General features: G+C 31.4%; 3 protein-coding genes and 1 pseudogene across 4 annotated transcripts; 3 read left to right on the top strand and 1 right to left on the bottom strand.

Annotated features, from left to right (window-relative positions):
• Nucleotides 1–6,540: 6,540 nt before the first annotated feature.
• On the bottom strand, nucleotides 6,541–13,743 carry LOC133673318 (fimbrin-1-like). The gene is made up of 15 exons (XM_062094056.1): nucleotides 13,544–13,743; nucleotides 12,784–13,105; nucleotides 12,497–12,667; nucleotides 12,075–12,313; nucleotides 11,805–11,976; nucleotides 11,679–11,717; nucleotides 11,292–11,360; nucleotides 11,060–11,176; nucleotides 10,424–10,635; nucleotides 9,264–9,419; nucleotides 8,842–9,041; nucleotides 7,783–7,940; nucleotides 7,595–7,691; nucleotides 7,379–7,470; nucleotides 6,541–6,992 (listed from the first exon to the last, which is right to left on the bottom strand). The coding sequence occupies exons 2-15, from the start codon at nucleotides 12,868–12,870 to the stop codon at nucleotides 6,726–6,728; spliced, it is 2,076 nt and encodes a 691-aa protein (XP_061950040.1). The 5' UTR covers nucleotides 12,871–13,105; nucleotides 13,544–13,743; the 3' UTR covers nucleotides 6,541–6,725.
• A 21,442-nt stretch (nucleotides 13,744–35,185) lies between these two features.
• Nucleotides 35,186–41,253, top strand: LOC133673954 (kinesin-like protein KIN-12F). 2 transcript variants are annotated; one of them, XM_062094912.1, is made up of 16 exons: nucleotides 35,186–35,588; nucleotides 35,682–35,822; nucleotides 35,924–36,007; nucleotides 36,090–36,215; nucleotides 36,299–36,355; nucleotides 36,440–36,493; nucleotides 36,614–36,706; nucleotides 36,851–36,946; nucleotides 37,203–37,351; nucleotides 37,641–37,790; nucleotides 38,010–38,139; nucleotides 38,220–39,209; nucleotides 39,301–39,402; nucleotides 39,487–39,633; nucleotides 39,720–40,481; nucleotides 40,732–41,253. In XM_062094912.1, the coding sequence occupies exons 1-16, from the start codon at nucleotides 35,241–35,243 to the stop codon at nucleotides 40,969–40,971; spliced, it is 3,669 nt and encodes a 1,222-aa protein (XP_061950896.1). In that variant the 5' UTR covers nucleotides 35,186–35,240; the 3' UTR covers nucleotides 40,972–41,253. The 2 variants fall into 2 exon arrangements, with proteins under 2 accessions (XP_061950896.1, XP_061950888.1); XM_062094904.1 differs by having other exon boundaries at nucleotides 36,296–36,355.
• A 1,123-nt stretch (nucleotides 41,254–42,376) lies between these two features.
• On the top strand, nucleotides 42,377–45,898 carry LOC133690175 (mitochondrial import inner membrane translocase subunit TIM22-3). Its single transcript, XM_062110396.1, has 5 exons — nucleotides 42,377–42,655; nucleotides 42,827–42,891; nucleotides 43,158–43,230; nucleotides 43,311–43,364; nucleotides 45,488–45,898. Exons 1-5 carry the CDS (start codon nucleotides 42,460–42,462, stop codon nucleotides 45,742–45,744), a joined length of 645 nt encoding a protein of 214 aa, XP_061966380.1. The 5' UTR covers nucleotides 42,377–42,459; the 3' UTR covers nucleotides 45,745–45,898.
• Nucleotides 45,899–48,092: 2,194 nt separating this feature from the next.
• LOC133668898 (small ribosomal subunit protein eS8-like) lies at nucleotides 48,093–54,086 on the top strand (annotated as a pseudogene).
• The last annotated feature ends 18,003 nt before the right edge of the window (nucleotides 54,087–72,089 follow it).

Genomic DNA, 72,089 nt, shown 5'->3' with positions numbered 1-72,089 from the left:
TGACTCGGGTCTTGCCTCGAGTCGTCCTTAAATCGGGTTTTAAAATTATGATAATAACTATTTTTATTCTTACATTAACTTGAGTCAACCTAGGTCAACACGACCTGTAACTCGGGTCTTGACCAATGACTTGAGCTTTGCCCCGGATCGACCACCAAGTTGGGTTTTAAAACTATGATACTAATTATTTTTATTCTTACATGTCTTAGTTGAACAATTTTGAAATTAAGATATTTTTATAAGGATATTTTAGGAATAAAAAATAAAAAATATTGTCTTTAAAGACATGTCTTCTCTGTACTTTTTATTTTGAAAGTAAAAAAATTCACTCCAAATTATTTTGGAGATAAAATTATTTTTATGTCTTTGTTTTTATCATTTCAATCAATATATTTTTGTTTTCATTGTCTCTGTTTTTTCTATCTTAGAACAGTAACAAAACGTTATTTTTGTATGGGATTAGGGCATACATATGGCCTCACTCCTAGATAATATTTTGTCCATAAGTTTGTATTGGTGTCTTTAATCCACAATCGGATATATACTCTAAAGGCTTAAAATCATAAATTAATTATTATTTTATTGAGCTTATTTTGAGAATTTGTTCAAGAAAAAAAATCAATTGTTATTAAACAATTAGAAAAAACAAAAAAATATTTTATAACACATTTAGAGAACTCAACATGAGATCCAATATTAAAATCACAATGACTCACTAACATTTTATTATTTATCGTTTCATTTATCTTCTAATTTCTACTTGACTTGGAAATAGTGTTTTTTTTTTTGATAAATGTGTAAGCTTGATTTACATATTTTAATAAACAAAAAAATTAAGTGTTTTTTTATATATGTAGGCCTTGTTTGTTTTCAGGAAAACACTTTTCTAGAAACCATTTTCCTCACTTTCATATGTTTGGTGAACTTATGGAAAGTTAGTCAAAGGAAAATGAATTTTAATCAAAGGAAAAGTTAAACATTTATGTTAGGAAAGTGTTTTCCTTTTCTTATCTTTGAAAATACACTTTCCTTTCTTTACAAAATCATTATAATTTTCTTTTTTTTCTTTGTTATCTGTAACAATCTCCATTGAAGCATATTGAATCTTCTTATTTTAGGTAACCCTTTTTCCTTAAATGTCTCTCTATTATTTACCTTATGTTTTCCTCTTCTTTGTTTGGATTTGTAGTTATGATTATGACATAAATCTTGTGATCTTGTTAATTTGTTATGTTTTTCATGTTTTGTTTGGTTTCTGGAAAAGAAACACAACAATCTCATGCTTTGTTTTGTTTAAGATTATACGATTAGTTATGAGAGTTGGTTTAAGTTTTTCAAACCATTTTCAATTCCAATTGATCTCCCCACTCACCCTACATTATGTCACAATGATCTCCCTCTCTAGCATATCTGTGTTCTTGCCTTTTCCACAACCTGTGTCTCTCACTAAGTACTCTCTCTGTTCCTGTGTCTTACCTTGCTTTAGCTTAACAATTATGATGTCATTCATGGAAGGAAAATGTTAGGGAGTTTGACAACATATTTGTTTTTGGTGGGTTTTGGCTTTTTTGCTTTACTTTCTCTCATCAACTTTCCTTAAGACCTTTTGTTTTACCCAACAATAGAGCTTTTTATTTTTATTTTCATTTATATGTTTATGTTTGTTTAAATGGGAAATCATGAGTTTTTCATGTCTTTTCTTTAAATCCATGTTCTGTTTTTCTTTAAATCTTCTTTCAGATCTGCTTTCAATTCCACTTCATCTCTTCCTCTCCTTCTTCTTTAATCGTTTCTCTTTCAGTAGAACCTGACCCGCCTGATGATTTCTCCTCGCATCACCTTTTCTCCATCCTCTCCCATCCTAAATGGAAAAAACACCCTTATTTCCAAAAGCTAATCCCAAATCCGTCCCCTTCACATATTTCCTCCCTCTTTAACAACTACCATGATCGCAACCCCAATATTGCCCTTCAATTCTTCAACTCCTTACCTTTATAAAACCCGACTTTAAACACATTGTCAAATCCCATTATTTTCTGTTAAAAACTTTGATTTCCAATAATTTATTAGGCGTTGGAAAGAAAATTTGCATTACCATTATTAAAGCTTGTATTTCTATTAATGATATTCGTTTTCTGTTAGGTTTTTTTAGGCAAATGAATAGAGATGACAACGATATTAAGTTTAAGTTGAGTGTTAGAAGCTATAATGAATTATTAATGATGTTGGCGAGGTTTTTTTATGATTGATGAAATGAAGAAGGTTTATACTAAAATGTTGAATGATATGATCTTAGCCAATATTTATACATTGAATACAATGGTTAATACGTATTCCAAGATGGGTAATATAGTTGAGGCTAATTTATATGTGAGTAACATTTCCAGACGAGTCTAAGCCCAGATAGTTTTACTTATACTTCGTTGATACTAGGTATTGTAGGTTAAAAATACTAAATTTGAAACCCTTACTAATAGTTGTTTACAACTGCTTGGACTTTAACTGAATCCTAATAAAAAAAAAGACATTTGAAATGGTTTGGTAGAAAAATCGTAAGGGGATTGAGTGAATTTTGCAAGAAAATTATATTTTCAAACCATGAAACATAAGGATTGAGAATTTATAAAATAATTTACTTTAAGGCCCCGTTTGTTTAGGAGATCAAATATCATTGCCAACTCCTCTTATTTCTAACTTTTTAATTTATAATGTGTGTCAGTTTGAACATAATTTCTTGTATTGATTGTGTAAGCATTTGATATGTTTTTTTAATGTTTATTTCCCTAAATTTTTAGGTTTTGTTATCAGAAAACTTCACTTTCTTATTATGGATTGTAAGATTATTCATGCATTATGTATGAGAGCAGTTGTAACTGTTATAGCTACAAGGGTAGCTATTATTGAACAAGAAAGAAAAAAAAATTTATATACCAAGAGAACCACATATAAATACAATTGCTCTTTAAGAATTCTATATTGATAGCATTTTTAATCGAGCTGATAGACATTGCGTTGAATAAATTCGTATGAAACTAGTTGTATTATATAATTTGTGTGATGTTCTCACAAGTCGTGACCTATTACGATCAACTCAAAATGTATCTATTAGGGAGCAAGTAATTGTGTTTTTACAAATTATAAGCTGAAATCAAAGATTTTATTTTATTAGTGGTACATACTATATGTTGAAACTATCCATCATTACTTTAGAATTATATTAAAAGCACCTTATTAAAGACCTAGGGGATACAGTTTCCATAGAGATAATGAATAATCGTAGATTATATCCTTATTTTGAGGTATGGGAACAATACCAATATTTTTATACATTAATTAATTACATTTAGAAGAAAAGGTTATAAATTATTTTTTCATGTTTATATAGGATTGTGTGGGAGCAATTGATGGTACCCATGTTCCTGCAAATGTTCTCATTGAAATTCAAGAAAAGTTTCAAGGTTAAAAAGAAGAAACAACACAAAATATTTTAGCAGCTATAACTTTTGATTTGAAGTTTATATATATTTTAGCTGGCTGAGAAAGAAGTGCACACGATTTACGGGTTTTAGGTGATGCACTATCAAGACCTACTGGTCTAAAAATTCCAGAGGGTATATAATAAAGTATTTATTATATGCAATAAACATATAAAATGTCTAATTAGATAAAGATAGTAATAGGTTTTATTTATTTATAGGAAAATATTATCTTGGTGATGTTAGTTACAATATTTGAAAAGGAATCATTTTTTCTTTTCGTGGAGTTCGATATCACTTGAATGAGTTTACAGAACATTCACCAGAAAAAAAAATGAGCTATTTAATTTTCAACACTTTTCATTGAGAACCGCTATTGAGTGAAGGTTTGATATTTTGAAAAGTTGTTTTAGATCAATTGATGGAAAACCTTTTTAGTCTTATGAAACACAAGTAGATGTTATGCTTGCATGTTGTATTATTCATAATCACATAATGAGAGTTGATCCTTATGACTTTCTTATGGAAGAAATATGTTTGAAAAGTGAACCAATTAGATGAACAATCAACTTAAGTCAACGGGAGGAGAGGGAAGAGAATAGGGAGTGGATAACAAAAAAAAAATGATTGCATCAACCATGTGGAATGATTATAACACTCAAAGAAACTAGTAATTGAGTATTAATTGTATGTGTTTGTTTTTATTATGTCTTTCTTGAGTTTGTATTATCTTTATTATGTATTTGGATTGCTTGTTGATTTGATTATAATTTCTTATGTATTTTATGTGTTTTTTTTAAATATTAATTGTAGTTTTTGTATAAAATTAATTAAATCTAAATATTGTATGATTTTATTTTGTATAAATTTGTAATTTTTTCATAGAAATGAGTACCACACAGAATGAAAAATGCAAGGGTAAGCACTTCACATGGTTTAAGCTTATATCTCATATGTTACTTGAGATATTAGTTGAGGAGGCACTTAAAGGAAACAAACCTTCTTCTACCTTTAAAGCAGAATCTTTTGTTAAGGTGGCTACAAAAATTAGTCAAAAGTTCAACGTGTAATGCGAGTCTAAGCATATGGACAATCATCTCAAAATTGTGAAAAAAGAATGGGGAATAATAACAAAACTTAAAAATAAAAGTAGTTTTGGTTGGAATGATTGTTTGAAGATGATTACGGTTTCAAAAGATGTATATGATGAAGAAGTAAAGATATGATAAATATTATACTCTTTGTAATTTTTACATTTACTTTTGTTTCCAAAATTTATACAAGGAACTAAAAAATTACATATTCTAAACTTTATGAACATGTGCATCCTAATCATTACAAGTATCTCAACAAAAAACTTGATATGTATGAGACAATGACAATTGTTGTTGGAAAAGATATTGCAACTAGAAATTATGCCAAATCAGATGCTGATATTAACCTGGAAGAGAACACTGAAGTGCAATCGATTTCAATTGAAATGAAAGCGAATGTGGAGAAACTTCAAAAGGAAAAGAAACATCTTCCTCTAGTGCATAAAAGAGGCAACATAGAAAAAAAAATCGTAGGTAAGAAGATAATAGTGTTGAAAAGTTGTTTAAAAAGATTGGAGATGTAGCATTTGTAATTCAAAGTCTAAGCAAAAATCAACTTGATATTAATGAGCTATATATAGAAGTGATGAAAATTGAAGGCTTTGATGAGATCACTCTTGGGGATACGATCACTTGGTCCAAAATGAAATGTTGGTAAAAGCATTTATGGCAAAAACTGCTAATTTGAGAAAAATCTGGGTTTAAAATTTTGTGAGCCAACACTACTATAAGCCTGATTGCTAATATGATTTTACTATGATAAGAAAGTTTGTGTTTGTTATTTGACAAGTATGTTTACTTGTTTAATTTGGTCTAGTATGTTTATGTTTGTTAATTTGAACTAATATATATGTGTATGACATCAAAACTTAATATTTATGCATGACTATATTTGATGTAAGATATTTATATTTATTTCCTATTGCTTATTCGATATGTATTAAAGGGATATTAAAAGGATAATTGCCCATACCCTTAAAAAAGACAATTTCTATCTAAAAAAACCCATCAAAATATTTTTTTATGTATTTATTTTTTAAAAAAATCTTCATAATAAAAAAACTCAAATATCTAACTCTTACTTAACACCATTAACTAATTTGGCTTTCTTAATATGAAAAAAAAAATTAAGCTTTTAAAATTAAAAAATATATATTAATAGGTTTTACTTAAAAAATATTTTACAATGTTATATATCTATAATATTATATGACATATATAGTTATATTTTATAAAATAAACTATATATGAATATTTGATATAATAAAAAAAAATCATCATTACATTTTTTAGATCTCTCTTTTATTGTAAGTGATTAAATATTTATATTTTATATTTTATATATATTAGATAAACTTGAAAAAAATATTAAAACATTAATAAATTTTTTTCCAACTCATTTTCTATGATATACCCAAACAATGAAAAATATTTTCTAACTTATTTTTCATGATACTGTCAAATATTGTAAAAATAATTCACTTTTCAGGAATTCACTTTCCAAAATAAAACTATTTTCAACAAACAAACGAGACAATAATATATACAATGAAAAAATAATAATTCTAAAAAACTGTTTGGAATGCATACATTACAAAAGTTGTTTTTTTTAAAAAATTAATTTTTTTATTTGAAATTAATTTTTTTTATATTTTGAGATCAATTTAATGATATGCTGATATAAAAAAAATTAAATTAAAAACAATATTATTTTAATATATTTTTAAATAAAAAAACATCTTTAAAGATAGATTACATTAAACATCTTTAAAGATAGATTACATGAATGCTGATACGGCCATCACCTCGTCGAAAATATGAATAGGTGACTTTAATAATGGAATTCTATACTTGGGATGGAGTCGGGTCCCTCATACTTGAATAAGATTTTGCGATATAATATGAGGTTTTTTAAAAAAAATAATAAAAAAAAGTAACAAACTACTCATGTATAGAAGGAAAAAAGAACATGCAGAAGTATGACCTCTCTTTCTTTCACAAAGCATTCACAATTTACAAAAATTCTGCTCTTTCATTTTCCTATTGTTTGCGCATTTTGTTTTCGCTGTAAAGGAGAGATATGTAGTCTAACTGCACATGTATATTCACTTTCATTTCACTGAAGCTGATCTTGCAGGCTACAATACTTCATGCTTCACTCTACTGCAGTAAATTCCTCATTCTCAAGCTGTGAGGAGACTGTAGTGTCGGAGGCAACATCATCAATATTTAAGTTTGAAACTTCACCACCCAAGGAAGAAATTTCATCTTCGCCGTTGACAGATGGTGCTGGGGATGCATCAGGGGTAGCGGTACAAGTCCCATTAGAAGGGGATGGAGATGATTCCCCATCTTCCACTGCTTTTTGCAGGCTCCAGTACATTATGCTGGCAGCTAGAGTCAGAATCATCTTCTGGTTTACCTGCCACCAGATCACAGTAACAATGATCAAATTCAATGAACACGTTTCTTGCATAGATAAATGAACTGGGTTTACAAATTTGATATCTCAATATCTAAAAATAGCATGAGTAGCAGGAGAGATAGCCAATGATTAGTAGTCTGGTCATCTTTCTCTGAAAATATATAAATAAACATCACTGCTGGAGTGAATAGTGATTCTGCAAGTTTCAGAAAGAAATGCAATAATTCAGTTCTTTCTCCTGAAATAACAAATATATGCCTCACAAATCACAGTAGGCTTGCAAAGTTGCAAAGAGAGAGAATGGGAAGCTGCCATCTAAAACTTATCTCACCTATATCCTATAGCAAATAAAAAAAAAAAAACCATCACTGTAGTATGCATACCTCCATGATGTCTTCAGGCAACAGGAAAATTGAACAGCCCAGTTTCCGTGCCACACTGATAATGTATGTAGCATTCAATCTCTTCTCCTCGTCTACATTTACAAAGCAAGAAGAGAAGAAGGGTGAGCACAACAACTCCTACCAAAATAAGTCGGATAACAAGTCATTTCTCATCTGCCAGAAAGTAAGGGAACTTGCTAGGAGAACGCAACATACCGCTTTCACCCTTGGTGACGAGGTTCCAATTAACCACCCTTGGCTCAACAGCACTGAGAAGCTCAAGGAAGAATATTCCACTTGACAGGCTCTGATCCTGTTAAACTTTGAAATTAGTAACAGCAAAAAGAAATGGTGACGTGGGCCGGTGACATGTTCAATAAACAAAATGCCAGAGTTTGTTTAACCTTGAAGTTCACGATTTTGGAAGTTCTTCCTGTATGTTTAACTTTATTGTTTGCCCATTTTAGAATATCTGCATCAGTTATCTCCTTTCCTTGGGAATGGGATCTCAAGTTCTTCAGAAGTTGAAGCATATTATATCTCATCAACTGCCATAAGAAAGCTGAAACAAATCTAATCAGTTTAAGGATGTTCGCAGCACTGCACGCAGCCATTTAAGACTGGGAAGGAAGGGAAAAGGGGATTCTTACAGAAAAGGGGACTTGGTGAGCAAGTTAATGTCTAGTAATGCCATAAAGGTCAAAATTTTCTTTTTCTATCAGGTCCACCTCAGATGCATTATCCACCAAAGGGAAACCAAAAAAGAAAAAGAAAAAGGTTCTGATATCCTAGGGCTGTATAAAAGGACATAAACTATGCAACTCTAATATCCAGATCAATGTTGCTTTGATTTTAATTTTTAAAAAGAAACACGACAAACTGGAAACAAATGTTTAAAAGACATTGTTACACATCCAGGTTATGGCAGAAGGATGTCTTCGAATACTTGTACACATTACAATCTCGAAGTGGCGGAGCATATGCAGAATATATGGGCGATGTTTGTTATGATTTTTAACAGTGATAGAGAGGGAGAGGTCTTGCAACACAATTGACTAATTTACAATTCCGCTCCCACAGCCTATATTTCACTTATTTGATCACAAGATGTTTAGAAAATCACTGATATTCATACACAATCATCAAAGGAATCCCCAAAATGAGACTTTTCAAATTCTATCAATTTATTTATGGTTTATTCAGCTTTAAAATTTAGGAAAGCATACACATAAGATGCATTTGAGAGCATGAGAAATTTGTGCAACAGCATATGTAACATTGTGAAACAACTCTTCTATCGTAGTTTCCCACTCTGTAATTTTTTAACTTCTATTAGCAAGTTTCAATTCATCAAGGTGAAAGAAACCGGAAAGATCAAGAAACAAAAAAAGCACATCACATCAGGAAAATTTATAGAAAGAGTTCAGTCACTGATTCAACAAGGACTAGATCATAGAAATTACCCAGTATGAGCTTCTTATTTCCTTGTACAAAATCATTTCCAGCTACATTAACGAGGGAAAATTTCATTTGTCTTCCAATCCTTATGACTTGATTGCAATTCTCTACTTTTCTGAATGGCATCTTGATTGGAGGCTTAGATGCCTGCTTCCAGTTAACTGATCCAGGAGAAACCTTGTCAAGCACTTCCAAAAGTATCCATCTGCATGCATAGTTATTTAGAAATCAAGATTGTGAATTGAAAGCTTTGATGCCAGAATTAAACAATTATGGTGTTGAACCAAAATGAAAAATGTAAGATTTCAACTCCAAGAATTCTTTAAAATATATGCAAATTTTCCTGAGCTTTGTTAATACAATATTCAACCAGTAATGGGCCAGTAACTTGCTGCATTTATGTCGGTTGCTTAAAAACTGAACTCACCCATTTCGAACATCCTCAAATACATTGTTAACATATGTAACAATTCCAAGACTGTTAATCCATAGTCGAAAACATCTTTCCTCTCTAGAAGTTTGCACATCATCGGTCATCATCTCAGCAAAGGAAATCTTTTTGCTGTCTGTAGTCAGGCCATTCCTGCAAATGTATACCATCCTTTCCTCTCAATTACAAGATTAGATTAAATATTGGTAGAAAGAGTCAGAGTTCAGATGTTAAAGAATCTAAATTGCCAATACAATCATGAGCTAAAGGAAGAGATTTGATAAAGGGAAGAGAGATCAGCAGAGGAGCTGATAATCAAAATCTGGAGAAGGAATGCAAGGCAAGTCCAAGTTGATAACATAAGATTACTACAAGAAATTCATAATCAATTGTCACTAAGACATTGCCTATAAACATTCTATAACAGAAACAGACCAGCTGATTGTTTTAAACAATGAGTAAACATGTAGGAAAGTTATGCGAAGAAAATAATGTGTATTTTATAATTCCAGTTCAGCTGGATAATGTTCACATTTCCATAATACCTATTGAATAAAAAACTTACTTCCAAAAACTGCATGTTTCCCCATATGGGAAATGTTTTGGTTTAATCCAATCATCAGAACTTCATGCCAAACTATTTCATATTAAAGATATTGATACTTACATTCTATATGATGAACATACTATAAAAAAGTGAAAAAAGGAGCTACTGAACTTGACTTCTGGAAAGCAGATTCAATTTCATATTAATATTAGATGGCCTAAGCAGCATAACGTCTTATAAGCACAAACTTCAAACATGCCCAATTTAATTTTCAAAGAAATCTTGCAATGTTTAGCTGCCAAGAAAAAAGTGGAGGAGAGAGGTACTTTTACAAAAGGGTAAATTAATAGGGACCCCCAGGGCATTGCAAAATTACAGGTGCTACCCGAAAGTATCCAAGTTTGATAAAAGCAGCCTCTGATTTGTTAAATGGTTAACTAAACTTGACTGAAACCCCCTTGCACATGTTCAATTGTCGAGGGGGGAGAGGCCAGCTTTTTTAGCCAGTTAACTAGTGTCTGTAAATCCAAACCTTGGGGTTTTTTTAACCTACCCTTGACAAAGTTTTCATCATAGTAAAATAAATGTTGCCATGCTTTTTGTTTCCCACCTTTGATGAAATATTTGTGCCACAAATGCAAGATTCAGATTTGGCGATCCTTCAACGATGTCTTCTGGTTTTAAATATCGTTTGCAGTCCATCCGCTCTGCATGATCAAGAACAAGCTTAGCCCTTTCCTTAGGATCTTTGGAATCCAATGTAGATGGACTGCAGTGCTCTGGTGCTAGAACATTAAGCAGGTATGCATAAGCCTTTCCATCCTACACATGTTTGACAGAAGACATTATTACAAGTATATTAGGTATAATCAAACAATGAAAGATAAATCAGATCAATCATGGATAAAAATAGCACAGGTAGAGAAGCATAATAGTAAGGAGCTAAGAACATCTACAATGAGCTACAACAAAAGATTTACCAAGTTCTGAAGAAGCAAATACATGAGCATCAAATCATTATTTAACTATTCAAACGTGTTCTAGATAAAAACAAAACCTATGATTTTTTAGTTTCCCCTAAATTCAGAGATTTTGAGCATAATCTAACCGAGCTATGAACTCAAATCTCATGAAAAAATGAAGAGAAACATGCACGTCTACTTAATCAGCGAATAAATACACAACTCCATGCAACTTACTATGTGATTGTTAACAAGACTACATATACAACTGAAATGGCTAGTACCTTCAAATCAGAAGAAAAATTCGAAACAGGTTTCTCGTAGCCTGCTTTCTTGAGATGGAAATTCATCCATTTCAATAGGACCTTTTCGGGGGCTAATCCCAAAAGCTCCTCAACATCCTGAAAGATACAAAAGATCATGCTGAGTCAATTATCCATAATCTTCAATGCTTATAAATTTACAAAAAATACTTTGGCAAAAATTTTGAAACAAATTAAATAAACATTCCATTACATTGTTGGCATCTACCAATTCCACAAGCTGAGGTGTCTTCTTAAGACTAAGATCTGCCAGTAGTTGAATCTGATATAACAGCACTCCGTATTAGATAAGATTATTGGAAAAGATACAGAAAAAAAACTCAATTACTACAGAAACAACAACCAAGCCTCAATCCCAAACTAGTTGGGATTAGCGATATGGATACTTTTGCAGCATTCCACATGTGGTCATATACCAAATCCAATCAGTCATATCAAGAGATTTTAAATCTTCAATCACGACAAAAAGTTAAATGCAACATGGTTATTCTAGTAAAATGCCTTCTTCTTGGTATTTCATACTGAATCCATGAGGTAATATTCTGTGCAAAATTAATATACCAAAAATCCTGAGGCTCACCTTTATAATCTGAGAAATCAACCCAAGTAACAGATGAGGCTGCAAAATGAATGAACAAACAAAATAAAATCCCTTAGACCACAGCACATAAGATACCATGTGAGAATCAAAATTAGCTAAACTTACCCTTCCTTCCACCAAGTCCTGTGTGCCAATGTTTACCACAGTGCATCCAATAGCTTTTGCAGAGTTGAGGCAGAGGGTATGGTTCTCATTTCTTTCCCATGGGTTAAGAACCCGTTTCGTGTTGATGGCTCGTTCATCTATTGTCCCTGGCACAGCAACATTGATGAGTTTACTGCACCAAAAGCCACAAGACAAAATCAACACCACCACCAATATCGGTTTTCATGGACAAGCAAAGCAGATCAAATCAACCAAACCAGGTTTAAATACCATAATAGCACTCCATCTTTAGCAAGATTAAATAAATCATTTGTAGCTGGATCTATGGGAAGAAACTGCTTCAGAAATGGGTCGTCCCCGAGATAGCTGTTTATGTGAGCAACGTAAGATGCTTTCTCAGATTCACTAATTGTGTGAAGAAGAGTAGTGGTTGTGGCCTTAAGGAAAGATGAACTCTGCTTAGAAGCCCCAGATTTTGCTGTAGCTAGACCTTGTAAATCCAAGTATGCCTGTCAATGCAATTGGATAAATATGTTACCTCCTAATTTATTCCAACTTCTGGGCAGTATATGGGGATGCAAGCTCCAACAGTGCTAGCTTGAAAAACTCTCATCTGAATTTTACTTGATAAAAAAAGGAGGCCGACGAGAATGGGACCAACAAAACACTAAATTAGACACACGATGACTGACCTTGAGGAAGGCTTCAAAATCGATCTCATTACTTAGGTCGGCATGCGACTCGTTCAATATCCCAGCTATCTCCTCCTCGTTAAACATTGAATTAAAAGCGTTTAATTTGACCATCAGAGGCGGCATATCTCCAACAGTAACTTGTCCATTTTGATTCTTCATTGCTATAAACTAGAATCAAAGAAGAAATTAAAATAAAGAGAAAGGCATGCATAGCATCCTGGTATGAATGCAGAATTAATAACAAACAAATAGTTCAGACACATAACCCATGAAGACAAACTTACTTTTGATTTGAGGCTGCGAAGCTCAGCCTGCGTAAACTGACTTTGCAGCCATTGATCAGAGACATGAACACCCATATAACTCGACATCTCTACAAATTCCCAACGCAGCGAGCACTAACTACTGTCAAACAGAATCGTCCAGATTGATAAAAGAAAGCCTCAAGAGTCTCTGAAACTAGACTCCAAAACCCACCAGCAGAACCAAAGACTCAGATTCGGATCCTGATATACACAACTAACAGCAACAAACCACTGCCAAATTATCCTCGCAGATGGTCTTTAAATTGCCTGAATCGCCACGACCCCACCCACTTCTCCGTCCCTGAAAACGCAAAACCCAGAAAGACACTTCAAATAAGGCTCTGTGCATAATAAGAAACAACAAAAGAAGGACCAAAATGATCCTTAATTAATGTTGCCAGAAATGAATCAGAAACCGTTTATCAAATATCATGCAGAAGAAATGACAAGACATAAAAAAAACAAGCACCATAGCCAATCAAAAAACTAAAAATAGAATCACAAAATCACAAGAAAATAAAGATAGGCTAATTAACAAGGTAACAAAAACACTAAATATAGATGCACCAGCCAGCATTAAAAAAAAAAAAAAAAAAAAAAAAAAAAAAAAAAAAAACCAAACAGCAGAAACATAAACCATATATGTATATAAAAACCAAACTCTTATTACATATTACAGGAAATATAAACGAACTCGTTAGAAGAAACGTAAAATCAAATAGAACCCAGAAGTGCATACCTGTTAAGAAAAAACAACAGATTCACGTTCGAAAAATGAAAATCCTTAGTATCTCTGTTTATAGTGTGAATATGGAGGGAGATAGAGAAAGAAGGGATCGGATTTTCTTCGTGGGAGAGCAAAGTATTAGAGAGAGAAGGATCGGTTATTAGTTTTTTACCAAAGAGACAGCCAAGAGCTTACTGGCCTTGAACTCGAGTCGTTGCTGTGCTCTTTTTTTCCCGATATTTTTTTCAGTAAATTACAAATTAGTTAATTCTCTTAATTTTTAACAAAAGTTATTTAATTAAAATAAAATAATATTAAATTAAGCATGATCAGTGCTTGTCAAAAAGAATAATAAGCTTTTTAAAGAAAAATTATCTAATTTATTTTGTAAAATAAATAAAAATAATTTACAATTTATTCAGAATTTCTTTGATTGAGAGGCCAGCATGGCTAGAGGTGGGGAACTCATTTGGATTGTTTGTGAAGTTGAGGGTGGTTTTCCTACTCTCGAGGAATGGTATATTTATTATGCACTCGCTGTATTTATTTGCCAGCTCTTCATCATTTGTGGACACGTGTTTCTTATCTGGACTTATTTTATGTCTTTTCTGCTATTTTTGTTTTTATCTGGACTTATTTTGCACTGTAATTCAGTAATTTTTTTAAAATTATTTTTACATATATTTTTAAATCATATAATAATATTAAAAATATATTTTAAAAATAATAAAAATATTATTTTAATATATTTTTAAACAAAAATATTTTAAAAAAAAACTACAAAACCTGTTTGTTTTTGCATTTTAAAGACATTTTTTAAAATATTTGAAATTTTTTTATTTTTTTCTTTACTTTAAATTAATATTTTTTTAATATTTTTAAATTATTTTAATATACTAATATCAAAAATAATTTTTAAAACTAAAAAAATATCATTTTAATATATTTTTAAATAAAAAATATTTTAAAACATACCCACCAACATTTCAAACCAGAACCAAATATACTGTCACACAAAGAAGGATAAGATAGTTTTTCCCCTTCTTCAAAGTCATGTGTTAGGTGGCCTGGTGGACTGCTGCTTTTCTTTCTTTCTTTTTTTTTTGTTTTTTTCCCTAAAAAATCTTTATATTACTTCCTAGGTCTATCATTTTCGTTTTTATATACATTGTCAATCTAATCAACTTTTCGTTTTTTTTTTTTGTTTTTTTAACTTAAAAATTAACCTATAGAATTATGCACACCGAAAAAACCTCTCAAAACAATATTTATGTTTATATTAATTCAATAAACAAACATTTGGTTCTATTTGATCTTGTATTTTAAAAACATTTTTAAAAAAAATATAAATTTTTTTATTTTTTTATTTGCTTTAAATTAATATTTTTTAATGTTTTCAGATTATTTTGATGCGTTAATATCAAAAATAATTTTTTTAAAAATATCATTTTAATGCATTTTCAAGTGAAAAACATTTTAAAAAGCAACCGCAACCACACTTCCAAACGGGTTATTGTATAATATGACTATCAATTAAAGTTTTAGAAATGCTTAACAAATAAAAAAACATTAACTCTTTAAAAATAAAAGTCTTGAAGAAATTTTGGGAATAAAAAATTAATATCTTTTGAAATTAATTCTCAAACATTTTAAAGAAAAACAATTCTACAATACAAGGTCATTAAATACTTTTAAAATGTTTAATAAATAAAAAATAAGTTTTTGACATAAGCTTTAGAAATTTTTAAGAAGTAAAAAAATCAAAAAGCTCATATAATTTTTTTCTTTTAATTCTCAACCACTAAAAGTTTTTAGAACTTGAAAATAATTTGAGAAATAAAAAATAGTTTTGGAAGATATTTAATAAATAAAAAAAATTTAAACTCTCTTAATTCTTAAAAGTCTAAGAAATAAAAGTTTAAAAATCCTTAACTAAATTTAGATCGAATTGACTAAATAAGATATATTTTGACCAAAATTTTTTTATAAGGACTAATTTGCTAAATTGACACAAACATTTTGTATTCGTGTATTTAGAAACGTGGTTGAAATTGTATTTTTTAAAATTTTAAATTTTTTTATTTTAACTTAATTTTTTTTGTATTTTTAAATTATTTTGATAATTTAATATTAAAAATAATTTTTTTAAAAAATAAAAAATATTATTTTAATATATTTTTAAATAAAATATATTTTAAATCATAACCACTATTATAAATTCCATTTATCCTATAAAAAAATAAAGATTAAAAAAAGGAATGAAGAGTGACAGTATCATGTTTGTCAGCTATCATCCTATCAACTTTTTGTTAAGATGCAGGAGGACCCTAAGTTACAGGGAAGAAAGGAACCAGACATCACAAAACAAGACAATAATAATAAGGAAAGGGGTCCCCACTAGATTAATCACTCATTGAGCTATAATGAATCACCTCCTTTTTTATTTAATCGTTTTGTGATCTATTTCTATAATTATTGTCAAAAATGTAAAATTAAAATATAAAGAATCACAATGTAAAATATGAAAAAAAAATATGAGGTCACTCTCAAAGTTTTTAAAATCTTAATTTTTAAATAAAAAATTATTTTATTTATTTTTAATCTTTTAATTTGAGATAAAAAAATAAAGTTACCAAAAAGAAAGTTATTAATTAGTCATATTCTGCCAAAAACATAGTTTATCTTAGAATTAACAATTTTTATTTAACGAGAAAAGTTTAATAGTAATTTTTTTTCATATAAATATGCATGAAAAAGTAGATCGAGGTCCATTTAGTTTTTTCAATTTGGTTTATTTTCATATTTGAAGTGATTTTGGATTTTTTTTTATGGTTGGTGAATGGTTAATGAAGGTTTTTATGGTGTTTTTAGATTAAAAAAAACTTGAAAATTAGAGTTTTAGGGTCCATAAACTTTGAAAATAATTTTTTGATGACCGAAAAACATTATAGTTGGTGAAAGGTTGTCTGCTACTATAAACGACGTGTCATCCAATTAATATTTTTCCTAATGCAAGTGCATAGGGTTGACCCATCAGTTAACAATTTTCATTTGACGAGAGAAGTTCAATAGTAATTTTTTTTCATATAAATATGCATCAAAAAGTAGATCGAGGTCCATTTAGTTTTTTTTATTTGGTTTATTTTCATATTTGAAGTGATTTTGGATTTTTTTTATGGTTGGTGAATGGTTAATGAAGGTTTTTATGGTGTTTTTATATTAAAAAAAACTTGAAAATTATAGTTTTAGAGTCCATAAACTTTGAAAATAATTTTTTAATGACTGAAAAACATTATAGTTAGTGAAAGGTTGTCTGCCACTATAAGCGACGTGTCACCCAATTAATATTTTTCTTAATGCAAGTGTGTAGGGTTGGCCCATCAGCGAATGATTTTTTTTTATTAATTTTTGAAAAACTCTAATTAATACCCTTCCTATTTCACGTGTATTTTTTTAACTTTTCATTAATTTTTTATTTAAATCTCAATTAATAATTTAATACTATCTCCTTGTGATTTTTTAAAAAAGTTTTTTAGTTTAATTTTTAAAATATTAGTTATTTTTAAAAATTATTTGTATTTTTATCATATTTCTATTATAACCTATCTTTAATTTTCTTTTTTTATATTTGATAAGAATAAAATTTATTTTTCATGATTTATTTATAAAAATAAAAATAATTTATTATTGGCAAGAAAAAACAATCTCTAAGATAAAAAAAAAATAAAAACAAGAAAATTTTATGTTAAATATTTTATTTTTAGAAGAAATATTAGCTTTTCATTTCAGCATTTAATTAACATTAATAACTCTTTGATGATGTATTGATACTTATATGTTTTTTAAAACTCATTTAATTAAATTTAAATAACCTTTTTGTATTTATTAATTAAAAAATAGGATATAATTAAATACATCTATGCATTAAAAATTAACTCCAAATTATTGTAATTGCCAATTCTTATACTATTATACTTTTAAGTTTTAACCTTTTGGTGGTCTAAAATAATCCTTGTCATAACCATGAAATAAATTACTTATAATCTAAAGTGTGTAGAGTGAATACTATATAGTCATACTGTTCATCCCCTCATGTTTTACTTTTCATATTTTTTTTTGGTTTTGTCATAAATTTAAAGGGAAAATATGTGAGATGAACATTGTGCAATTGTATTATTTATCTTTGCATGTTTTATCGTAGACAACATTATACGCCCGCACTGTTCACCCCCTCATGTTTTACTTTGGACACTATTGGTCGCTGTTTTTTTTTTTTTTTTGAGGTTTTGCTATAAATTTAAGAGGAAAATATGTGAGGTGAACATTATGCACCCACACTGATCCCCCCCCCCCCTTATGTTTTACCATGGATCACATTGTTTACTTTTTTTAGGTTTGCTATAAATTTAAGGGGAAAACAATATTAAACCCGATTAAGTTCATGATCCAGATTCACCCCACAAGTTTTATTATCGACAACACTATTCACTTTTTTTGGTTTAAGAATTTTTTTTGTTCCTATTTTTTTAAAATTAATCTAAATCTAAATCTTATTTTTATTTATATTTAGATTAATATCCCTTATTTTTTTATGTTATTTAGAAAGCCTATTTAAAATTATGATTATATTTTAATTACACATTTAATTTTTTAGGATGTTTTTCTGATTAATCTATATTTTTTTAATTTTTTGTATAGATGAACTTTATTTTTAAAAATAAAAAAAATTTATTTTCAAATAATATTTCTAATATTTTCAGCCTTATATATTATTTTTTTCCTTTTATTTTACTCAATCAATTTAATGTATGTCTATTTTTATTATTGTTTGATTGAATACAAAAATTATTTTAATTAACAAATTTAGCAAACACAACCCTGTAAATATCATGTTTTGAAAAATTAAATTTCTTGATCTACACTTATCTTTGGATTGTTTTAATTTTTATTTTTAGTCATTGTTTATGGTTTTTTTCCACTTATTAACACATATAATTTTCAATTTATCTGATTATATCTATATGTAAACTTTTTAATTTTTACTTGGAATGTTTTAAAATATATAAATATGTTAAAAACATTTATATATAAATTTTTAATTAAAAAAAATATAACCCGAGATAACACTGGTCAAATATTAGTATATAGTATTACTGGTTTGCATTACACACTACAGAGTAGCTCTTCCTTTGCCTTGTTGATTTCTTGTCGTGTCCACTCATTCACCATTTTAACTACCAGCCAGCCGGCCAAACCGGCCAAGAAATACATCTTCCTTCCTCCCATGTGTCTTGCACGTTGGACTACGAAATTTGTGAATTCGATGTCTCCACGGCTGCACGAGGGAAACACAAAATTACACTCTATCTATTCTTTTCTTTCTTTATGCTTTTCTCTTTCCAGGTCATCTGCATACAATATAATATAATATAATATAATAGAAGCCATAACCAGGGACAATGTTCTGATCTAGGGAGCATGAATGATTTACATTGGGATTTATGTGATTTTTTTATATATATTTCTTTTCTCAACTTTTTTTATAAGAACAATTCTTGTTCATTGTCATACCAGAAAAAAATAAGCTGAAATCAATAGTGAATAGTATGATCAATCAAAGATAAGGAAAACAAAACAATGATTGACTAGTCAATTAAGAGTCACGATCGATTAAAGAAAGCCATTGGTTATAAGAGTTTAAACGTACATGAAGAATCATAAGACTTAATTCTATTTAGAATAGGATTCTTCAACAAAATAACTAATTAAAAGTTATAAATTAACTTAGGATTCATATGAATATCAATATATGAGAGCTTAGTTTGTGTTAGAAATTGATAAAATCTTCTTATATGATATCAATATCTGTGTATGATTAAAGCTACATGTTTAGATAAGATTCAAATTCTATACTTATATAAATAGGGTCATCTAACTATTGCAAATGATGGCTAGCTGCATGTATGCAATTTCAATTCAACTTATATTTCTTTCTAGCTTTTATTGCTTTTATCTATTACTTTTTTTTTTAATCTATTGTTGTTCTAGTGCCTTTTATTTCTTTTATTGCAACCCCTCTTTTCTCATCTACACGTTTTCTTCCATTTATGGTGATAGACAAAACAAATAACCTTTTTAAAGCCTTGCTGGGCTAAGGACCTTACCAGGTCTTTATTTGTTGGAGTCTTGCAAGACTCTTGCTTTAAAACCTTGCTGGGTTTTTAATCAGCGAAAGCCTTGCTGGGCTCAGAATCTTGTTGGATTCTACTTTGCTGCAGTCTTACTATTTTTTTTTTTTACGGGAACCTTGCTGGATTTTTAATCAAATAGAGCCTTTATTAGCTTAGAACCTTATCGGGTTTTAATTTTCTGGAGTCTTGCTGAAATCTTTTCTTTATTTGAACCTTGCTGGGTTTTAATCAAATGGAGCCTTTCGGGGCTCAAAACCTTGCCAGGTCCTAATTTGCTGGAGTCTTGTTGGACTCTTTCTTTGTTAAAACCTTGCTATGTTTTGGATCAACGGAAACCTTGTTGGGTTCTTTTTTTATAGTCTTGCTGGACTTTTTCTCATTAAACCTTAATGGGTTTAGGATTATCTTGAGCATTGCTAGGCTTTATAACTTTGTTGGATTCCTTCTTTACTAAAGCCTTGTTGGGCTTTGAAAATCAAATCGAGTCTTATTAGGTTCCTGTTTGTTGGAGTTTTGCTAGACTTCATTAAAGATTATTTCTTATGCAATTCCTATGCAAAAATTTATACAATGCTTTTAAATGTTATCCATGCATTTTTACCTAATTTGAAATATAGGCTCTCCTTCTTGCAAATTATTTTTTGATTGGTGGAAAGGTTTGTTATTATTGATCTAGCATCTTGGTTGCTCAATTTAACTTTTCAACCCATTCGGGTTTTGCCCATGTTATCAATGTTTTTTATTGTTTTTTTGTTGCATCAACTCATTCGGGTTTTACCCATCTGATTAATGTGTTTGATTACCTCTTTGTCGTGTAGTATAGACTTTAAGGCAATAAATGAAGCTATGTTTAGTTAACCATTCTTTGAGAAATGAAAAACTTTCTTAGCCATGATGTTGCCCCCTAGTCAGATGATGCACCCTAATTTGTGATATTCTTGCATCATTGCCCACTCATTTTATTTTGAGGGAGAAGCAACGTCCCATTATTCCCACTTTTCTAAAAGAGTTTATCAAATCATCTTATTGTCAATGATTGTTGCATATTTTCCCTAACTGATGCATTCATGTGATAACACTTTTCATGTATCATAGTGTAATTCGTGAGGCTCGTGGGCCAAAGCGGATAATATCTTACTAGTGAAGTGGGGTGTTACACATAGCCACCCTTTAAAGGGTAAACCATATTTTTATACATGAAGATATCCTCCCAAGTGTAGCATTACTCTCAACTGCTAATGGAGTTCATTAAGTAACCCTCTGTCTCTAAGCATAATTGCTTTTATCTAATCTAGCTTTACTTATTTTTATGACTATCATCAATAGTTATTTATTAGATGTTATTCATAGTTTTGATGGATTTTACTGAATCATCATTTGATTATATGTTTCTTTACCCCTTAGATGATCTAGATATTGTTTATTATCCCTTTTAGGATCCATTGCATTGCCCTCTAGCTGCTCAAATTTTTGAGGATGACTTACAAGAAATGTCAATGTCATGTATATCAAGAACTATGCAAACTCGGTCAATAACCTCTTTTGTTTGAAAATCACTTTCTTATTTTGGAATCACCTTATAAATTTCAAGGATCATGTCCATTCAAGTCTAATTATTGTAAAGAAATCATGAGATGTAATTTTAAAAGTGTTTCTTTTATCGTAACCCTAAGATATACCATGCATCTTTTATGTGTTTCTGGCTAAGAATTGACAAGGTAAAGTTTGAGAAAGAAGTGTTAACTCAAAGTTGGGCTATTCATGACTTAAATGAATTAATTCCTTATATTTTAAAAACAAAAATTTACCTGATGTACGCTTAAAACAATTTTGTTTCGAATTACTTACAATTGCCAATGGGTTTGATCTTTAAAGAAATGATAATTTGATGTTTTATTTAAGTAAATTGCTACCCAACTACTACCTCTAATCATATATGATTATAAATGTCTTATTCGAATCATATAATTTTAGTAAAGTATGACCTAATTTTTATAACATTAAACATATCTAACATAAAATAATAATGTTTAACTCAACAAATTAATCATAAATTAACTCTCATTTTATACTTATAAATTAGAAGGAAATAAATCATGTTCTTAATATATAAATATATTAATGAGGGATTTGTTTTATTAATTAGGTCTAATACTTTGGCATGATTATTATATCATATATAACAAGTATATATAAATATACATATGTGGCATGTTATTTTTACTGAATGATTGTGGACATATCTAAACTAATTTTCTCGAACCATGAAAAGAAGTGAGGTGGTCAAAATCAAAGTAGTTACAATACATCTTTATAAGTTCATGCAAGCACCATAGGTGTATCATTTGGTATGAATTTTTTTTATTTGAATTCCCACATTTTTAAATTAAATAAAGTTTATATAATTGAATAATAAATCTCAAGTTAAATTCGAGAAAAATTAGATAAGAAAGGAATTTTACATCCAAGAAGAAAAATAGAGAAAAAGTCGGGCATATAGTCCTTTTTTAGTATTAGACCATTCAAAACATAATCATATTGGTCTTTTAATATTCATAATCATACACCATGCATTAACCACATTAAAACAAACACAATGCATGCTTCAATTCTAATTATTGACTTTTTATATGTAATTTTTAAAGTAATATTTCTAACATTTAGAAATATTAAATTAAACTCAATTTGATAAATTCCTAATAAATTTTATTTATTTGTTTTCTTTGAAAAATATTTTTTCAAGTTTTAATAATAAAATAACCATATTAAAATTCTTACTAACATTCTTAACTTTTTAAGATCAATTAGATAAATTTTATGGAGTTTTAAAAAAACTCTTTTTATTTAGAAAATCTATTTTTTTTATTTTAATTAGGTGTTGTAATTTCAATCATAACCAATTAGAATATTTAATACTATAATTAAATTAATTTTGTGTTTTAATTTTTAATATAAAATCAATACTTTATATATTTCTAGGGGTAGAACTGTAATTCTGCCTTTTTTCCCTATAGTGGAAACATGCATACTACCCACTACATGTTGGTCTGATGTGTAAGGTAGTAGCATTAAGTAGGCCATGATGTTAACGTCATCATTGGTGGAAGTAACAACCTCTTCCTAATTTTTTTATGAGAAATCAGACCATCTCTAGCTTACACAGTAACTTTTTTTTTTTGAAAATCTATACGAGGAAAAGCAATTTTTGAGAAACCATTTTTTTCCATAAAAATAATTCATAATTAACCCTAATAATAATGATTAAGACATGCAATTAAATACCTTAATTATTTAACGATAACTCCACCACCATTATTAGATTTCCCAAACGACATGAACATAGTGAAATGGTATTTTAAAACTTTTTAGGGGTATCATTGATCCTGTTAGACGATATAAAATTATTTAAGGTTTGTGTGAAGATTACTTAAGCTCAATTCTTTCTTAGAGTTCAATCAAATCTTCAAGGCTAACAAGTTTTTTAAGACACAAGGATTGTTACCTCGAGCGCTAGTTGTTTTATTTTCTTTTTGTTCTTACATCTACTCTATTATATTTTTGTACTTTGAACTCTTTATTGTAACTCATCAAAAAAATATGAGATATAACATTCTATTTATAAGAAAAACTTAATGTCCATGTAATGGTAAAATATTTCTTTGTCCCCTGAAAAATATTATATATCTTATTTTAAAACAATTATTAGAAAGTTATGCAATCAAGTCCTTGATTTTTTTAGGTCTAGAATTGTAATCTCCTTTATTAATTACATTCTAGTCCTTAATTTCTAAAACTTATTTATTATCTAGTCATACTTGATTAATCATCCCAATTGAATTTCTTACAAATGATTCTTAATGTGTGTGACAACTAGGTTCCTAATATATTGTTCCAAATTAAATCATAAGCCCAATTAAAACAAGATCAATTAAATTAAAAAAAATTATTATTAATTCAATAAATTAATTGATTTATATTTAAAGATCAAGTACAACATCAAGCAATGTGACATGATCTTCTAAATATTAGAAAAGTCATACGTGGTTTGACTTAGTCTTTTAGTTATTAATTTTTTAGTGTAACTATTATCCTTTCATCTAAAATATTTTTATTTAGACCTTTGAGCATGAAATGTGTTTATCATATCAAATTATATTTTTGCTCAATACCATAGGCTTTGATTATTTGAATAAGATTTGAAACTCTTTTCAGATCTCATTTTACCTTGCACAAGAATTTCATAATCAACAATGTTATTTAAAAACATGTGGAATAATTTTTCTAAATCACCTAGGGTGACAAATCTTCTCTTAATCAATGAAATAAATCAATATAGTTTATATATTACTTAATATCTACCCATTTTTTACCTTTGATTAAGGCACCATATAGTCAGGATCAAAACATGTTGCTCCTTATATAAGATAACTTGATGATCTCAAATATAAGAATCACTTACACAACTTCTATATGAGTCTTTCCATATACATAGGTAATATCTTCATATAGAATTAGGGGTAAGCAAAAAACCTGAAAAACAGATTAAACCAAAAAAATAAAAAAAATTAACCGAAAAAACCGAACCGAGAAAAAAAAACTTGACCAATTAGAAAACCTAAAAGAATTTCTGGTTTGGTTTGGTTCGGTTTGGTTTTAAATGCCTAAAACCGATTGAACTGGAATGAACCAAACCGATTCAACCACATAACTCTAAAAAAAAGACTATAAAAAGATAGTATAAATAGTCACTAACCTAAACCCTAAAACAACACTCTAACACTTGCAGCCGCCACATTCTTTCATATCCCGACTCTTCCCAGAAAAGAATGCAACACATTCTCGGCAGACACCACATGGTTTGTACTCATGTGAGAGGCAATTCAGGGCAGCAACAAGCAAATATCCTAGCGGTAAAGGTCTTGCCTATACCACGAGGACCATGGAAGAGATATAAAGAGGTTATCCTTCCTTTAGAAATGACACCCAAAAGAGATCTTACCACTACATTTTGTCCCAATAATTCATTAAAGGAGTTTGGCCTAAATTTCTGACTCAAACTCCTAGGAGTTTCATTTATAGTGTGCTTCCAGCTCCTCTTCCCATAAGGAGTTGTCTCAGCTACATCTCTGGACAATAATGGATTGCCTTCTGCATCGGAATATGGATTTGAATCTCTGAGTCTTGGAGTTTTTGTCCAGCAGCAGCTTATCCCACATCCACGGTCATTTTAAATCATGAAATCAGCAGAAACGGGATTTGATTCTTGGTTTTACCGGTTTTTAACAACAAAAAACGAACCGAAATCGGTCGGTTTGAACTGGTTTTGATTTTAAATTTTTTAAAATAATAATTTTGATTTGATTAATTTTTTCATGTGAAAACTGAATCAAACCAAAAATGATCACCCCTATATAGAATCATGCAGGTTATTTTAGTGTACATGTCATTTATTAAGCATTTACCTATTAGTTTCAAGTGTCCCTCGTACTCTAGTTTATCATAATAATCACTTTTTTATTAAAGAAATAATATTTTATGTATCAATCTTAATAGATCTAATTAATATCCAGTTGTAATAAGCAATGGCTATGAATATTTAAAAGTAATGCTTTGATGTAGTAGAATTTTTTATAATTATAACCACTTTTTAATTTTCTTTGTAAAATACTACTGTCCAAAGGACTTTGTCTTTACTTTAGACAAATTAATCAAACTTAAATGATTATTAAAGATAGAAATATTCATTTATAAATAAAAACACATGTTTTGCATTGATAAAATCAATGCCAAATACAACCACCTGATTGGCTACAGGGAACAACAATAATTAAAAAAGGGAAAAAAGTTGCAATCGATTATGAATCACCAAAATCAACTAAGCTATAAGTTTTTTGATTGACTATGAGAGTTAAAAAGGTAGTGGACTAGTTAACCAAGCGATAAGAAGCCATAATCGACAAAAAAAAATGATTGACCAAGAAAATATGAATGCACAATAACTAGAAAATACAATTCTATTTAAAGTGGGAGTCCTTAATTGAATAATTAATTAGAATTTAAAGATTAATTTAGATTTCACGTGTGTATCAATATAAGAGGGGTTTAGTTTATATTAAGATATAATAAACATCTTTATCTACTACCAATATTTATAGAGGATTATAATTACATATGACAGTAGGATTTAAACTTGTAATAGTATAAATAAGGCTAAATGCTATTGTAAATATTGGTTAACCCTATATATTGAATTTATACAATTTTATCTATCTTCTTTTTGCTTTAAAGTGTTTTATTGCTTTCATTTATTTACAACTTTCTCTTGATTGCTTTATTTTTTTTTTGCGTTATAGATTCTTACAATCCCTTTGTCCATTAAACTCATATATTTCTTTACACAGTGGTGATTCTAAGAACAAATAACCCTTTTATATGGGTCAAAGTCTATAATCTTACTTTTTGTTTGATTGAGATAGTTATCGCTTTATAAGATGTTCAATCCTAAATAAAATTAATTAGCAACATCTATATTTATAGTTGTAAAGTCTAGGTTTAATGGTGTAAATCCCAATTAAAACTAGTAGATATGAGGAAATTTCTACGATTAATGGTATAAACCCTCTATTTTGTTTTGTATACCTGAGTCAATTAGTGTAAACCTGAACAAGAAAAAAATAATTAAAGGAATAAGAGTAAAATAGTAATTGATGGAAAACAAATCTGCAATATTTAGGCCAAATATTTTAGAGAGAGAGGGAGAGCTTACAAAACTTGATGTTCTTTTTCTTTTTCTTTTTTCTTCTTTTTCTTTAAACTAATTGTATAGGTAGATAAGAGTGTTTTGTATAAAGATTAGTGAAGAAAATCTTACATAAACTTATCTAAGAGTGGGAGAAATGAAGGGATAAATATTTAGTTAGATAAAGAAAGAAATTTGAAGAGGAAAGAAAGGAAGTAGAAGAAAATTGCAAGGAATTCCCTAATTTTATCCTAAATCATTGGTTAAGGTGTTCTAGTAACCCGATTTCTTGTCAATGTTTGTTTTCATGCTTAGAGAAAGTAATTCTCAAATTATCAATGTTAGGGTTTTTGAGTAATTTAGGGAAAATATGTGTTTTTATGTTAAATGCTTAAATAAATAAGGATTAAATTACTAGATAGAGTACGATAATGAAGAGAAATTAAAGGAAAGTTATGGGTAACCCTAAACCTAGGGTTGGCCATGAGAAATGGTTTATGAAAGGGAAGAATTAAGCTTAAGTTATGTGAAATTGTTTGATATTTTAATGTATATGTATGAGAAATATGATATGAGATAAGTATTTAGTTGAAAATATATTCGGTGCTATAAGACTTCATAAGGCATATCAGTTATGTTTTATGAAAGTTAAAAGGAAAAATACTGAGTTGTGAAGTTGGAAAAGTACGAGGAATAGAAGCTATATTAAGTGCAATTGAGTTAAAAAAAAATTAAAAAAATCATGGAATGGTTGTTACGCTTAAGGCCGACCATAAGTAATATAAAGGAAATGGAAGATTATATGGAAACTAATGTAATTCTATATCATTTGATAAAATTGCATGGAAAGCAGGTTGTGAGATTGATGTTAGGGTTGAGTATTTGTGTCATACTATTTGACTTGTTAGGAAACATGGTAAAGGTTTTAAGAGGTGGTTAAGTTATTAATTGTTTAAATTACTAGATTATTGGTATTTATGTTGGGTATAATTTGGAAATAAATTAATCTAGTGTAGAAAAGTAAATTAAGAAAATGAAGGATGGATGGAACATGAAAAATAAAATGTTATATATGTTGTAAAGTATAAATCATGCAGATTATAATACATCTGTTAAATTTTATGAGCAAGAATGAAGTTGGAAAGTAATGAGTGTTAGTTAAGGTGAGGTGTTGGAAAGTATTAATGCAAAGTTTACAATCTTAGAAGTTGAAACATTAATGTAAGGAAATATTAAATAGGTATTGTATATATTGACAAATAAGGGATTAAATATAAAGGTGATGGAAATAAGAAATGAATTAATTTAAAAACTTGAAAATTAAAGTAAATGGAATATGAAATATGTTATACTAATGCGAATTGAAAAAGGATAACATTAATGCATATTCATAAAATTTGAAAATTTTAAATTTGATGTCAGCATCTCTTTTTTTATGGGGAGAGGTACTAGTAGCTAGACCCTCAGTATGAAGAGCTAAAACATCAGGAGGAGCATGTAGACGCTCTCCACCTTACACTTTTTTATTTAAAAGAATGTTGTCTTTAAATTCCTTATAATTATTGTGTTTTCCAATTCAAACAATAAAGATGAATGAGAAATACCAAAAGAAGAAAAGAAATGAGAAATATCAAAGAATCATAAAAGATATTGTTAAGCCAATCATATGAGTGGGGGATACTGATAAGAAATGGATAAGTCAAACACATATGTGGGGGGCTACTAATCAGAAAAGGGATAAGTTGTTATTCACATGAGTGGGGTTTGGTATTGTGGTAGCTTTTGTGGTTTGAGAAAAAGTTGTTTTATAAAAAGCACTTTTGGTTGACATTGATTTACTATTTATATATGTTTGGTTAAAATTGTGGTTGAAATTGAGATTTAACAAAAAGTAGTTTAATGTGTTTGGTTAAGAATGCTTTTCAAATTAAGGTTATAAAATAACTAAAAAAGATATATATTAATATTGATGATTTTTAATTTAAATATTGTAAATTTAACTACTGCTATTATATCATGAAATAAATAATACTTTATATAAAATATTTTTATTGTTTCATTAAACTATATTCAATTCCATTACATACGAAATCCATCCGATAAGGACTACAGTTTCCATGGTTTCTTGAGCATGCAACAACATCATGTAAAATATCATCAGGAACAAAATTGGGATTGCGATCAAATTCTACAAATGCTATGTTATCATGCGTTCTCCTTCTAATTTACATAATGTCATTAAATAATGTTAAACATCTTTCAAATAAAACACAATTAAAAATAAAAAAAATTGGATTTTTTATTTTACTAGATTGGACCCAGTCCAATGCATTTAGGTTTGAGCCAGACCTGGTCTGACCATGAACAGTGGAGACGTTCTCCACTGTTCACACTTTTGCAAAGTGAATGGAGAGTGAAATTCCCCACTATTCACATGGAGAGTGAATTAATTCACTCTCCACTGTTAAGTGGAGACGGCAGAAGAAGGAGAAGCAACTTGAAACTGTTTTCGGTTACCCTGCGTTTTAAATGTAAATTATACTGGATTGCACAAATAGTAAATTATGTTTAATAATTAACTAAATGGCTTATTTCTGTGGTCTACTTTAAAAGCAGAAGTAGCCACAAAAACAAACATTATCTAATTATAATTAGGTAAGCTGGTCACATGAGTAGGGGCTATTAATTATAGTTGGGTATATTGATCATATGAGTGGGGGATAAATACTCGGGGTTTTATGAATAGTTGCCAGAGTGAGGGCCAATAGACCTGATATCCTTTAGATGATCCCAGAAAAAAAAACGTAAAAACATTGAAATGAACTATGTTAACCGTATGAATTAGGCCATAACCTTAATGACCCAACGAAACATATGATATAAAGTTATAAGTGAGAAATAATTATAAGTGTGTGCAAGAACAATGAATTATAGGAATAAAATTAGAAGTAGTGAGCTAATAAATAAATAATATGATCAAAAGAAGACCAATAGAAAATGCAAGAAATTGTGTTTTGATGATAGTAAATATGGAATAGTCGTGGTAAATTCCTCGTTTGTGAAATTAGTTGTATATTACCAAATTGATTGCATAATTAAATTGATAGCTAACATTATGTATATATGTTTTAGCTCCATTCCATTTGACTAAAATATCAACAAATTACCTATAACATCTAAAAGAGTTGGGGTATCAACTTATCTCCTTCATTATTCATATGCATATTGAAGGACATGACCCATTCTTTTCATTTCCTTTTTTTTTGTATTTCCCACTCGTTTTTCTTTTATTTTCATCTTTTTTTCTCGATTTTATTATTCAATATTTGTTTAATTTTAAATTTATCTTAATAAATTATTTTAGTTTGGTTTTTATTATTTTATCGTAGTCTTAAACAAATATTTTAAAATTGGTTTTGTTCTTGGTTTTACGAGCGTCTATTTATGTTATTGTATGATTATGTAAAAAATATTCTTAAAAAAAATAAAATTTTTAAACTCAATGGAGTCCATCACCCGGATTGCAAATTAGTGGTGTTAAGCCATGAAACTCAGGTTAATCTAATATATTGATGTCTTAAAATTTTAAAAAAGGTCATCTTTAATTTGTTTTTTAAAACCAAACCATGTCTTTTACTAGTCATCCGGGTTGCCTTTAGGTTTGCCAAGTCGATTGTGGGATGTTGGGGTAATTCTCCTATGATTTAATTTTAAACCTAAGTTAAGCAAAAGTCTGGTCAATAAGTTTCAAGGTTGACCAATTGGACTAAATTTACTAAAAATGTCAAATAGTTCTCTATTACCTGAATATTTTTATTATGTTTAAATTTTTTATTCAACCCGCAATGTAACTTGGGCATGTAAACTAGTTATATCTAAATGATATTGGAATAAGGTTCCTATTTTTATAAAGATATCGTATTATATGATGTTATCTTAATTAGAATAAAAACTTGATAGGTGGCCCATACTATGCTGCAAGCCTGCCCAATCTCTTTAGACTTTAAAAAAAGATGTTAAGGCAATATAAGCATTCTTAAAAAAAATAAAAATAAATATGAGACTTGGATCATTGACTTCACTAAGTTTAATAAGCTCATCTAATTTAAATAATGAATAAAAAAAATATAATGATAATAAATAAATTGATAATGAAAAAAATGTAAAAACATTCGACCCGAGCTCATCGGGGTTAACATGCCAAATATGAGACCTGGTCATGATACCAGGCTAACCCAATCAAAAATAAATTGAATAAAACTATAAAACTCAATTACCAACAACTCAATGTTAAAGGGTGAAACATAAAAAAAAATTCTAATTTAAAAAAAAACTATGTCAAATCGGGTTATCCTCTTAACCCTGTGAACATGGGCATAAGATTGGAATGACCCTATAGAAAGGAAATTAAAAAAAAAGCACAAAAATTAATTCTCAATCAATTAAATCTTGAAGGATGGAATTGAAAAAAAAATAATTCTAAAAAAATCAAATATTGAAGGATCTTATTTGATAACAAACCAAAAATTAAATGAGAACGTGGTAACCCAATTGAAAGAAAAATAGAAAAAAAATTAATTTCTAGCAAATAAAATGTTGAAAGATGAAATAAAAAATAAATAAATTAAAAAGGTTGAAAAACCCCCCGACCTGAGTATACTCGATTTAGCATGTGAAATTTGTAACTTGGTAGTGACATCACGGTAACCTTGTTAACAGAAAATTGAATAAAATGATAAAACTTAATTATCAAATAAACTAATATTTAGGGGTGAGATTTTTTAAAAATAACTTTTAACTCTAAACGCATCCTAAATGATCATAAAAAAATTTAAGAAAAAAATTGAAAACAAAAAGGATGGAATAAAAATAAAAATAAATAACAAATAAATAAAAAAGAGAGAAAAAAAAAGGCACTGCTTCACTATTTATATGAACAATGAAGCAAGTGCATTGCACCCGAAATCTTTTAATAGATTGAAGTAATTTCTATTAAATTTTTTAAAACTTAAAGATGTTTCACTCAAATCACTAAATGTTTCAATACTACTTGTAATGTCATGATACCTAAGGAAGGAAAGACATATTATTAATAAGAGTAAGTTAAGGAGGGGAAATCATTTTTCCCCTCCTCATAAAATATTGTTTATTGAAATAGAACTTTGTTATTTTTTTGTTTTTTTAATTTTAATTTTTAATTTCATCATTTAATACTATATTTATTAGGGATTGAACTTTATAATATATTTTATTTTATTTTCTATAAGATTATTCTAATTTCATAACCTGAGTCATGAGTTTTGCAGGTTAACCTAGTTGACGTGGGTTTTTTGGGTCATTTTTGTAATTGATTTTCTTTTTTCAGTTTTATCTTTTACCATTTGGATTGATTGAGAATTATGCTTCATAATTTATTTTAGTTTACTTTTTATGAGGTTGTCTTAGTCTTATGACCCGATTCAGAGATTTGATGAATTAAATCGGGTTGATTCGGATCTTTTTATTTTAATTGATTTTTTTCAATTTCATCATTCAATGTTGGATTGATTGAGAATTAAACTTCATAATTTATTTTGATTTGCTTTCTATTGAGTTATTTCAGTCTCATGATCCAAGTTTGACAAGTTAACCTAGATTGACTCAAGCTTTTTTTTAATTATTTTTTTTTAATTTTATTATTCAACATTGGGTTGATTGAGAATTGAGATTCAATAAATTTTTTATTTGTTTTCTATAAGGTTATAATGGACTCACGACTTAGATAATAAATTTTACATTTTAACCTGTATTAATTTAGGACGATCCAATATATTGTAGTCTTAATTTTTTTCTATAAAAAAGATGTCATCTTATATTTTTTTTAGTTAAATTATGTTTTTGTTCCAGTTGTTCAGGTGTCTTTGGACTTACCAAGTTAACCGGGTTATATTACGTCAATCTCTACACAATTTATTTTTTAAAAAAACTATGTTAGTAATACCTGAATATTTTTTTTAATTTTTTTAAATAATCCAACCTACAAAATAATGTAAATAAAATTATCTAGTGATTTATACTATTCTACACATGATGTTTTTATCAAATTTCATACTATAAACAACAATAACCCCATGTGATATTGAAAAATTACAAAAAAAAATACTTTAAAGATTTAAAAATATCCTTTAATGTTCAAGAAAATATTATAAAAATCTCATTTTCTATGCAAATTCTTATATTATTTTCATATAACTCTATTTAACAATTTCCCAAAAATTTTAAAGTTTTAGACATGTACTATATAAGTTCAAAAATTTCCCATTTTCCGAAAAAAGAAGAAGAAGAAGTGGCAGCAAAAATTCTCAATACAAATGGCCTTTTGATGTCGGTTTTTTTTTTTCATTTTGTTTTTTTCCTTTTTTTTTTGGAAAATGAGTTTTTCCATAACTATGTCGTTTTGTTCTCAATTTTTCGTTTTTTTTTAATGGAAAGTGGGCTTTTCAATAACTGTGTCTTTTTGCTATCATTTTTTCTTTTTCTTTTTCATTTTATTTTTTTCCTAAATTTATGTCCATCTTCAATATTTTAAAAAATATATTTTTGATTGGACGTTTAACTTTTAGGAAATGTTTAGAACAAAGAACACATATCATACAAGGACACATTCTTCGAAGACTGAGGATCATTAAGCAGCCGCACTAACAAAAAAAAAGATTTAATTGAAATGAAATTTTAATATATAAGGATGAAATTAATTAAAAAAAAATATAGATAGATATTATAATTCTAAGATGGCTTTCCAAGCGAGTGTATATATATTTAATTTATAATTATGTAAATTGGTAAATTTATAATCATAACAAAAATTAATATTTACTGAATAAATATATAAACTTACATAAAAATTTTTAATCTTGTTTGTTTTTGCGTTTTAAAAATGTTTTTAAAAAAATTAATTGTTTTTGATATTTTTTGATATTTTTGATGTATTAATATTAAAAATAATTTTTTTAAAATAAAAAATATTATTTTAATATATTTTTAAATAAAAATTATTTTAAAAAATATCTATAAGATAATTGATAACTCAGCGCCGAAGGAAAGTTGATGTGATCATGTGACATTCAAATTTGCATTTTGAGGAATCCACGTTCCACGCTGGTTACAACGGCCATGTAATTTGAAATAGTTTTGGATGGACAATCTTGTCCCCACCTTCCCTTCTTCTCCTTTTTTCAAGGAGCGGCTCGCGATGCTGATAAGCTAGTGAAAATTGGAGCCCTTGATGGGAAAAACTTGAAATGTCAATTATTTCTTTTACACTATTTTTGTAAGAAACATAAACAATTAAATACAAAAGACTCAATTACTAATTACTACAAACCATATCATATTTATTAGTTTTTTCTAATTATATCATATCCATGTGATCTTTAAGATTATTTGTAAAAATTTTAAATTTTAATTTATTGGTAATACCTTATTATAAGAATATAGGTTTTTTTATTTTAAAATATATTAATTTTTTTAATGTTTTTTTAACATTGAATAACACTTCTAAAGGGATTTTAATCCCCTGTATAAAATTGCGGGGATATTGATTAAAATTCAATTTTTATGTTTAAAATATTTCCTTATATTTTTAGATATTTTAATGAATTAATATTAAAAATAATTCTTTTAAAAAATATTATTTTAATATATTTTTAAATAAAAAATATTTTAAAAAACCATTATAACCGAATATCCGGAATTGTAGTCCCGTAACCACTCCGGAATGCACAAAACCGACCCCTAACAGCCAAAAACCACCACCAAAGTACTGTCATTCCCTCCTCCCTCCTCCCGTAACCCAAAACTCAGCATGCACAATTTGGTTTTCAATCCTTTTGGCTCATCACATAAGGGAGACAGAATCATCCTTCCCTGTCAAATGAAACTTCCTCTAAAAATGGCACAATTATTCAATCATGATCTGCAGCAGCACGTGTATACGTAGAATTAAAAGTTTAAAAACATATCCTAACTTTGGACTTGAATTAATCTATGATTTCTAGGCGACAAAAACATAATTTGGGTTTGAAATACTAACAAAACCAAGCCTTCAAAATCCTTGAAGTTTCATTTTTTACAGTGTCTACAGCATCAAACAGTTAAAATCAAAACTGGGTTTGATTTGTTATAAGTCACGGGTTCCTACAATTTCGGCATTGGGATGCTTGCTGGTGAGGCGAATCATGAAGAAGCTAAGAGCATAATCATAGTAAAAGATGCCATTATGTGTGCCCACCGCTTTAGAGGCCCGTGGTTAGGAGATCCAGTGGAGTAAAGGAGAGGAAACGGCAGTGCTTTGATGCTGGTTTCCGGTGATTTTGTGGGCTATGAAGTGGTGGTAGCCATGGCGGAGAGAGGAGGAGAACGAGGAGGAAGCAGAAGAAAGACAAACAAAAAGGAAGAAGCGGATTTAATACAAATAAATTAAAAAAAATACACTAGGAAGTTTATAACATGTTTCAACTTTCAACTTGATGTCTAGATAATTTCTAGTGAAAATTTCTTATTTTATTTCACATCAATAGTAGGAGACGACCCCACAATAGCAGGGCGTTATTGTCATTGCACAAATATCAAAAGTTGAATTTAAATTCCTCAAAGTCTCAACGGTCATCTCTCTCTCTCTCTAGGGTGTTTATAGTCCCAACAAAAACCTTCCTCTCCTCACCACTTCTTACAAAATCTCTCTCTCTCTCTCTCTCTCCCCCCCCCCCCCCCGGATTTCTAAATCAAGAGAAAGTACACCATGAAAGGGGAAGCTAGCGACAACAATCGGTTCTTAGGAACCTTATCATCTTCATCGATAAGAAATTTACTTCCCAGATCCATGTCTTCTTCTTCCAAGCGCAAATCCAAAAAATTCTCAGAAAACACTCCTCCTCCACTTCACCCTAACATCCAAATCAACGATCCTCCTCTCTCCACTTCCATCCCTAAACTCTTTCCACCTTCCAAGTCTTTCTCCTCTTCTGCTTCTCTCAACAGATCAGACGGTCAGAATGTTCAATCACTCTCTCCTCGGGACCCACCACCGCTACTGGGACAAGTCGATGGATCCCACGGGGCATTGGAGGATTTGGATCCGGCAGTGAAGGTTTTTGTCTGTTTTAAACTGTTTTTTTTTTTGTTTTGTTTTTCGCTCTCTTGGATTATTTATTTATTTATTTATTTATCGCATAATGTAAAGGTTGTGGTGAGAATTAGAGCAGTAAATGATGTTAAAAGAGAGGGTGGTGATGGTGTAGTGAGGAAGCTTTCTTCGAATTCGGTATCAATTGGTGATAGGAAATTCAATTTCGACTCGGTTCTTGATTCGAATTCAAACCAGGTACAATATTCTTCTACTTGATTTTTCTTAGCATAATTTATTTATTCTGCTGTTAACATATTTTGATTCGTAAACTGTTGGATTGTGTGTCCGTGTACCAGGAAGATGTCTTCCAGTTAGTTGGTGTTCCTTTGGTTAAAAGTGCATTAGCAGGTTACAATGCGTCCATCTTGTCGTATGGAGAGGTATTATAACTGTGTGTTATGCTAACTAACACTTCGTTTTCTTATTACTGATCACTAATGATTTTCTGCGTACTTAAACCAGACTGGGAGTGGTAAGACATACACCATGTGGGGCCCACCAAGCGCGATGGTTGAGGATCATTCAACGGGTAGCAACCAAGGCATCGTTCCTCGCATCTTCCATATGCTATTCTCGGAGATTCAGCGAGTATGTTTTGTTTTGTTTCCTTTTCTTTGGTTTCTGTGTGGAAATGGTTAGTAACTACGTGTTCGGATTGTCTTTCATAGCAGCAAGAGGACTCCCAAATGAAGCAGATCAATTATCAGTGCAGATGTTCATTTCTTGAGGTATGCGTAACAGTCTTAAGAAGTTATGGATAGAATGTGACCTGTATATCAATTTGTACAGGACTAATTGATTGATAATTGCAGATATACAACGAGCAAATAGGGGACTTGCTTGATCCAGGTCAAAGAAATCTTGAGGTGGGATTTTCGGCTCCTGTCCTTGGATTCTTGTTTCACTAGCCAATGCCTTCTTTGAAACACCTCACCTTAATTAGTTTATACTTGACGATAACAATTCATTTCAAATTTTTTTTCCAGATAAAGGATGATCCGAAAAATGGATTATACGTCGAGAATTTGACCGAGGAGTATGTGAGCAGCTATGAGGATGTAACTCAATTATTGATCAAGGTAGGGAGGCTACTATTTTTAATTACTCCCTGGGGTTTGGACCTTTTCAGGAACTCATGGTTGGCTTTTGATAGCATCTTTAATTCATTGTCATATATATTTCTTCTTATTTTCCAATAGTGAACATGTACTTCTATGATGCAGGGGCTCTCAAGTAAAAAAGTTGGAGCAACGAGCATAAATTCTAAGAGCTCTCGGTCCCACATTGTATTTACTATGATCATTGAGTCATGGTGCAAGGTCTGTATCGTCGGCTTCTCCAGCGTAATTGCTGCAATCATGATCAAAATATTTTATCTTATTTTTCCTCAAAGTTAACTTCTCTTAGAATAGATATCATTCTTTGTGAAATGACATCATGTATATATGCATTGGTCATATAGTTATTTATGATATACAATGTTGAGCCAATTATATATTTTTGGATTTTGGTATCATCTTGTAGTGTTATTATTCTTTTTATTGGTTCTACCACTTACATGTTCTCACGTGGCAGGGGACTTCATCAAAATGTTTCAGTAGTTCAAAAATCAGCAGAATCAGCCTCTTTGATCTTGCTGGACTGGATAGAAATAAACTTGCTGATGCCGATAGACAATTTGTGCAGGAAGGCAAAAGTGTAAAGAAGTCCCTGTCACAGCTTGGGTATGATGCCATCACTTCCTTCTGAAGGTTTTCGAACTGTAAAAGTAGTAAAGAAAAAATATTCATTGTCTAAATAAGATGCAAGCTATATATGATCGTGTTCATTTTCAGTATTTATGCTTATTGCTGAAATATTTTATTATTATTTTTTTGTTAAAGACCTTTATATTGTCACATATGAATTAGGTGTATTTAGATTCCATTTGGATGCTTAATGTAAGAGCATCTTAACAGCTGTTTCATTCGAGCACTTTGGTAAATCACAGTTTTTGTTTCATATGTGAAACAGGCAATTGGTGAACACTCTAGCAAAGGAAAATCAACCAGGGAAATTTGCAGTTTTTCCATACCAAGGATCCTGTTTAACACACTTGCTGCGAGAATCTCTTGGTGGCAATGCAAAACTCACAGTCATGTGCTGCATCTCCCCTAATAACAGGTAACCAACCGCTTTCCTTGTTATGAATTTCAGGAAAAAAGGTGGTGCTATTGATTTCAGCATTGCCCATGTACCATATGCATATTCCAATTAGTTTATTGTCATCAGTTTGAGTTCCTTGTTATGTATTATAAAGCACACATATTCTTCATTCTATCTAAGTAAGTGCTCGAGATCTCTTGTACTATTCTATGATAATAATGTGCTTGCTGGTTGCAGAAACAATGGTGAGACGTTAAGGACACTCCGATTTGGCCAGCGAGCTAAATTCATAAAAAATGACCCGGTTATAAATGAAATATCAGAGGATGATGTTAATGATTTGAGTGATCAAATTCGTCAGTTGAAGGTACGAGGTTTTTCCTTCAGGAAGTAATTATTTGCCTGTTTCATCTCAAGGCATCACCTTAGTAAATGTGTATCTTACAGGAAGAACTTATAAGAGCGAAATCTGATGTACATAATTCATTCGAGGGTAGAAGCGGATACTTCAAGGGGAGAAATGTAAGAGAAAGCTTGAATCACTTGAGAGTGAGTCTTAATCGCTCTTTGATGCTACCCCGCATAGATACTGATTCTGACAATGAGGTGAACATTGATGAGAATGATGTGAGGGAACTACACCAGCAACTCAATAAATTACATTGTTCTCCTGATGACAACTCAAGAGATCTATCTGATAATGGAGACTCTGCCCACTTTTCTTCTGTAGAAGAAAGCTTTGAGACAGATTTGGTGAGTGACAGCGAAGTGAATGGCCCACATGAATTTGAAAGTGAAGAAATCAATCTTGAGAAAGAAAAGGAAGGTGAATCACAAGACGACTTCCCAGCTGCCCCTGAAGCCTCAGATCCTCCGCTTCGAACCAGCATTAATATTAGTCCATGCTGTCAGTCTGCAGTCCTCCATGAGCCAATGTTGTCTGAGTCACCTAAAATTGGAAATACCAGGAAAAGCATGGTCATTCCATCATTATTTTCAGCAAGTCAGAACAATGTGTCAGACAGCTCCAACTTCCAGTCAGATGTACCGCCCCAGTCACTTAAGCAAAGTGAAAACATCAGATCATCTTTGTGTTCAAGCAAGATGTTTCCAGGCCCCACTGAGTCCTTGGCCGCTAGCCTTCAGAGAGGCTTGCAGATTATTGACTATCATCAGCGGAACTCTGCATCAAACAGATCTTCAGTTTCATTCTCCTTCGAGCCCTTGTCATTAAAACCTTGTTCCGAAGTTGACAAAGTGAATGTGTCTGTGTCTCTTCAGAAGTTAGCAGAACATGGATCACATGCTTCCTTACTTTGTGCATCTTGTAAACAGAAAATCAATGATAGTTCAAACGAGGTCCAGGATAGCCTGACATGGGTGGTGGCAGAGGAAGAAGCTCGGAAGCCTAACCAACTGATTAGTCAAGTGGTCAAAGTATGATTAGTACTTAATTGATGAGAAGTGCTATAAACTCTGTTGTATATTTGCTTGTTTTATTTATCCTTTTTGTTTATTTTCTATGCAGGATTCAGGCGACGGTTTAGCAATAACCAACAACGGAGAGGAGAAGGACCTTGAAAATTTATGTATGGAGCAAGCAACTAAAATTGAGCAGCTGAATCAGTTGGTAATAATTCTTTTGATCACCCCTCTAACCACTGCAATTCCACATTTCTGAATTTACTTTTAATGACAACCTGAATTTCTTCAGGTTGAAAAGTACAAACAGGAAAGAGAACATTATATCATGACTGGTCAAGAAGGGGATGAGATTCTGCCCAGGAAATCAAAGAATCAAATGACACTCTTTGAAGGATCAGCAGATGAAGAGAACCAGTCATTAAAGGATCGAAACAAGGTTAATAGTTGTTTTCATCATCAATTGCAGACAATCTTGTTAATTCAATTTTTCTCTGTGTCATTTGTTCTTGTTGATTTGTGCAGCTTCCAAGTGTTGAGAATAATCAGCTTGAGATTAGAGAAGAAGAATATGAAGTAGAAGACGCGATGGATAAAAACACATATTTTGATTTGAAGGAGAAGGAAGCACTTCTTCAGGAAATTCAAAACTTACAGATGAAGTTGCAGTCGTATACTGATGCATCCAAAAACAGATCTACTGAAAAGCTGAGATCCTCTTTGTTGATACAATCCATTCAACTATGCAAAAGTGCAGACACACAAAATAATAGCATGGAAGAATATGAGAGAGAGAGACAGAGATGGACAGAAATGGAGAGTGATTGGATTTCTTTAACTGATGACCTTAGAGTTGATCTTCAATGCAGTCGTCAGCATGCAGAGAAGGTGGAGATGGAATTGAGATTAGAGAAGAAATGCACAGAGGAGTTAGATGATGCGCTTCATAGGGCTGTCCTTGGGCATGCTAGAATGGTTGAACACTATGCTGATCTACAAGAGAAGTACAATGACTTCGAGGGAAAGCACCGTGCAATCATGGAAGGGATAGCAGAGGTGAAGAGGGCAGCAGCAAAGGCAGGAAAAAAGGGCGGAGCTCGCTTTGCCAAATCACTTCAAGCTGAGCTTTCTTCCTTAAGAGTGGAAAGGGAAAGGGAAAGGGAGTTCTTGAAAAGGGAGAACAAGAGTCTGAAAATCCAGCTTAGAGACACTGCAGAAGCTGTTCATGCTGCTGGAGAACTCCTTGTTAGGCTGAGAGAAGCTGAGCAAGCTGCCTCAGTTGCAGAGGTAGATTATCGTGATTACACTTTACTTGCCAATATTATTATGCAGTATGCTTAGAAATGTTGAATGAGAAATGTGACTCATCTAGCAGTAATATGGAATAGCGTTCAGTCCCTTGATATTATTAGTATAGCTTGATGAAACCATGCTTCACTCACTATCTCCACTAACGTGAAAGGGCATTTCTTACACAGACATCAAGTGCTGATGGGTATCTGATTTATCATGTTATTGATTTCTATCACATATGCAGGAGAACTTCAACGTGGTTCAGCAAGAAAATGAAAAATTGAAGAAGCAAACGGAGAAGCTTAAGAGAAAACACAAAATGGAGATGATCACCATGAAGCAGTACATGGCAGAAAGCAGACTTCCAGAATCTGCGTTGCAACCACTATACCGAGAGAATTCTGACGGAGCACACAACACGATCCCAGATGATGACCAGGCATGGAGGGCAGAATTTGGGGCAATCTATCAAGAACACTACTAAACCTTCGGCCTTGATATATAGAGACAGAAGACCCTCCTTGGGTCCAAGATACAAAATTCTTGTGGAGTGACCAAGTCAATTTGTTCTTTCAAGGAAACAAAGTAACTTCTCTACTGTACTTGTGTGGATGATTTATTCATATGTTTGTTTGCTATGATCATCCTTCATTTTACAACTTCTTGAACCACCTGTTGTATCCTATCATCTCCCATCTCCGGTGGAAGCTTATTGAAAGCTTTAATGACGAAATTATAATGAAAGCTGGTTCAGGATTAATTTCGAGATGAGGTGTCTATAAATAGTTGAATGTCTTTTTTTCCCATATATACATTGTATAGTGATATGTGTTTCCGTCAAAAAATATGACGCGGAAGATCATCAAATCAAGAAACGCGCAGACAATCTTGGGATAACCAAAGCAAGAGAAGCAAAGACAATAATAAGTTAAAATTAATGTTTACCTATGGTGTTTATTTATATACACCAAATACAATATTTGACTTGCAGGATTTTCGATGTGTTTTTTTTTTGTAATTAAAAAAATTCCAAGTGTAAAATAAAAAATAGATGCTGGAATTAAATAAATTAAAAATTATATATGTTAATAAAAAAATAAAAGTTATTAATTATAACTAAAAATAAAATAGTAAAAATTGAGATATATAAATTAAGATATTTAATCTCATAAGACGATATATTTATCCTGTTTGATAAATTTATTTATTAAAATTTTTTTTATTCAATCAAATGATAAAAATAGATACATATATTAAACCGATAAAATAAAAAAAAACATATTAGGTAAAGCTTCACATATTAGAAATATTATTTAAAAATAACTGTATTTTTTTATTTTAAAAAATAAATTATTTATATAAAATAAAATACAAATGAATCGGGAAAATCTCATAAAAAATTAAATATACATAAAATATTTTTTTTAAAAAAATCTCTATAAATAAAAGGTTAAATAAAAAAAATCTTATCAAGAATTTTTTTTTTCAATATCCCTCCAAGATTTTTTTTCTCTCTCTCTAATCTCTCCTCTCTTTTCATTTTAAATTATGCCAGATGATTTTATAATTAAAAAAAATTGCTAATTATATTTATAACTTACAAGTCGGAGAAATTATCTACAACTCATAGAGATACTTTTCTAAACATCTAAACCATGTTATTTTACTTTTAAAAAAACATTAAATTAAAAGTAAAAAAAAAACTCCAACATTTGGTATGATATTAACCGCTAAATATCTTTTTTTCTTATTTTTTAGACTCTCTATTAAAGTTCTGGTAGACTATACTGGACCCCTGGTATGTATTTATTATTTCTTCAATGAAACGATGTCGTTTTGTGGAAAGAACATAAAATAGGGGCGGACAAAATGATATAAAAAAATCTTTACTGGTTTCATCACTTTCTGTTTTCGTTTTTGTTTTTTTTGCCCTTTTTGGATAGATATTAGAGAAAGAGAGAGTGAAACAGAAATGGCGACGGCGAATTCTCCAAACACCAGCAACAACTCTGATTCCGATGTCGAAGACCCTAACCCTAATCCTTCAAGTAATAATAACAATGCATCAATTATTCCTTCTGCTGAGTCCAGTACCCCTTCCGTCTGCCTCATCCGCTTCGCTGGTGACTCCGCTGCAGGCGCCTTTATGGGCTCCATCTTCGGCTACGGTCCTCTTTCTTTATATATTTATATATATATGTATATATGATAGACTCTTACCGTTTGTCATTGCTTGTATCTCTCTTGATTTTGTTGGAATCTATATTTATAATTCAGATTTAATTTAATTTTAAAGTGAAGTGAAGTGATGTTTTGTTTTTTAAATGGATGCATTTCAGGTTCGGGATTGATTAAGAAGAAAGGCTTCAAAGGATCCTTTGGGGAAGCAGGATCTTGTGCCAAGGTGTGATATATGAATAATGATAATCATAATAATTATCTTTTGCTTATTTGCAACATACAGCTTTTGTGCGCATGTGTGCGTGCGCGCTGGTTAAAAGCCATGCTTGTTATTTCCTATCAAGTTATTTGCGCGCTTCAATGCGCTATTCATTATTCTACTTCGATGTTTCAATTACAATTTTTGGTCTTTGCTGTATTTCTTCCTGTCTTTAGTTGCTAAATTTTTAATTTTTATTTCGTTTCCCACTTATCAGTTTCTTGTATTAGACATTTGCAGTTTTATCTGGAGTACACAGTTTGGTTGTCTGCTTTCTGAAGAGGCTTCGAGGGAAGGATGATGGTATGACATGCCCCATATTTGAACTGGTTCTTTCACATTTCTTGCTTGTTTATATTTTAATCATGCTTCTCTCTTTGCAGTCATCAATGCTGGAGTAGCTGGATGCTGTACTGGTCTTGCTCTGAGTTTTCCAGGTATTCAGCTTCTTACTTGACGCATTAAATTTTTAATTTGCTAAGACTTGGATTCTGTCTCAACTGAAAAAATATATTAGCTATTTGTATTCATAGTGTCTCTGAGCTTTCAATTTTATGATATTGTGCACATTCATCAATGACAATCTGTTCTATCATATTTTCCCATGATGTGCATAAACATCTCCTTGTATACACAATATTATTGCCATTTGTGCAAGCAAAACACTGTCATCTTTAGATTGTTTTAGCAATAACTTGTTAATTGCTGGTAAAATATTTTTTCCATGGGGTGTGGGCTGGGTGGGAGGGCGTGTGGGTTGTCTTTTCATAGCAAGTGAATCTTACCTACAATGCTAGTGATTGCATTCCTCAGAACTTGATTCACTGTTTTGACACTTCTCTTAAATCTTTTTCAGCTATCATTTTGTTTCTGAGCATATCATTTCATATGCCATTTGGAGACTTCACGTCTTTTTTATTCTGCTGATGACTATCTTTATCAGCTATGATTTTTCTTTTCTAAGCGTATATTTCATTTTCTATTTGATGGCAAAGTCTGGATTTTTCACATCTTTTATTTTTCTGGTGACTTCCAAATCATCTTGGCTCTCACCTATTTTGAAAAAGGTACCCCCCCTCCATCATTTTGTAGGAACTTTGTTTTTCTACATTGAAATTCATCCTCAAGAAATATTTTCAACAATCCAAATATATGAAACTTCCTGAACTTCCAAAATTTCACAGATGATATTATCATTTCCATATTCGGTACTGTTGTAACTACAAACACACAGTCTGCAAAAAGAACAAGTTCCTCATGTAACTTATGGTTGTTTTCAAATTCTTAAAAATGGAAACTGCTGAATAGAGATCTGGGATAGACTGCTAGTTAAAGTTGGCTACCATAAATTGTTAATGCTTCTTAATAGTGACATTTTTTTCACTTCCCTATTTCTTTTTAGCTTTCTCTTCTTTTCCCTTGTTTCTTTAAACTTCTATCTTTTATTTCTATTCTTCTCTGTTGATCAACTCCTTCACATCAATCTCTTTGTTTTTTATTGTCAATCACTGTCAGTTTTTTTTTCATGGAACAGCAGAAGGCTTGGTTGTTGGATTTGCTACATAACAGAAAAAGTAAAACAAAGAGAAATACCATCACATGATTGCATATTTATCCTCTATCAAATACAAATAATACTAGCTTACAACAAGTATCATCAGCCAGGTTACTGCTTGAGTTAGCTTTTAGCTTCAAACAAATTTCCTTGTCCCAATTCTTTAGTGTTTTATTTGGATCCATCAACCCCTACAGTTTCCAATGCTCATTTCTTGTTTGCCAAATCGCCTGTAAAAGTGGCAATGTTTTTCCTTCGCAAAGACTGTTTCTGATTTGACCTTTTGAATTCAATTTTCTATTGCTGTTTCTCTCATATACTGTCAATTTATATTTCCTTTGCATCCTATTCTGTTCCAATTTGTAATCCAATTCTTTCGATAATAAAATGTATTCACAATATAAAGCAGGCTATTTTTGTTGTAAGTTTGCAATGAATTCACACATGATGCCACTAGTAGTCTCTTCTTCCAACTCTAATTCATACTTGCATGGGAGGTAGTCCTTCAAAGTAGATACGTTTATTCTAGAAAAGAACAAAAAAAGATATTTCTATTCTTACAGAGGTCATAATCTGATTTTTATGGGCTGTTTGGTTTGCTATTATGTTTTTCTATGAGGAATTTTAAGAACAAAAGATAATAAAAATAATAAACTAGAAGAAAAGATGGCACTTGTCAGAGATGAGGTAAACATGTCAATAAACGTTCAAAGAGTGGATGCTGACTCAAACTGAAGATGATAAAAGAGGTTGAATGTTAAAATTAGTCTTGCCTTTTGGTTGATGTATAATTTTAAACCAAAAGGAGTTGAAGAGAAACCTTACTCTAAAATCAATTCGATCATGGAGAGTGCATTCTCATATGCATACGTGCTCTTCCTAGCTGGACCAAAAAAAAAAGGGCTATGATGTACATGATGGATGGCCAGATTCTGGTACTGTTTTTTTTCCTCATGCAGATGTCAATAGGTTTGAGTTTTGCAAGTTTCTCTTATGGATTTACAGGTGCACCTCAGGCACTTCTGCAGAGTTGCCTTACTTTTGGAGCATTCTCATTCGTCATCGAAGGGCTGAACAAGAAGCAAGCAGCACTGGCTCACTCTATTTCTTCAAGGAATAAATGTGACTATCACAGCAAACCTTGTCCGCTAGCACTCCCTCTCTCAGTCCCTCTTCCAGATGAACTAAAAGGGGCCTTCTCCTTTTTCTGCAAGTCCTTAAGGAAACCCAAGAGTGCCAATTTTCCCGCCGCTGCCCCCTGATTAAACCAGGAGCAAGCAAATTCATAATGTTTAGATTGCTGGTATGGTGACATTGTATCATGTAAATCTGTAGTCTTAGATTCTGAAGCTTGCTGCAGGCTTAGACAATGAAATGATTTCTTGTTTGGCAATGCATATTTATTTTTGGCTGACAGGGTTGCTTCTTCTTTTTTCTTTTGTCAATTTGCTTTTATTGATCAAGCTTGACTGTACTTGTTTGCGTTACCCGTTTGCTAGTTTCCAAGCTGAAATGCGCGAGCAAACAGTGGCCTCCATGCGTGAATGGAAATACTGATGCCAAGCGTGAATTAATGTGGTACCTAGCGACCCTTCAAAACCATTTCTGAAACCGGGGAAAAGGGTTGAAATGAAGGCTCTTTTGGATGTGTTATGGGGAACATAGGGTTTTCAATTTAAGTTTCCCCATTGACACACTGCATTTCTGTTTCTTCTTCCTTTTCTTCTAAGAATCCTTCTGTTGATAATTTTCCATTGATAATTTTATTTTAGGGCATGGTGATCAAATTTTAACCTTGATACTAGGTGGAAAACAGAATTCCTAGAAAAATAAAGGGTAAAAGTGCAAGAGTTTGAAAACATAATGCATAGTGTTTCCCAAAATAGAGGGTTATGGAGTTAATTAACTCTTTTATCTTTCTTCAAGCTCTAGATTAAATCAATGGAAATGGATTTCTTCTCCTCCAAAGACAAAAAAAGTTATTGGATCAATTATTCACTTGCCTATATTTCCAGCAGCTGTTATTCTAGTATGTGTGAAAATCAAATTATTATAGCTACAAATGCTTAGATTCATTGGAAAAACTAAATGGTTTTTTTTTATTAGTTTAGAGTTATTATTGATAATAAAAACGTTTTTAGCAAAATTTACAAAGCATAAAAGATAGAATCATGTTTAAGAGAAACAAATATTTGAAAAAAAAAATAATAATTTAGTAATTTTAGTGTACACCTCAATATTTAGTGTACACCTAAATGAAATTGTTATTGATGATTTCATCACTAATGTTATGATTCTAACAACCTTAATATTTGTAAATCTAAAATTGTATTTGTTAATTAAAATTATTTTTTTCAAAAATTATTAACATGTTATTGTGAAGGGAAAACAAACTTACATTGAAAGATCGTTCTTCTATTGAGCCTGATACTTCCAGGTAAATGGATCCCGTTACGAAGGGACCCCCCAACGTGGTGGCATCATACTTATTGAGCCCGGGTCAAGCGTGGATGCCTGTGTCAGAAGTATCTTTTATTGGACACCTAATGACTTATAGTCGTCAAAAGCGTTGCTAGAAGAACTAGAAATAATCCTATTTTTACGATGTACTATTGACTTTTTATTAGGTATCTATACAAATTAAAGGATCAAGATGCCATGAACTATTCCTATTTTTTTTAAAAAAATTTGATAGCACTTCCTTTATATGGGAGACTATCCAATACATAACAATTTAAATTTAATTGCTACAAATTAGTTGATTTTATTCAATTTGCTTTTTTGTCATTGATTGGATAGTTCACTCAACTTGTACTCAACCTAGTTTTTACATTATATTTTTTTTTATTGATACATATATGTGTTATAGAGCAAACCTAATTATCAAGTCTTTAGTTTTTAACTAGGATTTACTTTATAAATAGAAAAGCTTCTTTTCTATAATTAGGTTATATATACAATTATTATCACAATAATATTATATTGTATATCATATAAAAATCAATCTAAATTTATAACTTTGACTTGTTATTGAAATCGAGCTTATAATTATGAATATATGATAATCAATTATTATTAACTAGGAATATTTTAAATTTATTAATGTTTAATAGAATATTATTAACTAATAATAATTAAATCAATCCTATACATTTAATTCAATTTGAACAACAAAATTGAAAAAATACATCCAATTAAAATTCAACAAATTATTTTTAAGATTTATCATTGATTATCTAAAAGTTGAAGATATTATAAAACCTCCTTTTATATTTAAAATACCCTTATTATTAAAAAAGGAACAATTACAAAAATATTAAGGATATTTAGAATATAATAATGGATTTTGTAGACAGACATCGGGTATAATTAACATAATCGACTTGTTGATTTTTTAACAAACAAATGTTAAGCCTGTTAGTAATTCTTAAAAAATAATTATTTGATTGATCACCAAACGTGGTCGTTTGACTGCTCGAAACCACTGACTAGCTAGGGTTTTAATTGATGACGCCCACGCCCATAACAGGCCCATCTCCCTACTTTAGTTTATTTCGCCCGTTGCTGCTGTGAGTGTGCAGATTTGGGATTGCTCTAGAGGGAATAGAAAATGGGTGCGTAAGCGTTTATTATTTATTTATTTTTTTCAGTTCAAATTTTATACTTGGTTAAAAATAGTTTTGTATGGATTGACTGGTTCGTAGGGATTTCTCATGATTCTATGCACAAGAGACGTGCTACTGGTGGCAAAAAGAAAGCTTGGAGGAAAAAGAGAAAGTGAGCAACTTTTTTATTTTCTGTTTTAATGTGCTTTGCTGGTTACTGTTTTAATTTCTGTGTTTAGAGCAGCAGCATGTTTGATGTATGCATTTCCACTTGTTATTAAACACATAGAGGTCCAGCAATGAATACGATAGGCACTAAATAAATTAATCTTGGAAGACTGATATTTATGATATCAAATTGCTGAAAAATGCTAGTTTGCAGTATAGGGCTCCTGCGAATTTCTTACATCGTGATGCTTTGACCTTTTCAGTTACTTTGATCAACTCTAGTTTAGGAGAGTCATTGCTATTACCTTGATTGATTAAATGTTAGTGGGGATTTTTTAAGGGAGGAGAGGGGCAGGGAAGAAAATAGTCTTTCGTTCTTTGGATTTCTAACTAGGTGAATGGAAGTTAAATTTTTTTCTTTATTTGCTTAGAGGATGGGAATGAGATGTTTTGTTATTAGGTTATATTTATGTCCTTGGATAGAGTTGCATAAATAAATAACAAGGATATAACCATAAATTTAGTCCAACATCTTTTAAGTATTCCTCCCCCTCCATTACTTCCAATTCCTCAATTTGGAGGAGACATTTTAATAAAAAGGAAAGGAATGGAGTTTGGAAAAACTCCCTTCCCTCCTATTAAAATGTTTTCCCAAATAAATTAACTTATTAGTTCCCCTCAATTGATCTCCTTCCTAAACAAACTGTATTGAGAAAAAAAAAATGAAGAAGAAGTTTGAAGTCAGTGTTGTCAAAGGTGGAAAGTGCTAAAAGGCACCGAGCCTGTAAAATGCCCGAGGCACTAGGCGCTCGCCTGAATGAACCATGGCAACATGCTATAAATAAATAAAAATGTATATAATTATATTATAATATATCAATCTAAAATATGTATCTTCTCAATTAAGATTAGATCATTGGAAAATAAAAAAAATATAAAATACCATAATAGTCATATAAAGTTATATTTTTCATCCCAAAAACAAAATGAGATAATTTAAAGTAGTATCAATGTTGTCAAAGGCGAAAAGTGCTAAAAGACGCCAAACCTGTAAAATGCCTGAGGCGCTTGGCGCTTGCCTAGGCAATGCTTCATTGAATATCATCACCCAAGGCCTCGCTTGTAGCGCTTAAGCGAGTGCCTTTTGACAACATTGTTCGAAGTAAGTCCCCGTCTGTCTTTTTATTATCATTGGTGGAAGTTACATGGTTCGCATAGTGTCTTTTATGGTATTGTCATATGGTTTTTAGTAGGAGATGAGCGCTTAAATTCCTCGATCAAAGATTTTGGAAAAAGAACTTCCAAATTTTTAGAGAATAAAGAAATCAATGAATGATTTGGTAATCTTGGTGCCTTTTTACACAAAGTTATGTCTTTTTATATGTTTTGATGAATGAAAAGGACCCCCTTAGGCAAGCCAAAGCATAGCCCCAACAAGACCATTTAAAGACCTTGACAAAGTGAAGCTGGGGAGGTCTTGTGGTCTAAAGTAGGTCCGCTAACAATAAGTCTGAACAACGCGGCTGTTTGAAGCCATGTTTTATTGTTCAGATTTCCCACTCTTAAGACTGACAATGCCAACCACCTTTTATAAACGCCCTTCAAAGAGAATAATAGTATCATCTTGTGTCCATTTTCTCCCTAACAATAGTATCGTCTTGCATTTTTGTCCCTCAAATGATCTTGTCACTTTTAAATTCTAGCTCTATTTCGTTAACTACAATCTCAATTTTCAAAATGCTTAGTTTTCTTGAAAATCTAGCCAGGCAAGTGTTTCTTCTAGCATTTCTAGCGAAACCCAGATTGGTACCTCAACTTAAGAAAAATTCTTAATATAGTCCTTTCATCTAGTTTCTAGATACTTTTTGACTCTTGACCTGACATGTGCTAGACACATGTCCACCATATTAAGAAATAATCTAGAGTAGATGGACCAACTAAATAAAAAATGAGTAGAGAGGCCGTGATAAAAAAGGTCAAGTGCGCTGATCAAATATATGATTAATACTTATAAATTTGATGGTTAAAGTAGTGAACACCATTGATTTGAACACCAATGGTTTTTTTTTGGTGATATGCCTGAGCCCTGAATCATTGCTCAAAATTTGTGTTACAATCTGCTTATTTGGATACCAACAAATTTGATTTTTTATTCCTATGATTGGTGGCAACTTGACTGAGCTCTTAGAACTATCTTTATATAGAAATCAATCATTTGACATGATTCTCGAGTTTATTGCAAATTGTCAAAAATTGCAATTCTCTTTTCGATTATTTGAGGGTTCTTTCTACTTTGCCTAAGAGTCTAACTTATATTGGAAGCCTTTTTGATTGATTTGCCAATCATGATAGTCTTGAGGGGTAGCATTCCTTTAGGTTTCGACAATTGTAAGAATTTGTAAACTTTAGATTTATCATTCAATAGCTTTGGTGTTTTGTTTTTTTAAAAAATTTAGAGCCTGTTCGGCTTCTTGTTTTTCTAGATTTTACTGCTTTGATTTAAATCAGAGCAATTAAAAGTACCAAAAAAGTATTTGGTATAGATTTTAAAAATTAGTTGTATAACTTTTGAGATTGAGGTGATTTTTATAAAAGCAAGTTAAATGCATTTTAGCTTTCACTTCAACAAGCATGGGAAGTGATGTTTTTTGAGATGGAAGGATGCTTATTTTATTTAAAAGACAAAAATAACCTTAAATATTTTAGAATAACAAACATGCACGCGTGCGCGTGTACTGTAGTTTACCCTAGCACACTAGATTTCTAAATTAAATTATTTGGTAGCTCTATTTACTTAAAAAAAAATCATGTAATGTTTTGATTCTTGTTTCTTTTTTGTGCCTTTTTTTTTACTTGTGTTTATGAAATTTGTGTGGTGTCCAAAGAAAGAATTCATTTCATAAACAATTTTATTTTAATTTCTTAAAGAAAATGTGTAATTTAAGTTATTTCCTTGATAGTAATTTTAATCCAAACAGCAACATAGTAGATTGCTAAACAACTAATTGATTTTTCTCATAGAACAAGATAGCAGTTCATTACCAAATAGTTTAATCTTACAACACAACATAACAAAGCACTCACAGCACATCACAACAACCATAGTATGGGCCAAAGAGGCTCTTAGACGTGGTAGCTTCAGAATCTTGGCATTATCCTTGTTAACTTAGTACCATACCATCATCCTTTGCCCAACTAAAATTTCTTCTTACCTGGATCTCTTGAGAATAAGTTGTCTAGGAGGGTTCCTCTTGAACCCCCTTAACTTGACAACCTTAGATTTATAGACAAATCAACTTGAGGGACAAATTCCGAGTGAATTGGGAAGCTAGGTCAGTTAGAGGGCCTCAATTTGTTTAATAATTAATAATTTCCTTTGAGATCAATTAATTTAGATTTTATATAGTGCTCTTCTTGATTAGTTCCTTTAAAAAATTGAGCTTTAAGCTGGATAAGTTACAATATGTTTATAGTACAATTCTTGTGTCCATGGTTTGTGTACCCTACTAATGTGTCAATGGCCTTTTCCCTACACCATATGTGAAAGCGGTCATACGATTAGTCTCTTATTTCTAAATCTGGAAGGACTGTATCTGTAAAGATTAGTCTTTTATTTCTAAATGTGGAAGGATTGTATCTGTAAAAAGTACAGATGCTTGGGAGGCTATTTCAGTTAGGGATGCTTGGGAGGCTATTTCAGTTAGAGGGCCTCAAATTGTTTAATAATTAATAATTTCCTTTGAGATCAATTAGTTTAGATTCTATATGGTGCTCTTCTTGATGGGTTCCTTTACAATTCTTGTGTCCACGGTTTATATACCCTTCTATTTTGCCAATGGTTGTTTCCCTACATGTGTGAAAACGGTCATACTAGCATGCAATCAGTCTTTTAATTCTAATTATGGAAGGATTGTATCTGTAAAAAGTACAAATAGCATCATATGTTGGTCGTTCTATACTGGGCAAACTATGTTTTTCCCTTATAGATTTGTCAATGTTTCACCTCTACCCTCATAGTTTAAAATTTCTGAATGCTACACCTATAGTCCGAAGAAAGTTCTAATTTTCCCCTTTAATGCTAAATAACTAACTTTTTTTCATTTTTTTCTTTTTCCACACTCATTTTCCCTCTCAAATCCCCAATATGTTATAATATCTCACAAAAACACAAAAAACTAAAAATTCTCAAACCAAATTCAAAAGGTAAGATATTTAATGGTTAAGGGCAACATTGGAACTTTCCAAAACTAGAAAGGTAACATTCGAAAATTTTAAACTATGAGTAGAAGTGAAACATTAATGAATATGTAGGGGTAAGAAGCCAACAATGTTTACCTTTTTATATTTTATCACGTGTACTTAACCAGAGATCTTGATTCATGTCTTCTTCTGTTTGAAGGTATGAGCTCGGAAGGCAACCTGCAAGCACTAAATTGTCAAGCAACAAGACAGTCAGGAGGATTAGGGTTCGAGGAGGAAATGTAAAGTGGCGTGCTCTGAGGCTTGATACTGGAAACTACTCATGAGGCAGTGAGGCTGTGACCCGAAAGACCAGAATTCTTGATGTGGTGTACAAGACCAGAATTCTTGATGTGGTGTACAATGAATCTAACAATGAACTGGTTCGTACTCAGACTTTGGTGAAGAGTGCCATTATTCAGGTTGATGCTGCGCCTTTCAAGCAGTGGTATCTCCAGCACTAAGGTATTGACATTGGCCGGAAGAAGAAAACCACAACTGCAAAGAAGGAAGGAGAGGTATGAGCTTGAAATAGTTTTTCCTTCCAGGCACATCATTTCCTTTTTTTAGGTTGCTTTTGAATCTTGATTTTATATTGGTATATTAAGATTTATATATTTTCCATAGTGATACTAGTAGATTTTATGTTCCTCAATCTTCTTTCAGCCAGAAAATGCCAATTTAATTCGTTGTTGTTATTGGTTGTTGATGCTTGTGGAATGCTTGTCATTGTGTAGCATCAGTAAACTTGATGGGTTTTTACTTATTTTGTCAATTCTGAAACACTATAGAAGGAATTGTGAGCACTTGTCATTTTCATAGACAAATATATAAAAAAATGTTCATTCTTAGACTTGAGTCTTAATGGTCAGCCTTTTTTGGAGATTTGGATGACTGAGGAAAAAATGAACGCCTCTGAAAAATTATATGCGATATATATGCCTTTTGAGTTCTGACTGTACAAGTGCCATTCATCTTAGTGGTATTATGCTTTGGTAATGGCTTGTATATGAACCATAAATTCTTTCTTTGTTTGTAGGAAGGTGAAGCTGTTACTGAGGAGGTCAAGAAGAGCAACCATGTACTGAGAAAGTTGGAAAAGAGAACAGATTCGCAAGCTTGACCCACATATTGAAGAGCAATTTGGCAGTGGCCGTTTATTAGCTAGTATTTCATCACGTCCTGGTTAGTGTGGCCGTGCTGATGGGTATGTAACCCTTCTCCTGCATCTATTTCTTGTAGTTGTTAAATACGGCTAGAGGAAGATAATAGAAGTTGACCTTTTCAGTTCCTTGGAAGTGTTCTATCCTCTAAAAATCTCTCACATGATTTTTTTTTTTGGTGGCAGGTATATCTTGGAGGGCGAAGAGTTGGAGTTCTACTTGAAGAAGATACAGAGGAAGAAGGGCAAGGGAGCTGGTGCATAAAATTTTGTTTCCCAAACTTGTAATTTTCGAGTAGGCTTCTTCAACCTTCACCTTATATTTTCCCTTCTTTTGGATGTTGAACTGATGGTGAGATGAGAAATTGAACTTTGAAAACCTATAAAATTGTTGAGTTGTCCATTAGAATCATAGTTTGGTCCCTGTCCAGTAATACTCGTGTTTTAGTTTTGATTCAATGAATTACTAATCGTTCTTGTCCAGTAATGATCATGTTGTGTTTTGGTTTTGACTCAATGAATTACTAAAATTATTTACGGTTTAGGCGTTGGCCCCGTTAATAATTTGAGTTGTCTTCCTAGCCGTTGCTATGTTGCCTGTCTTGGAAAATTTATTATTGTTCATGTCACTATGAATTTACTAAACGCCAAATTGTTTGAAAATAAATAAAATAATAAAGAGAGTAAGGTTCGATTAGTATGGAAAAATTGGCATGATCTATCAACAAAAAAACCAAGATATGTGTGTGTGTTAGATCCAGGATAAGAAAATTGAGCAATTTCTATTTTCTTCTAACAATATTGATAGATAAGATACTATCAAGGAAAAAAAATATTATGAATCAATTAATTTACCTTTTACAAACACCACCCAAGAAAAAAGTGTAATGTAATTTTTTGAAATATTAAAAATATCAGAAGTGTAATCCATAAAAATTATGATTATTAAACTCTTTCTTCTGTTTGATTCAATGGGGATGCCGCTGAGTTCTTACGCTTTCATGTCTACAACTCAGTTCATCCTATCACTATAGGTATGAACTCAAGTTAAAATAGAAGACGTAAAAGAAAATACATATTAAACCGATCACAAGAATACTAGTAATAGTATCTATTATCCGAAAAGAAATCCTTCCATTAGTATCTGTTATTTATCCCACTTTCCTCGATATTTAAGCAAGTTGTGAACAATTATAGATAATTATGTGATGATATTCTTTCGATGAGATAAGAGAATTTATGCTCTTATTTACTATTCTAATACTCTATTTTCTTTTCTTTTCTTTTTTAAATTATATATTAATTAAATAGATAATTAGAAGATAAAACAATAAGTACAAAAATGAGTAATAACTCCATTAGAGACTGGTACGATTCAATTCAATGTTTTATTTGTTTGAGTTTGATTGTGTCATAGCTCTATAATTAATTCATATTAGGTTTATTATTGGATAAACTGCACTGCTGATATTAACTCTAAAACAGAAACAGTAGGTACAACTAGTTTGTGAACAACAAGCCATTACACTGTAAAAATTGGATAGGTTCGATCTATAGTTCTTGGGCCTTCCTAACCTAAAAAGATCTACTAAATTCATGAAGTTGTTCTAAAGGATCAAAACAACTAGTTATTAAGGGAATTCGTTATCGACTCTCTGTAAAATATTAATTTGGACAAGGGCTTCCAAATACATCATAAGTTAAACATGTGTTGATGAATAACCAACCTGCAATAAGTAGGGGAGGTATAATAATGCTATAAATGATCCATTATTGAATACTGATAATAATATCAGCAAAAGAAAGTCACTTGTCTAGCACGAGTCATAACTTATTTGAAAGATCTATTGTGCTGGATAATTTACTAAGAGATTATTTGGAGTTTGATGTACATATCCTAAAAAGATTAAAAGGATACCAAATCTGACTTAACAAAATAATTACTTTTTTAAAATTTTATTTAGGGATTATTAATTTTAAATAATTTATATAAAAATTTACGCTTTGATCATATCATATAGATGTTTTGGTAAGTTTTACCCTTGTTTTTGTCTTTTTGAAACTAATTTACAAGTCTGTGTTGTGCTGTGAGTCTTATTAAAATTTTTCTAAACATAAAAGAAATGTCTATAAATGACAAGTAAAAAAAATATGGTTAGGCTTGCAAAAAACTTGAAGATGATATATTTTTTAAAATAATATTGAGACAGCTACATATTAGATAAACATAGGCTTTATGGTTTAACCCGTTAAACTTTGAAATCTCTTGATCCGATTCCTTACTTGACTCGAGTTTAAAATTAAATATGTGAAAGTTGTTTTGATGTGACTCAATAGACTTGGTGAGTCTAAAGACAATCAAAATAACATGTAAAAAAAAATGTGGTTAGGCTTGCAAAAAACTTGAAGATGATAATTTTTTTTTTATAATATTGAGACAATTACATATTATATAAATCTTGGCTTTATGGCTTAACCCGCTAAACCTGCGGCTTAAGTTATAGACTTCACTGGGTTTGATAACTTTTTTTTATTTATTTTTAATAAAAAATAAATTTTACTTGATTATACGATAACAAAAATATAAGCTCATTAAATCAAGTACAAACTAAATGTAAGAATGTTTATTTGAGAAAGCGATAACTTTATAGACAACAAACTAAAATAAATTATAAACCAATTTAAAATCAACCAAATGTTGAAATTGAAAGAGAAAAAATCAATACAAACTCAGTATTATATGATGAAATTAGAAAAAAATCAAAGGAAAAAAATAACAGAATTGAAAGGAAAAAGAGGGGAAATATGAAAAAAAGTAAGGCCAAACGTGCCCGGGCTTTAAAAAAAGCCTGGGTGCCTAGACTAGCCAACCATCCTAAACACGCACTCATGGGCCATATTTAATTAATTTTTCTTTTTGAAGGCTTTTTTTTCTTTAAAAAACAGACGACACACTGTTTGATGTCTAAAATCTAGCTATCATTATGGTGCTAAAAAATTAGGGGGTAGTTTTTTTAACTTAAAAATCTATTTTTCAACTTGTTTGTCATTTGAAATACCTAATAAACATCGTTTAACCACCCTAAACCAATTTATCAAGCAAAAAAAAAAAAACCTTAAAAAGGTAAAACAATATTACAAAATCAAACTAAAAAATATACACTCTTGTGATTGATATACCTTTTCAGACAAGATAAAGGCAAAAAACTACCACCATCAAACTCTTGTTGTCAAATAAAACCATTTGACATGTTTTGATGGCTTGATCAAAAGCCATTGGAAGAGTTTGTGGTGAAAGGACTGGGAGAGTACTTCGAGGAGGATTGGAAGAGGAAATATCAAGAGTTGTCTCAAAATAGATTCAACTTGCAGGCTGCTTGGATGAGTACCTTAATTTATCTAATGAGATGTGGATAAAAGCCTTAGATGCCTTTAATTAGAACAACTAGTTATGTTAGCTACACCCTTGCTTTGGTGGGAAAACAATTTAGGTATCTATAATGTGTTCCTAGAACTATTGGCCTTAATTAGTTTTCAAACACCTTTAAAGATGCTGCCTCATTGACTGAACTAGAAAATATCAAATGTGAATGGGAGATCCAAGTCCTGGTTAAACAAGAAATTATCAAGAGAAGTCTTATAGTCAATGAAATGTACCTAGAGTGGTACGATGGAAAGTTGGTTAGTGGCCTGACAATAAAGAGCCAATAGGTTAAGACTTCACATGAGAAGGTTGAAGTGGTGCGATGGAAAGTTGGTTAGTAGCCTGACAATAAAGAGCCAATAGGTTAAGACTTCACATGAGAAGGTTGAAGTGGGGCATATGAGAAAAAGACCTGAAGAGAAAGAAGAGCAAAAAAAATATATAGAGCAATTGCAAGTCAAGTTAGAAGCTGAAAAGGCATCGAAAGCCTCTTCAGAACAATAATTGCTAGAAGAATTGATAGCAAAAGAAAAATCTTAGAAAAAGCTGAAGGTAGAGAAAGAGGTAAAAAGGTTAGCTAAAGTCAAATTTGAGAGAAGTTTCAGAGGACTAATATGGATAAAGTTAAACAAAGAACAATAAGCCCGAGAAGCAGCCAAAGAAGATATGATAGACTACAAAGAAAGATCAGAGTAAGAGATAGACATAATAACCAAAGTAGAGTTAGATATAAAGGTAGAAGAGTTTGAGATGCTAAAGACCCGACTTATTAATTCTAAAGCAAAATTTGCTGGGGTAAAAAAAGACATAAATAGACTACATAATTGTGTCATGGACTTCGAGGCTGAGTTAAATACCAAAAAGCCTAAAAGATGAGAATTAAACTCCTAATTGGCTCAGACAGAAGATAGAGAGGCTTTGTCTAAATAAGAAGTGACTACTTAAAGAAAGTGGATGATGTAAACCCAAAAGATGCCCAAAAAAAATATAAGATCTTGGACACTAACAATTACTTTTTGGTCCGAGCTAATATAACTTTTACCCACAACTAGCAAACTTTACAATCCCAAATTGATCGAGCTACTATTGAGTCAACTAGTTGTGATTGCAGTCCTACCAGATTGGAGGTGATATATATAAATATATGAGAAATCTTAGTGAGATTGATGATTTTTGAAAAATATATCCAATAGGGCAATTTCAAACAACATTTAACAATGTACATGTTCAAACATTATGATTAATAAGAAGGATATGACCAATCTTTGGTAATATCAATCCTTGTGTATGTTTGAATGAAGTGTGTAGCTAAAAGATCAAATAAAGCAAGCTGGGCAGATTCCCATTGGTAGTATGATAACGACTTTAGGTTTTTGCTCTTCAAATCTATGAGCGATAATTGTTTATACACTTGAAAGGCGAATCCATATCCAATATGTCCTTTTTTTTTCTGCACACATCCTTGTCTCACGTGTGCAACATCGCGGTGATCGTCCAATTTTTTAGTTTGAAGTTCAGGTAATCAGGAAAATGGGAAAGACAATGAATTCTTGTTTTTTATTAGTGGAATGAGGAAATGAGAGTTGCCACCTAATATTTTGATAACTAGGAACCCTAACTGGTTTTAGAGATTGAGTACAGGGATTGGTTGCATAAAGAAAATGTATTAGCACCCCAAATACACCCTACCTAAGGTAAGCTGCATTGTTTAATCGTTTGATAAAAACTAAGATGTTATTGTGTTTTCTAATTGTTGGTTTACCTTAAGTTTAAGAAAAGTTCTCATCGGTAAAGAGATTCTTATCTTATCGAGTAAAGTTTAACCATTTTATGTCAATAAAAGAACTATCTTTTTAATATCAGGAATATATTTTATGTATAAATTCGTAATCTCAGATACTAAAAGAAAACGAAATATTTTTGGGTATTTTTTGAAATATTGGCCTAGTTCTCGTGGCTTTAATAAACTAGTTATTAAAGCCAAAATGCATGCTAACACATATTTTTGAATTTTTTTGTATGAAAATACAATATGATTTTTTTCTTTGAGATAGTTGGTCGTATGCATGAAAATAAGACTTTTTTTTGTTTTATAAATTTTTGCAACCTTTCAGAGAAAACCAGGTATTTTAATACCAGATTTGTATTTTTAAGGTATAAAAATATATAGCAATATTAAGCAAAATTGATAGAAAAATACGTGGGAAAATCATCAATTTCCAAAAGGATTTGTTTTGAATTTTTTTGGACTGAGCCCGACCCGACCTAACCATTTTGGTCTGGGCCAGCTCTGTTCGACCCAGTGAACAGTGGAGCGGCTCTCCACTATTCACATGCAACATGAATAGTGGAGAGTGAATTAATTCACTCTTTACTGTTCACTTTTCAGAACATTAGAGGTTGGAGAGTAGAAGAAGAAGAAGAAAAAGAAAAAGAAGAAGGAAACTGACCTGGTAGCGTTGGTAGTGCTGGTGGCTGTTCTCGGTGGTGTTGCTATGGTGGCAGACAGTGGTTACTGCTGGTTTTTATTTTCTTCTTCTTCCCTGTTGCTTTTTGTTATCTCTGCTCCTTCCCTTTGTTTTTATGTTCTTTTCATTTTGTCTCTGGCAGTGCTGCTGGTGGCGACTAAGAGGAATGGTGGCAGCTGCTGTGGTTCCAGACGGTGGTAATTACTCTTTTTTTTCTTATGTTTATGTCCTGGTTCTCTTGTTTTTTTCTTCTGGTTTTTTATCCGTTCTTGCTCTCATTCTTTCCCTTTTCCTTGTTTTTCTTCTTGTTTTTCACATTTCAAAAACCTCCGTTCACCCCCAAAAGTTTCTCCTTGTCCTCTTTTTTTTTTCTCCTTCTATCATTTGTTTTTTTTTGTTTCACCCCCTTCCTCCCCGTCGTTTGTTCCCCCCAGGTATTTATAAGAGGTAGGGGAGAGGGCCACCTTACCCTTATCTAAGTGTAGGGTAAGGTGGTTGGGGTATGGTTATGTGCAGCTGCCTCAGGGCATGTTTTCCTTTTCTTTGCTTCGTTATAGTGGCAGGGTATGTGTGGGTATGAGTTGTGCTGGGTTTTTATAGAAAGTGAGGGGGGGGGGAGCGGGAAAAAGGATTGAAGAATATCCTTCTCCCTTACCTCTACACATATAGGGGTTGGGGTTTTTTTTGAAGAAAAGGAAATGAATTTGGGAATAACCCAGAAATAGGTTATGATAATACTAATGAACTTTACAATCATATACTTATCATTTATCATTATTCTTGCTCTAAGTGAAATATAGGTCCCCTTCAAAGACTCGCCTGTCTACTTAAACGAGCTTTACAATCTATCCTATAAAGGGAGGGTATTTTAAGCCAATGACAAGCTCCTACTAAAGCACAACCTATAACTAATACCTAACAAGCACCACCTATGTAAGTAACCCTTTTTATATTAATCCCTTTTTCATTTTCCTTTCATCTAACTAGCGCCTCCTACCATTGACCTGACTGTTGATGAATCTTAAAAGGTTAGAGTGGTAGAACATTTTGAATCTAATAAGTGGATGGACCTTTATGATCCCAAGAAGGAAACAAAAATATGTTTATTCCTATATGTGGTAATCCCAAAAAAGTTTAAAGTGCACAAGTTTGTTAAGTATATCGGTACACAATGCTCAATAACTCATCTTATGGTGTACTATAATAAGATGGCTAAAGTACATGATAAAAAACTGCTAATATATTTTTTCTATGAAATTTTGAGTGGCGTTACTTTCAGTTGGTATATAAGATTGGATAATACTAAAGTTAGGATATGAAAAGAGCTGGTAGACACTTTCATAAAATAATACAAGTTCAATATGAATGTAGCTCTTGACAAATCAAGCCTGTAGAATATGAAAAACAAATACCTAAAGAATCTATTCACATAATAACTATGGTTGAATGAATTAAGCAAGATGTAAAGGCCAAAAAGATCATGGATTCTTTTGAAAAGAAAATATTTTATAAAAGTAAGAAAGACATATAATTCAACAATGTTGAGAGTGAGGAACACAAGAAAAAGAAAAACAAAATCAAGAAAATAATAATAATAATTCAGGTTTCCAAACACCTATCTTAGTTATAGCTAACCTAAAATTCATACCACTTTTTCCTGAAAAACAGTAAAACAACCAAAACAACTAGCCCACCTAAATGAACAATCAAGCTAAAAAAACTTAACAACTCTATAAAAAAATTTAAAGGAACCAAGAGCAACTATCACCATTACCCTTACCTTTAAACAAAATGTAAAAAAAGGCTAGTCAATATTAGCTAGGTTGTCCCATTTTCTTTGGACCCCCTGCAACCATTGTATCCATAATGGTATAAAATCGAACAAACTTACGAGTACCATGCTACTGTTGCAGGTCATAATATTGACATCTGCTTTACCTTTAAGAAAAACCATTTATACCTCATTGAAATGCCAAATGTGAATTTTAACCTATTTTCAAATCATGCGCATGAAAGTGAAGGGGTGAATACAATCACTGTTGAAAGTGAGAAAAAGAGAGAGCACCTAAGAGTAACCATATATGAGTTTTATAAAATTCTAGCAAAAATAGATTAACTTCGACCTCCATACAAGGTGCAAGCTATAAGAGATTTCAATAAATATTATAGATACCATTACCAATTTGAGCATGACATTAACTTATGTGAGGAGTTCCATTGGGAGATGAAAATCATGATGACTTTAGGAATGTTAAGAATAAGAAACAACAATGCTAATCTTGAAATAGGCATGGTGGCATCTTAAGAGGGGAATGATGGAGTTTGTAGGTTAACCTACTATGGAAGGTTCCTTAAGGATTATTCTAACAAAACTTGATTGTACGGCCAATGAAATTTATAATGCTTTGCTTTACAATTATTATTACACCTTTCATATTGAGGGACTCTCCCTGATTTTTCATGTTAAAATAAAAGGATTAACTAGAATTGAAAAATGTTTCAGTCTAGAAAAATTGGAGAAGCAAGGGACATCAACAAGGAAGGTTGTTGAAGAGTTAGTCATTAATGATTAGGTCAACAAACTAGTGAGTAAAAAATAAAGTCATTAAGTTCCTAAAATTGATGAAATATAATGAGTATAGTGTGGCAGACCAACTTCAAAAAACTCTCACTAGAATTTCCATATTGTCATTAATTTTGAGCTCTAAGATACACCAAAATGCATTATAAAAAGTTTTGAATAAGACTTATATTATATAAGTCATCACCCATGAATCTATGAAGCAACTAATAGGGTAGAGCTAAGCTATTAACTACTTATATTTCACCAAAGATGAGCTAGATCATTAAGGTACAAGACACAACGAACCACTATATATCATAATAAAGTGTAAGGATTATATGATAAATAAGGTGTCTATCAATAATGGATTGGCCTTAAATGTTCTCCCAAGTCATGTCTTGGATAGATTACTTGCTGATGCATCCCATATAAGGTCGGATACAATGATGGCAAATGTTTATAATGATTTCTCAGTATAAATGATTAGGGATAATGATGATGAGCTAGTCATCAAACCCTAACCTTTCCAACTAACTCTGTAAGCACTAGATATCTATCCCTCCTATAATATCTACTAGGAAGAAGACAAACTAACTCTGTTGAGGCTTTAGTGTTTTATTTACATGAAAGGCTAAAATTTATTATAAATGAAAGACTGATCATAATAAGAGCTGATGAAACCATATGTAAGATGAAGAATGAGTCCATTCCCTATAATTGAGGCAAAGGAAAATAAAGATGGGAACTTACACGCTTTCAAGATCATAAATGTTGTGTGGGTACCGAAAAATACTATGAAAAGAAAACTTAAGATTTCTAAGGTTGCAAAAATGATTATAAAATGCCTTTTAAAACATGGGTTGACTTTTAAGTAAAACATAAATATATGGATGCCTAAGAGGATTAATGTGATGAATATAAAATGTGTAGGTCAAATGTTTGGCTTATGGTTTACGCTAAAAAAGCCAAATGAGGAAGGAATGGAGATTTCATCCATTCATATGACATTTCTTTGACCTATCTATATAATACAAATTAAAGATAAGCTAGAGAATTTGAGAAATTTTTTTGATGATGCCATTATAACAACTTAGAAGAAGATAAAAAGAGGGTTTATGATGAAGACAATAGGGCTGAAGAGGATTCTCATGAGATGCTACCTTAATTGACCATAAATACTCTATAGAATGCCTCAATAGCTAAAACACTTGTAAAAAAGATGAATAAAGGGAAAAAGGTTAACAATTAGAAGGCCTAAGAATTCCTAATTATCTTTTTAAGGTAATTAATTTTATGTGCTTTGTTTATATGCTCTGTTTTTACCTTGCCAACAATCATGGCTCAAATGCTGGTTAAAGGTTGCTAATTATGTTGAGCTATTTTATAAAGTTTTAATGAGATCATTTACTTTATATCTAAATATGTCCTTTTCTTTTTCTTGTTTATATTTGTTTTTTTCTACTATAATGCAATTTACACCAAACACTTTTAGAAATCCTAAAAGAAATTCTTCATAAACACACCAAATCATTGAATTGAGAATAATTAGCCTAACTTTGATGAAAGCTTAATCAACATGGATGAAGAGGATTGAGAAGATGGTTATGTAAAAGAATTTGTTAGGCTATTTAAACAGTCTAAACGTATCTGCAGTCCCAGTAAAGAGGAGTTTAAATTAGTGAATAGACACGGAGTAGAATTAAGAAAATTGAAAATAGAGATTTTGATGTAGAAAAATAAGAGAAATAGTTTGATAACCTTGTTAAATGATTATGCAAATATGTTTGCATGGTCATATGTTTACATGCCAGATTTAGACATAGAAATTACAGTATATAAACTATCCCTGATAGATAAATGTAAGCCAATCAAACAAAATATAAGAAGGATGAGGTATGATATATTGATTAAGGTTAAAAATGAAGAGTAAAAACAATAGGATGCTAAGTTTTTTTATTTTTATTTTTAAAAGTGGTCAAATACCTCTAATGGGTATCTAACATCATAGAGGTCCCTAAATAAGATAACAAGATTAGGGTATGTGTGGACTTTAGGGATATGAATAAACCTAGCTGACACGACCAAAAGATTGATGTCTTCTCCCAAGTGCAGGAGTGTCGAAGTAATAAATAACCCGGCAAGACCGGGGTCGAACCACAGGGAGGTTAATTGTATAAATTATAGATAACAATAATACAAAAGTAACAACAACAACAACAATAATAATAGTGTTAATAATAATAGTGAAGAAGAAGAGGAAGAAGTTGATGAGAACTTTTGAGATGGAAGATTAACGTAGGATTAAACAATGATAACAACAAATGTCAAGGTTAGAGGATCCACTAATGGTACATCAAACAAGTATAGTATAAACTCTTATTATTCAACTGGAAACCACACACAAAGGAGGTTCCAATCGGATTATAAATTGTTAACATAATTACATTAGTTATCTTATTCGAATAATGCTAATACTTGTAAATGTTTTCAGGCATTCATGATTATAACTTATGTTAACAACAAATCAAGTTCCTTTCATAGCTCAGGTGTCGGTTATACCATACAGTATGGGCTATGAAAGTGCCAAGTATTTGTTGTACCAAGTGTTATACAACATAAATCTAGATTAACCATTTAACAAGCAAAGTATTAAAAGTGAACAAGATAACAAATATAAAGCGTGTTAGTATCCAACATTAAGGTCCATGTTAAGTTTATATTATACTTATTCTTACACCATTAGTGTACCCTTTTCACCTTGACATAATTAACTTAGTTAAACATAATGAAAGGAAGAGACATAAATAAACAAGGAAAGGAAATGAAAAGCATAAGCAAGAAATTAATATAAGTAAAACTTAAGCATTACAAAATATAAAGAAAGAGCAAGAGCATGATCTTGATCTGAAAACCAAGATGCCTAAATACATGGCAAATGCCTCCTTTTATAGGCCAAAATTCGGAACTATTGATTTGTTGACTAATTGATGAGTGGGTGGCCACATCTTGACTTGGTGACAATTCTTATCTTCTTGTCTGCCAAAAACATCATTGATGACGTCATAATTTGAACAAACTTGAATCATGAAAGTTCTAGGAAATTGTCTCATCTTTCCAGGGTAAACATTTGAGATCATTTGGACTTCTAGAACTCGAGATATGGGCTGAACACTGAACAGTGTCTGGGCTGCAGGACAGATTCGGACTTCTTCGTTGTTGCTACAATTTGGACTTGAAAACGGCCTTTTTAAATCTTGGGCTCCACATGAAAGTTGTAGGCCTATGTCTTATCTTTCCATCCATATAAAATGGACCTAAATCCAAGATCTACAGCTCCAGATATGACCCAATTACCGAACAGTGTTCCAGTTTGGACTGCACCAGCATCTCTTTTCTAAGTTTGGCCATCTCTTTGTCCTTTCAATTTCAGTACTTCAACTCATCAATCAATTCTTTCATTTATGTGATAGGCCTGCATTTAAGATGAACATTTACCATAAATTAAAGGTATCTTATATAGTTAGATATGTTATTATAAAACATGCTTTAGTTAAGGAGTTATTGATACTTTAAGTGCAAAATGATGATATAAAACCTTGATAAAAATGCACTTTTAAGTACTAATCACTAGCTCAATAGATGATTTCCATTTACCCTATATAAATGTCTTTGTGGATAATGTTGCAAAGGCTCCACTCATTCCATTATAAATGAAGTTAGGTACAATCAAATTAAGATGGATGAAGAGGACAAATATTACATTTGTTACCTATTAGAGAACTTTATGTCACAAAGTCATGCCATTTGGGTTGATGAAAATTGAAGTGACCTACAACGAGCAATGATGATATTTTTTTATGATATGATGGATACAGAGATCAAAATTTCTATGGATAATATGATTGCTAAGTTTAAAAAGGGAGACAATCATGTTCAAACTTTGAGGAATTTATTCAAAAGACTGAGGAAATATTAATTGAAGTTGAATCCTATATAGTGCATATTTAGGGTAAAGTCTAGAAATATACTAGGATTTATTGTGAGTAGCAGAGGAATTGAAATATATCCTAACAAAATTAAGGCTATACAAGCCATGCTTGCTTCTAAGACCAAAAATAAAAATAAAAATGAGAAGCTTTATAGGGTAGCTGAATTATATAACCCATTTCATTTCTCAACTGACAACTACATGTGAACCAATCTTTTGGTTACTTTAAAATAAGAATCCTACGAAGCTTTTGACAAGATTAAGAAGTATTTGAAAAAATCACCTTTTTTGGTACCACCTATACCTAGAAGACCTTCATATTGTATTTGACCATGACTGAAATGGCTATGAGTTGTGTATTAGGCCAACATGATAATTTTGGAAGAAAAAAGCAAGTCATTTATTACCTTAATAAAAAATTCACTGATTATGAGTTTTAGTGAAGTTAGCTAGATAAGCTATGTTGTTGTCTGGTATGGAGCGCTAAAGAACTTCGATAATACATATTGTATTATACAACTTGGTTGATCTTAAAAAAGATCCTCTTAAAGGCATCTTTAAAAAGTCATACATGTCAAACCAAATAGCAAGATGACAAATGTTACTACCATATTATGTGACTTCATCTATATGATGATAAAGGTAGTAAAAGAAAGTGCAATTGTTGATCACCTTGTAAATAATGATGACAAATTCCACAAAGCAAGGCTTTCATCATTCAACTTCCATTAATCTATTCAGATAAACAAACTCTCATTAAATTTTATATATCTGCTCAATACCTCTTAAACAAAATATTAATAAACCTTCCTTGTTATGTGCTCAATGTATGAAACATAGATTATGGGGCTTTTGTTGGAAGAAAACAATATTTTGTTCTAATGTTTAAGGTTAACTTCCTTAGGTTGGGATTATTTTATTTTATTTTACTTTTTTTTTTAATATCTATACATATAACATAAAACACAATGCATCTTTAACCCATGTAACGAGCTTTCGGCTAATGACTCCCAGACCAGTTGATCTTAGGGCATTAGGTGTTGAGACACCCCTACGAGCTTAGTAACTCGGGTTGCAGATACTGATACGTAGATAGTGCAATGTTTGATTCCCTTAAGCTTTTCTCCTTAACCCATGTAACAAGCTTTGGGCCAATAGCTCCCAAGTCAGTTGACTTTAGGGTATTAGGTGTTAAAACACCCCTTCGAGCTTAATTGCTTAGGTTAGGGAGGCTACGAAACCAAACTTATCTACGTTTTATCATCATTTTTTTTCTCTTTTTCTCTTTTTTGTTTTTTGTTTTTTTTTCTCTTTTTTTCTCTTTTTTTTTGTTTTTTTGTTTTTTTTTTTTGGAAATTATAGACTATCCCTATCCCTTAGTTGTTACCTTTAACAAAAGAACATAAATAATGTAATAATCCAATGTGCAACCCACAATCATATGTTAAAGTGTGTGTGTGAAAATGAAGGTTTAAGAATATTTGTTAAATGAGTATAGGAGTAGAACCAAGTGATAACAATGCGAGAGTTTGTAAACCTGAATATTTCAAGAAGTATTCTAATAGGCCTTGTTATGAATATTGCAAATAACCATTAGAAAATGTTTACTAAGATGCGTCTCAAGAGTCATTCCCCCTTACTCTACCATCCTAGTAATAACAGTTTTGCCCAATGGTTTTTAAACAAAAACAGTTAGTTGGTTAGTTTTTTTTTTTTTTAATTACTACTACCCTCCCCCCCCAACCAAAATGAGACATTGTCCTCAATGTCCTAAGGTAGAAAGATAGAGTATAGAAGACATCACCTGAAACACTGACAAACCTGAAACACACTTAAACAAATATAAGAAATAACAGAACAAAATACTATGTTAGAAATAAAACCAAAAGACACAAGGATTCACAAACGAAGGCTCAAATCCAATCTAAGCTTTTTACGGCTTTCTGTAGTTGACCAATTGATGCGACTCATGGAAGGATCAATTACAGGGGTGAAAGATTGTAGTTTGTCGATCAATTGTTCAGCAGTAGCAGCAGAGATTATGATTTGTCGTGCCGAAGATGTTAGAAATTCCTGTTCCACAGCTTGATCAAGAAAAGACAACAAAGTATCATAAAAACCATTAACATTGAGCAAACCTATAGGTTTATGGTGAATGTGAAGTTGGGCCCAAGAGGAAATATGAAAGATCTCTTCCAATGTGCCCAGACCACCTGGTAAGGCAATGAAGGCATCAGCATGGTTAAACATTGTATTCATTCGATCAAACATTGTGGAGACCTGTAGTTCCTCTCCAATTGTTCTTCCAATGATGTCCCCTTTTGTTAAAGCTTCGGGGACGACCCCCAAAACTTGACTACCTCCTAAAAATGCAGCTATTGCCACACCCCCCATTAACCCAAGGCTGCCTCCCCCATACACTAAATGAATCTTTTTCTCAGCTAGTACCTGACCAAGATGATTTGCTGCTTCTAAAAAAACTATTTCCTTCCCAGGACTGGATCCACCGAAAACACAAATATTTTTTATGTGATAACTTGAGGAACCTGCCATTTCTACACGCTTCTATATCTGTCTAATGTAAGGGATGAGTAGAAATGAGGGGAAGGAAGAGAAGATTTTATAGATGAGAAATTGAAGATGCAATCATACCACCTATATGTAGGCTAGCTGGAGTCTCACACTCTCTCTCTTTATTTATTTATTTATTTTGAAAAAGCATGTGTATGTACAGGTAGTTGTGATTGTGGCTCACATCTTCCCTTGGTTTTACGTCCAAGAACGGCTTAAACGCCCTCTATGGGTCGGGGATAGGCTTCCCATCCAGTTTTCTTAAAAACTGGCAAACAGGGTCTTTTTTAGTCAGATTCCCAAGACTAAGTCTATCATGTTCTTTATGAAAATGGGGCCATAAATCATGAATTGCACGATGCACATCTCCACTAGGATGCGTCTCAAGGGTCAACAAAAGATTATCTAAAGACCCCTTACTCAGGCCATCCTTAATGAATTGTATTTTATCTTCACGGTTTATAGATACCATTCCTAAAGAACGACATGTTGCATTACAAGTCCATCTGGCATATTTGTGACAGACTTTCAGTCGTTTTGCACGACGTTTCTTTGCAAAAGTGCTTTTACCTGTTCCAGGCATGTGTGAAATGAAAGAATTGGAGGACTCACCTGATAATCGGACCTTTGCTTCAATCAGCCAACGAATATCTTCAGGAATTCCATGATCCATTAACAACTTCAATCTTGCACACCTAGCACGGTAAATTTTTGTAATCGCATTATGAGGCAGAGCGGGAAAGTACTTTTTCAATTTTTCAAGAATGGTGTCCATTTTGAAATGAGAATTGGAGAAGAGATTCAAAGAAGAGAGAAAGAGTAAAGAATTGCACAAATATAGACAGATATCAGTTATTATGGGAAACTGAAAGAACCGACTTAAGTCACGGAGTACCGTTATCCGCCTTTTGACCGGGATGAGAGACTAGCAAAACAAGAGTCACACCAAAAGGAAACACAAAAACAATGTGAGAAAAACAAAATAATCAACCTTTATCTACAGGATCATTCAAACCAATGGATTCATTTTCACTAGGAAAATTATCAAAGTAAGTTTTTAAACGATGTCAATTTCTCTTAGAAACATTGTCATTCTTTGGATTCTCAATATCAAAGGTCCCATAAGGATACACATGTTTCTCAATAAATGGACCGCTCCATCTTGATCTTAACTTTCCAGGAAATAAATGGAGTCGAGAATTATAAAGCAAAACTTTTTGACCAGTATCAACTTTTTGACAATTTTCACAAGTTTTGCAGAATGCATGTGTGTCCTTGAACATGGTGGGCCAATAAAATCCATTTTGAAAGATTTTCGCAATGGTCTTTTTTGATGAGAAATGACTCCCACATGCTTCAGAATGACAAAAATTTAATGACACTACTTACCTCATTGTCCGCAATGCATCTTTGAAATATTTGATCAGGACAATGTTTGAATAAGTTAGGGTCATCCCAATAAAATTTCTTCACTTCGTTCAAAAACTTACCTTTGTCTTCGGTACTCCAATGAGTTGGCAAATCTCCTGAGGCAAGGAAATTGATATTTTTAGCAAACCAAGGCATTGAACTAAGAGAAAGTAAGGATTTGTCAGGAAAGTAATCATCGGTTGGTGTGATGTCAGATATCGAATCTGTTGTCGCTCTTGACAAAAGATTCGCATCAACATTTTCGGTGTCTTTTTCATCCGTGATTTCTTCCTGAGAATAAGTCATTTGCAAATCATCAAACTCAGTATTACTCAAAGTAGATTCAAATTGATCATAAACCAATTCTTCAATAAAATCTACTTCTTGTAAATCATTATCATCTCTAGGTTGTTTGCAAATGTTGAAAATATTCATCTCCAATGTCATGTTTCCAAAAGATAGCTTCATCAGTCCATTCCTACAATTAATCAATGCATTAGAAGTTGCAAGAAATGGACGTCCTAAAATAACAGGAAATGAATTACATGCTTCAACAGGTTGTGTGTCCAAGACAATAAAATCCACAGGATAAATGAACTTATCGACTTGTACTAACACATCTTCAACTATTCCTCTAGGCACTTTTACAGATCTATCGGCAAGTAAAAGAGTTACAGAAGTTGGTTTTAACTCACCTAGATTGAGACTTTGAAAAACTGAATATGGAAGTAAATTCACACTAGCTCCAAGATCAAGTAAGGCTCTTTCAATTTTATGTTCTCCAATAAAGCAAGAAATTGTAGGACAACCAGGGTCTTTATATTTCAATGCATTATTGTTCTGAAGAATAGCACTTACTTGTTCGGCTAAAAAGGCTTTCTTTTTCACATTCAGTTTTCTCTTCACAGTGCACAGATCTTTCAAAAATTTAGCATAAGAAGGAACCTGTTTGATAGCATCCAGCAAAGGTATATTGATCCTTACCTGTTTGAAAGTTTCAAAGATTTCAGAGTTGTGATTGACTTTCCTTTGTTTGGTCATGGCATGAGGAAATGGAAGTGCTGGCGGAGAATCAGTCTTTTCTTTGCAATGATCATATTCAACCCCTTCCTTACCCTCAGAGATTGATTCATCATCATTCTCACAAGGTTCAAGAATGGGTTTTTCAATAACCTTACCACTGCGAAGAGTGATGACTGATTTTACGTGATCCATGTGTTGGCTTCCCGAACTACTTGCATTCACATTGTATTGCCCCTTCGGATTTTGTTGTGGTTGAGATGGAAACTTACCTTTCTCTTGGAAATTGAGAGCAGATGTCAATTTGGCAAGAGTATCTTTAAAATCTGTCATGCTTTGAGCAAGTTGAGTGTTAATTGCCTCTTGCTTTTCCATAAATGCATGCAATGTTTCCTCAAGATTTCTTCTAGGAGGTGGAGCATAAGGAGGTGCATATCCATGAGAATTTTGGAAATTATGATGTGCTTGAAACGGTGGCTGTGAAGTTTGAGCATTATTGTTCTCACTCTTCCAACTGAAATTTGGATGATTTCTCCAACCAGGGTTATATGTTTGCGAATATGGGTTATGGTTGGGCCTTTGAAAATTGTTTAATGCATGGGCTTGTTCATGGAGACATTCTTTAAAAGAAGGCAAGGTTGGACAGTCATTGGTTGAATGCTCGTTGGTTTCACAGATTTGACATGCAATGTCTTGAACAAATTTTAATTGACCACTCTTTTTCAATTCTAGTGCTTCGACTTTTTTAGCTAAAGATGCAAACTTGGCTTGGAGGTCATGATCTTCCCTAAGGTTGTACATACCCCCACTAGATGTATGAGGTTGGGTTTTACTTCGTGCCTCATAAGTTCCTGTAGTGTCCCAATTTTGTGCATTTTCAGCTAGCAAGTCTAGGTATTCCATTGCTTCATTAGGGTCTTTATCCTCAAAAGTTCCATTGCACATCAATTCAACCATTTGCCTATCTCTAGGAGTTAACCCTTCATAAA

The sequence above is a fragment of the Populus nigra genome, chromosome 1 (assembly GCF_951802175.1).
Source record: "Populus nigra chromosome 1, ddPopNigr1.1, whole genome shotgun sequence".
Taxonomy (NCBI): Eukaryota; Viridiplantae; Streptophyta; class Magnoliopsida; order Malpighiales; family Salicaceae; genus Populus; species Populus nigra.
This window is presented reverse-complemented; position numbering and strand designations above follow the sequence as displayed.

Excerpts from the sequence above, each read along its gene's own strand:
- LOC133673318 (XM_062094056.1), bottom strand. The coding sequence starts at position 12,870 with ATGTCGAGTTATATGGGTGTTCATGTCTCTGATCAATGGCTGCAAAGT. Across the intron at positions 11,177-11,291 it reads AATTGGTAGATGCCAACAAT|GATGTTGAGGAGCTTTTGGG; the intron begins GTAATGGAATGT and ends TGTATCTTTCAG. Across the intron at positions 9,042-9,263 it reads TTTGAGGATGTTCGAAATGG|ATGGATACTTTTGGAAGTGC; the intron begins GTGAGTTCAGTT and ends CTATGCATGCAG.
- LOC133673954 (XM_062094904.1), top strand. The coding sequence starts at position 35,241 with ATGAAAGGGGAAGCTAGCGACAACAATCGGTTCTTAGGAACCTTATCA. Across the intron at positions 36,008-36,089 it reads CCATCTTGTCGTATGGAGAG|ACTGGGAGTGGTAAGACATA; the intron begins GTATTATAACTG and ends TACTTAAACCAG. Across the intron at positions 37,352-37,640 it reads AAGTCCCTGTCACAGCTTGG|GCAATTGGTGAACACTCTAG; the intron begins GTATGATGCCAT and ends TATGTGAAACAG.
- LOC133690175 (XM_062110396.1), top strand. The coding sequence starts at position 42,460 with ATGGCGACGGCGAATTCTCCAAACACCAGCAACAACTCTGATTCCGAT. Across the intron at positions 42,892-43,157 it reads AAGCAGGATCTTGTGCCAAG|ACATTTGCAGTTTTATCTGG; the intron begins GTGTGATATATG and ends TTCTTGTATTAG. Across the intron at positions 43,231-43,310 it reads GCTTCGAGGGAAGGATGATG|TCATCAATGCTGGAGTAGCT; the intron begins GTATGACATGCC and ends CTCTCTTTGCAG.